We start from the raw sequence: 62,113 nt of genomic DNA, 5'->3' as shown, positions 1-62,113 counted from the left end.
AAAATTTTTAGATTAATAGCATTTTAGGTTCTTATCGGTTTAAATTTTAATAAAATTAGACTTTTGTACCCCTAAATTTTTAGGTTAAATATATAAAAGTCTTTATTATTTTAAAATTAAGTAGTTTACCCCTCCTAATATTTGGTTCTGGCTCTATCCCTGATGGTAAAGGGTTTTACAAATCACTAGGGATGATAAGGGTTTTACAAATCACTTACTTATATTGGGAAGAAAGAAACCAAAATGACTTTTTGTGTCACTATTTTCATTTTAGCTTAGGGTTTAACACTTGAAAGAATCCCATCTTGTATTCACCTTTGCACATCCATCTAACATGTGCATTGCCTGTATACCTACCTACGACATGCATCTTTATGACGTAATAATTTGGTGAAATTTATATAAAAATAAAATACGTATATATATATTTTTAAAAATATAAAGAAATCAGAAAAATATATAAGAAAAGTTTAGGTTAAAAAAAATAAGTTGGAGTTTGAATTAGAGAATATTGTGCCAAAAGTTTAGGTTGGACTTTGAATAAGAATAACAACATTTATAAAAGCTATGTAATAACAATAGATTTAATTGTCAATTATGAAATTGAAATTGATTTTACATTGGAGTTTGAATTAAATGATATTGTGTTAAAATAAAAAAAAATTAAATATCTTTCACAACTTTTTGAAGTTTAATATTTTTATATATTATTTTTAAATATGTATATACATTTTTATTTTTATATAATTTTTCATAACTTGAATCGGATTGACATATTATGTAAATATTAGGAGATTAATTTATTTTTATATAATATGTTATATACATTTTTTATATAATTTTTCATAACTTGAATCGGATTGACGTAATATGTAAAAAAAAAGAGTGACGTTAGAGAGTGGAGTTTTGTATAAAAACATTATCTCCAAAAATGGAATGAATTAATGAATTGAAGTTGGTGAAGGAGCTTACCCGAATCAACAAATTTCATATTCAACCATATTAGCTGAGTTAAGTAATCAAACTATGCTTGGGTTGTTGCCAGGTTGCCTGACTTATACTTAGCCAAGTAATCATAGCCAATGGTAGATTCATTCTCTCTGGATACTTATTGGTTATGTCCACCTTAAAATTTTATTTGTGTTTACTCCATACAAAAAAATTATGTTACTAATATACGTGTGATCATTCTAAAAAATATTTGTGGATCCCTCACTAACCATATCCGATTATCAGTGCCACATAAATAATTTAGTCTGAATATATGATCAAAGGAAAGACTTAAAAATAGTATGAGGATATATTGTGTAATTAACCCAAAAGGAAAACATGCGAGTGTAGTTCAACTAAGGTTTCGGACAGCTGTACACCAAAACTGGAACTCTATTTGTAGAAACTTCACTTTGACACCCGACTTATAGTCGTCGCCAAATATTCCAAGGGAAATATTCCTGTACGGGACAGCCCACAATTCCGTTTAAACTTGTCATAGTTCATACTCGCCCGCAAAGCAAAAGCACTAACAAAGATACACAAACATTTAGCTCACCAAATCAAACCAACTGGGCCAAAGCATGCAAGCCAAGAAACACATGCTTTATAACACACTAAATCCCATGACATCCTTGTTTCATTTTTCCTGTCATCCAAAATACATGATGATCAAATCTAACTTCCTCCGCCCACGGCGCTAATCTCGTCGGAAACTTTGTTTACCGGCCGATGTTTTTCTTACAAGACCTTCAGATTTTGGAGGTTATCCTTGCACTTCTTGTCTTCGTTGCTATACATTCCATGAGGCAGAAACGGCGTTATGGTGTCCCTGTGTGGCCATTTCTAGGCATGCTGCCGTCGTTGGTGGCCGGTCTCCAGTCCAACCTTTACGAGTGGATTACCGATGTGCTTTGCCGGCAGAACGGGACTTTCATGTTTAGAGGTCCGTGGTTCAGCAGCCTTAATTGCGCGGTGACCGCGGATCCTAGGAACCTGGAGCATCTTCTCAAGACCAAGTTCTCTGTTTATCCCAAAGGACCTGAAGACACTAGTTTTTTTTACATTTGGTTTTATTATTATATTTATTATTTTTATTATTATTTTTATTATTATTAGTTTTGTTATTAATATTATTATTATTAATATTATTATTTTATTACAGATACAACTCAAGGCCCAATTCTGGCCCGATTACAACCAGGCCCGACCAAATGGCCCAGCTAAACCCTAAACCCAATTTAGGGTTTCTATCATCACCAGCAGCAGTCAGCTTCTCATGACCGTTGGATCTGATTTTGATCCAACGGTCCACAGAAAGGTTCCAGATGAAACCCTAGGGTATCATTACCCTAGGGCCACGCGGCGCCGCCTCAGTTTCCAATCACCGCTGCCGACACTCTTTCCCACCAGCTGTTGCCACCACGTCTACCGAAGGCTCCAGAAGGCCGGCCGTAGCCGCACACGTCTTTCTCAACGGTGAGTCACCACTGGGAGTCCGGTGACTCACTGAACTTTACCCTTCGGACCGGTCCGAAACGAACACCGGTGATGGCTATAAAGCCATCACCCAACCTGCAAAGAAAAAAGGAGAGACCGAGAGAGACCGAGAGAGAACAACGAAGAGAGAACAACAGAGCCAGAGAGACAAAAACCGAAAGCAAAGATACCAAAAAAGAGACCAACTCACAATAACCAGCAACCAAAAATAAAAGAGAAGGGAGGAGAAAAGCTTACCGAGGAAGCTACGACCACCGGACCTCTTCAAACGTCACCAAAACCTTCGAAAACCGAAGGTATTTTTCTTAGATTCGCTCCGATCGGGAGCCGTTTAGAAGAAAAAACCATCGGAACCGTCATTAGGAAGGTTCGATCTATATTTTAGTATAAAAAATTTTTTCCGGCCACCGAAGGCGGCGGCCGGCAGTGGAAAAACGCCGACGGCCGGCTGCCGGCCGGCTAGCTTCTCTCTGTTTTAGAGAGAAGCGAGAGAAAATTCTCTCTCTCAGAGAAGAGAGAGAGAGGAAAAAAAACGAGAAATGAAGCTGGCCCTTCGGGCCAGCCGGGTTTGGCTTTAAATAGCCCTTCCCGAACGACGTCGTTTCGGGGAGGGCTATTTGTGTAATTTTTAAATTGTTAAATCCTGTCCGCCATCCCTTGAATTTATAAACTTTACATTTTAGTCACTAAATCGAATTTATAATCCTTTTAATTCGGTTCTTTAATTTTAATTTTATTTATTTTAGTCCTTTGTATTAAAATAATATATTTAGGGTAAATAACAGATTTAATCCCTTAATTTTAATAATTAATATTTTAATCCCGAGTTTATATTTTTAATTTATTTTAATATGATATTCTAATTTTAGATAAGTTTTATTTTAGTCACTAAATTAATAAAATAAGAAAATAGCATGTTTAATCCCTATAATTTTGATTAATTATGAATTAGGTTTTTAATTTTAATTTTACTATAATTTAGTCATTAATTTTAAATGTTTTCATTTATTTTACCGTTTTTAAATATATCTCTAATTGTATTTTTATTGTTTTAATTGTTTATATATATTTAAATATTTTTATTATTATTATGTAGTCATAAATATATATAATAAATAATAATTTATATTTTTTTTAATAAATTATTTTAATATTTTTCAATATCGAAGAAAAGGGCAGTCTTAATACAACTGGATGTCCTATTCTGGTATTTTAAAAATAAATGCTATAAAAATTATTATTTAATTTTATTTAAATTAATATTTATTAATATCAAAGAAAAGAACTGTCTTAAGGCACCTAGAAGTCTTTTTCTGATATTTTTAAATAAATAAATATTTTATATAATTTTGAAATAATAGGATTATAAATTAAATATATTTTAAATTTTTAAATTTTTAATAATAGAGACAATTTATAATTAAAAAGTACCAATTCTGGGCGTTGTAGGGGTGCTAATCCTTCCCTAAACGTAACCGACCACGAATCCCTTTTTATTATTAAAAAGAACGAATTTTTGGTTATAAACGCAGATCAGTTCATTTTTTTTAATTGATGTTTTCTTAAAACTCTTTTTTTTTTTAAAAAAATAATAATTTTTAGGTATTCGACCTACCTGACCCAAAAGGCCGATGACGACTCCCAAATTATTTTCAAAATTATTTATTCACATCAATTTTCCCGCCAAATAAATTTTTCGTGCCCGGACGAAAGCCGGTTACGACAGCTTGGCGACTCCGCTGGGGACTGGTCAAACTTTAAAATCAATTATAAATTGTCTCTATTAATTAAAAATTAAAAGTTCATATATTTAATTTTTAATTCTTTTTTTTTCAAAATTTTTTATATTTACTTATTATTTTCATAATATTTATATGTTTCATTTTACTTGTAAGTATTTTATTTCGTTATTTATTTTTCTGTCAAAGGTTTGAACATTTCTCCTCACACACAACACTTGCATTGCATAACATAAAGCTCTATAATTGAGTTTGTCCCTTTTAAGTGGGAGTGAAAGCAACGTCTTCGTGAGAATTTATTCTCCGTGTCAGACCTAGCAAGTAACTTTCGGGGTTCATATGCTCTATGTCTTCGTGAGAATTTATTCTTCGTGTCAGGCATAGAGAAATGTATCCCCTCGAATTGAACTCGATCCATTTTAGTTTGTAATGGACTAGGATTGAGGGTTAGCAGCCCAAGGGGGCAATAACAAGGACAATTCGGGTACCTTTATTCTTAGATCTGAAATCCTGCATATAATAAACCCTAGAAACTCTTCCAATCCGAAGTCATGCCGAAATCTTGTCCAAAATAGGTGTACACACAGGAGAAATGAATTCTAACTTTCCTGTTAATTTATTTATTTTATTGATTAAATTACATGTATATTTAAATTATTTAAATTATGAAAAAGCATGTTTAAATAAAAATATTTAGGTAAATGTTATTATTAAATTTCTTTATTATGTAAACTAATTCATTTCTTTTTGTGTGTTCTTTATTTCTTTTGTTTGCATAGCATCATACAGGATAAAAGGCATTGATCCTCGTGTTAATTGTCTCATTGGAAAGCCTTCATACATGGATAAAAAGTGTTCAAATCAAATAATTCTAAACTCAGAAGTAAGACAGTGGGCTGAGGACTTACAAAGACAAGAAGGAGACAGTCTGCAGGATGATTATGTATCTGACTTGGCCAGTTATGCTCCAGTTTCGCTAAAAAGAAATGATATGCAAGACTTGCGAAGTATTTGGGAAAGTTGGGATTCAAACAAAAAATTGCAGTTTTATCAGACTTACAGAGACATCCCATATTTGCTCTATATCGAAGTTGATGATGAATTACTCAGAGCCCTAATTCAATTCTTGAATCCAAGGTACCATTGCTTCACTCTCAATAAAGAGGACTTGGTCCCTACTATTGAAGAGTACACAACTTTGTTACATATCGAAGGGGCTTTGGAGAATCGAATCTATTCAAAGTCAATTAAAATTCAACCCTTTCGAGTTAAATTAGCAAAGATTGCCGGTGTACGAGAAGAATGGGTGGCATCTCGTACAAAACAAAAAGGCAAAAGCGAAGGCATTGCTTGGACCAACATTAAAGAACTTATTCAGAGCCATCCAGATATTAAAGTACGATTCGATTTATTTGCTCTGGGTATGTATGGTATGGTCATCTTCCCAAAAGTATTGGGATATGTTGAAGCTGCAGTGGTAGATTTGTTTGAACAGCTACCGAAAAAGATTAATCCTGCTTCTGCAATTCTAGCAGAGACCTTCAGATCATTAAATGCTTGTAGAAAGCTAGGAGGTGGACGATTCTCAGGGTGTACCCAGTTGTTATATGTTTGGGTCCGTAGTCATTTCTGGAGGACAGAAAAGATTTCATGCCGACGCTTTAATACGAATTACTCACCATTAAAAGAATTTCTGGAGCAGGAATGGCCGAAAGAAAGTAAGAAAGATATGTGGATTAATGCCTTTCGAAATCTGCAAAGCAATGACATTGTTTGGCGAGCCCCGTGGCAAATCCAAAGGGAATTCTTTTACAAATGTGGAGATTACAATTGGATAATGCTACTCGGATTATGGGGAGGAATTGGATACGCACCACTTCTGGTCATAAGGCAGTATGAAGGTCGTCAATTTGTACCTGTCACCGCTGGATTACATTCATCTGAGTTCGCATTCCACAGCAAAAATTATAAAAGAAATATCATGGAGGCCGTTACAGCTTGGAAAACAACTTTTTGTATCCGAGCTAAAGCAGCAAAAGAAATGCTAACTCCTGATTATGAAGAATGGAGATATGTCAGGAAAAATGAAAATATTCCTCTACCAGATCAAAATGAGGATATCTCTATGGAAGATCGCATTAAGGTGGTTCCATCAGAGATTGAAATCCTGAGAGCTGAGTTTGAAGCAGAAAAAGAAGGCTGGTCAAGAGAGTTAGAGAAAATGAGACGAGATAAAGCTATGTTGGGTGTTGATATTGACTTTCATTCATCACAATGTGCAATGTTGAGAGAAAACAAAGAAAAAATTGATGGTGAATTTAGAACATTAAAGAAAAATTACCAAGAGTTATATAAATCCCGGAAAGCATCAGGACCAAGCCAATCAATGGTACAGATGACCAGAGAGTTGAACATCGAGAAAAGTCGAGTTGAAGATCTGAAAGGAAAAAATAGCCGTCTACTCAAAAGCCTTGAGAAAGGAAAGCAAAAAATGGAAGATTTTGAGGTCGACAGAAGAGAGCGAATTATAAAACACAAGGCTGAACACCGCGAGATCATGAATGAAATGCAAAGAGAAAGGGATCGAGCCAAAGATTTAGAAGAAATGAAGAATGACATCTTTGATAAATTTGAAGGTGAGAAAAATATCATGTTCAAGGGATTTGAATCTGAAATGAACCAGCTGATTGCTGAACTTGAAGTCAGGGGCCAAAAGATTGAAGAGTTCAATATTGAAAAAGAAAAATGGGAGTTGGAAAGAAAGAATTTCAACACCAAAATTGAGGTAGAGCAAGAAGTGGCTAGCATGTGGATGCAAAGATGCAGAAACAAGAATGTTCAAATCCAGAAGATTAATCAAAGAACGCAAGAAGCACGAACAAAACTTGAAGAAGATCTGGATCAGTCTAGAAACAAAAACTCAGAGTTTAACGCTTACATTTTGCAACTTGAAGAATCATTATTTCAAGAAAATGTTCGTCTAGGACCTAATGATCTCAAAGAAAGTAATGAGAAAAGTGCTTCACTGCGAAGACGCATTAGAGATCTTGAAAAAATTCTGCACAATTGTCAAGTCAGAATCACTGAGTTAGAGCAAACTCTTGAAGGAACGAATGAACAATGGCAAAATTCAACTGATTTCTATGTTGAAAGAAGTGAAGAAAGAAGTAATATGGTGTTCGAGGCCATGGTACAAATGAGCGAAGTTGCTAGATATGTTGGGGAACTAGCTGTTGAAGCCAAAATAATTGAGCATCACGTTGATCCAGTTTCTAAGTGCGGAAAGAAGGTTTCATGGTTAATGAAAGAAATTATAGAGCTTAATAGGAAAGCTACGCCTTATCTGTAGTTATGAACTATTATAAAGAAACTTTTGTATGCCGATGAAAGTTGTTCTATGACAATTAACTTTTTGGGATCAATACCTTTTTGCATACATGCATTTTGCATACATTCATTATTCATTTCATGATTTTCTTTATGAATATTTTTTTTATTAAGATAAAATTCATTAATTAAAATTTGAAAAAAATAATATTAAAAGATTCTTCAATCGAAGTTATTCTGGCCAAAAGAGAAATACAACATCACTACGGTACTAGACAAGCTACTAAGAGAATTATGGAGGATAAAATACAACGTATTGAGGAATAGCATAATAAAGAACAAGCAGAAATGAGAATGAAGCTGGAAAAAATTGAAGACAGTATTTGAAATTCACAAGACAGCATGATGCAGAAAATAGAAGACATGTTTAAAAGGCAGGCTATCATTGGAAAAATGCATGAAAATCCTGTATCTTTCGACCAAGAACCTATGTATCCTCTAGGTTTTCCACCAGAACCAACTTATCATTCTGGTACTACACCTATACAAATTAATGCTCGTACATCAGCATTTCAAGAAGCCAAACCACAGGAAAATTGACAAGAAGATCCTGCATCTTCACGCAAAAATCCACTTATATCAGATGTGAAAATAGGGGATTTTAATGCTGAGCATCTAATCCCAGATTTGAATGAGCTGAATGAGAAACAAAAAGTAAATGAAGAATTGACCAGACAGATCAAGAGCTTAGAAGAACGAATGAAATCCGTGGAAATTACTGAATCATTCTATGGGTTTGACGCCAGTGAGTTGAGTTTGGTTCCAGACTTAATCCTCCCCATCAAGTTAAAAGCTCCCGAATTTGATAAATATGACGGTACTACATGCCCTTCATCCCACATTACTATGTTTTGTCGAAGAATGGCAGGATATGTGAAGGACGAGAAAATGTTAATTCACTGCTTTCAGGATAGTTTGACAGGACCAGCCTTAAAATGGTATACTCAATTGACCAAAGCCAACATTAGATCTTGGAAAGATCTGGCTAAAGCATTCCTAGAGCAATACCGCCATGTAACAGACATGGTCCCTGATAGATGGACTCTCCAAAATTTGGAGAAAAAGAATAACGAAACATTCAGACAGTATGCTCAGAGATGGCGTGACATAGCAGCCCAAGTTCAACCACCTTTGTCAGAAAAAGAGGCCACAGTAATATTTGTCCATACATTGAAAGCTCCTTATTTAAATCATCTAATGGGGAATGCAACCAGAAATTTTGCAGATTTGGTCATTTCTGGAGAACTCATTGAAAATGTCTTGAAAAGTGGTAAAATTGAATCAAATGAGGGGTCTAGTTCCAAAAGACCTATGTACCGGAAAAAAGAGAATGAAGTCAACAATGCAAATTCTTACAACAAGGATTCATCGAAAAGTGTTACAATAACCCAGCCAAGGGTTAAGAAAGAAGAAACAAACACTAATCGAGCAGAGTCCAGAGGATCTCGAAAGGAAAATGAAAGGTTGTCTTTTACACCTTTACCAGTACCATATGCTGAGATCTATGATTCGCTGTTAAAAGCAGATGTCATACGGCCCTATCCTTTGGTTCCCATGCAACCACCATTCCCTCCTTGGTATGATACAAAGGCACACTGTGTTTACCATGAAGGAATTACGGGTCATTCTATTGAAAATTGTTTGGCATTCAAAAGGGTGGTTCAAAATTTGATCAACACTGGAAAGTTGGAATTCAATACACCATCTGTATCAAATCATCCATTGCCAAATCATGGAGATAAAAACGTGAATGCAATTCAGGAAGAGAACAGAAAGAAAGCAAAAACTGACATTTCTGAAATTAAATCTCATTTTGTTTGGGTATTCCAACAACTCTCTTTAGCCGGTATAATTCCACAACAATTCAGGCCAAAGCAGAACAGGCAAGAATTATTGTGAATATCATCAAGAGAAGGGGCATAAAATTCAACTATGTCTTGAGTTTAGGGATTTGGTGCAAAAATTGATGAACAACAGAGAAATAGAATTCTTCGAAGAAGAACCAGGGAAAAAAGAAGATGATGTTTGCTCATCAGAGGATTCTAAACCTAGTCAAAGAATAAATGATCCTGTGATCATTAATGTGAAATCATCTACGGTGATTCCTGCACCAATAAATCCGAAAGTAGTTATCACCACTCCTCTACCATTTCCATACAAAGATACCCGCAGGGTACCTTGGAATTATACTACCAATGTTTCAATGGTAGGAGGATCTGTTTCTCTAGAAAAAATAGAAGAGAAAATACAGAGTTTGGATACAACATCGACGTCTGAAGCAGTGAGCGAAGTCGGGTTCTTTACAAGAAGTGGGAGATGTTACTCTCCCGAAACATCCAATGCTTCAGAACAAGTGAAAGCAAAAGGAAAAGCCATGGAAATGCCTCATAAGGTATTTGATGATGAATCCCCTCCAACATTCAATGAGCATGTGACAGAAAAACAAGCCCAAGAATTTTTGAAATTCCTGAAACATAGTGAGTATAGTGTGGTTGAACAACTACACAAACAACAAGCGAGAATTTCTATTCTTGATCTATTAATGAATTCAGAAGCACATAGAAATGCTTTGATGAAAATGCTCAATCAAACATTTATCCCTGAGGATATATCCCTCAATAAACTTGACAGAATTATGGGACATATAGCCGCTGACAATTACATAACGTTCACGGATGATGAAATACCGGAAGGTGGAATGGGGTCAGTAAAAGCTTTGAACATCACGACACATTGTCATGGTCATGTGTTGCCAGGAGTATTGATTGACAATGGATCCGCTCTCAACTTGATGCCTCTAGTCACACTTCAAAGAATGCCTGTGGATCAATCACACATGAAGAGCTATCAGAATGTAGTGCGAGGCTTTGATGGTACTCAAAAAGAGGTGCTCGGGAAAATGGAAATACCGTTGTTAATTGGACCAGTCGTGTACAATATTGACTTTGTGGTGATGGACATCCACCCTACATATAATTGTTTATTAGGGAGGCCATGGATTCATTCAGCAGGAGCCGTTCCTTCTTCATTATATCAGAAATTGAAATTTGTTGTTGATGGACAACTAATATGCGTCGGAGCTGAAGAAGAAATCATTGCGTCTGTAATAAGTGATGTTCCATATATCGAAACCAATGATGATGCTCTTGAATGCTCTTTCCGAGCTCTTGAATTTGTAAATGCAACCTTTATTGCAGAAGGAAGCAAAATTCCATATCCCAGATTATCTGATTGCACCAAGATGACGGTACGACAAACTTTAGGCATCGGAGCTAAAGCTGGGAAAGGTTTAGGAAAGAATCTTCAAGGGATTTCAGTTCCTGTAAGTATAAAGACGAAGAAAGATCGTTTTGGGCTTGGGTTTAAGCCCAATTTTCAGCAAAAGAACAAAGAGATGAAAAGAAGATGTGAAGACAGAAAGGCAAGGTTGAAAGGGAAAGAAATCCTTTGGGAACACATGTTTTTCCCACAGTTGAAGACCACATTCAGATCAGGGGGAACAATTAATGTAGAACATCAGCTTGTTGAAGTCTTTAAAGAAGAAAAGTTGACGAAAGATCAAAACATAGTTGAAGAAGCTATGAATGGATTATTTATCAACATGATCATGAATGACAACAAGACTGGCAAATACTTGGATAGGATTCGCCCATGTTTTTCCTGGAGAAACACTCAACAATTGGACCACTGAAGATCTTACTATAGTTTTTAATATTAACGCAGAGTAATATTCAGAACTAATCTTTATGTTTAGCTCAAAAATATGAAAACTTTTTGTTATCTTGTAAAGGAAATTATGTTAAATATAAGAAATTTTCTTTAAAATTTTCAGATGGCAATCATTCTTTATATTTTCTTACATTTTTACATTTATTTATTTCATAAATTTACTATATTCTTTCGGAAATATGTCCGACTTAAATTTGCAGGTGTCACCATGTTAATAGCATGTTTATTCCTAAATTTAATCAAGAGATTAAGTTAGAGCAACCCATATGTCTGGAAGAAATCAATGGTTGTGAGGATGAACTAGAATGTGATGTTCCTACTGAACTATTAAGATTGGTAGAAAAAAGAAGACAAACAAATTCTACCCCACAAAGAAGAGATTGAGACTGTGAATTTGGGAACAGATGAAGAAATGAAAGAGGTGAAAATTGGTACTACTCTGACAATCCAGATAAAACAAGAATTGATAAATCTCCTTCAAGAGTTCAAAGATATCTTCGCTTGGTCTTATCAAGATATGCCTGGTTTGAGTACAGATATAGTGATGCATAAGCTTCCAATCAATCCAGAATATAAACCGGTCCAACAAAAGCTCAGGCGAATGAGACCAGAAATGTTGTTGCAGATCAAAGAGGAAGTGATAAAACAGATCAATGCAGGTTTCCTACAGGCAGCCAAATACCCAGAATGGGTAGCCAACATTGTTCCCGTACCAAAGAAAAATGGGAAAGTTCGAATGTGTGTGGATTACAGAGATCTCAATAAAGCTAGTCCGAAAGATAGCTTTCCATTACCCCACATAGACACATTGGTAGATAATACTGCAGGACACGCATGGTTTTCATTTATGGATGGCTTTTCAGGATATAATCAGATAAAAATGAATCCTGAAGACATGGAAAAAACAACATTTGTAACCATGTTGGGCACATTCTGTTATAAAGTGATGCCATTTGGATTGAAAAATGCAGGGGCAACGTATCAAAGAGCCATGGTAACTTTGTTTCATGACATGATGCACAAAGAGATTGAAGTATATGTAGATGACATGATTGCCAAATCCCGAACTGAAGAAGAACATATTCAAAATCTGAGAAAGCTTTTCCAGAGATTGAGGAAATATCAATTAAAGCTCAACCCCGCAAAATGCACTTTCGGGGTAACTTCTGGAAAACTTTTGGGATTTGTGGTCAGCAAAAAAGGAATCGAGATTGATCCAGATAAAGTAAAAGCAATTCAAGATCTTCCACCACCCAATACAAAAAAAGAAGTTTGAGGCTTTTTGGGAAGATTAAATTATATATCTCGGTTCATTTCTCAATTAACTGACAAATGTGATCCAGTGTTTAAATTACTTCGAAAGAATAATCCAGAAGTCTGGAATGAAGAATGTCAAGAAACTTTGGATATTATTAAGAAATATTTATCCAATGCCCCCATTTTAGTATCACTAATGCCTGATAAACCGTTAATTCTCTACTTGACGGTCTTTGAAAATTCGATGGGATGTGTACTAGGACAGCATGATGAATCTGGAAGGAAAGAAAAAGCTATTTATTATCTGAGCAAGAAATTTACTGATTGTGAAATTCGATATCCACCAATACAAAAATTATGTTGTGCCTTGGTGTGGGCTACTCGAAGACTCAGACAATATATGTTATACCATACTACTTGGTTGATATCCAAACTTGATCCTTTAAGATTCTTAATGGAATCACCAGCTTTGACAGGCAGAATGGCTAGATGGCAAATGTTATTATCTGAATTTGATATTGTATATGTCAACCAAAAAGCGATAAAAGGAAGTGTCATAGCTGATTTTCTGGCCAGTCGTGAATCAAATGATTATCAACCTTTGAGTTTCAATTTTCCCGATGAAGATTTATTGTGCATATCCATGAATGAAGAAGTCAGGACAAATGATGCATCTGCATCTTGGAAGCTTTACTTTGACGGAGCATCCAATGCTTTGGGACGAGGAATCGGGGCAGTGTTAATTTCTCCAGAAAATGTTTATTATCCCTTTACAAGTAGACTGGAGTTCTTTTGCACCAATAACATGGCGGAATACGAAGCTTGTGCTATGGGATTGAAAGCAGCTATAGAAAGAAAAATCAAATGTCTCAAAATATATGGAGATTCATCGTTAGTGGTGTATCAATTACGAGGAGAATGAGAAACAAAATATCCCAAATTATTGGAATACCGAAATTTTACCCTCGAATTAGTGAAAGAATTTGAGAGAGTCACCTTCAATTATCTCCCTCGAGAAGAAAATCAAATGGCAGATGCTTTGGCTACATTAGCTGCTATGTTTCAAGCAACTAAGAAAGTTGATATGATGCCAATCAAAATGCAAGTATATGAAATTCCTGCACATTGTTATAGTGTGGAAGAAGAGGTAGAGGGTAAACCATGGTATCATGATATCCTGCAATATATCAAAAATCAAAGTTATCCACCAAATGCATCGTAAATTGATAAAAGAACCTTGAGAAGAATGGTTGCTGGATATTTTCTTGATGGAGAGATTATGTATAGAAGAAGCAATGATCAAATGCTATTGAGATGTTTAAATACCAGCGAAGCTCGAAGCATCATTGAAGAAGTACACAGTGGAATATGTGGAACACATGCAAATGGTCTTTCCATGGCCAGAAAAATAATGAGATATGGATACTATTGGGCTACCATGCACACAGATTGCATTGATTATGCAAGGAAATGTCATAAATGCCAGATATATGCAGACAAAATTCATGTACCCCCATCTCCTTTACATGTAATGACAGCACCCTGGCCATTTTCTATGTGGGGAATAGATGTCATTGGTGCAATCACACCAAAAGCATTGAATGGACATTGTTTCATCCTTGTGGCAATTGATTATTTTACCAAATGGGTCGAAGCTGCTTCATATGCCAATATTAAGAGGTCCACAGTCTGCAAATTCATAAAGAAAGAGATAGTTTGCCGGTATGGCCTACCAGAAAGGATCATTACAGATAATGCTCTGAACCTGAACAACAAAATGATGACCGAACTTTGTGCACAGTTTAAGATTAAACATGCAAACTCAGTGGCGTATCGTCCAAAGATGAATGGGGCAGTTGAAGCAGCAAATGAGAACATCAAGAGAATCATTACAAAGACCACTGAAACTTACAAAGATTGGCACGAGAAGTTACCTTTTGCTCTATACGCATACCGAACTACTGTTCGAACATCTACTGGGGCAACGCCTTTTTCTTTAGTCTATGGGATGAAAGCAGTATTACCAATTGAAGTTGAGATTCCATCGCTTCGAATTTTGAGAGAAACAAAATTGGATGAATCTGAAAGGATCCAAGCTAGAGTTGATCAATTGAACCTTGTTGAGGAGAAAAGATTGAAAGCTATATGCCATGGACAGATGTATCAGAAACGGATGATGAAGTCTCATGACAAAAAAGTACATCCAAGAGAATTCCAAGAGGGTGATCTAGTACTAAAAAAGATTTTGCCTATACATAAAGATTTCCGTGGGAAATGGATGCCTAATTGGGAAGGACCATACGTTGTGAAAAAGGCCTTTTCCGGAGGAGCGTTGATCTTGGCAGAAATGGATGGAAAATTCTGAGAAATCCAATAAACTCAAATTCTATCAAGAAATATTATGCTTGAAGAGAAAAAAAAGAAAAAAAAAGAGAGAAAAAGAAAAAAGAAAAAAGAAGAAAAAGGGGGGTCAAGGTGAAAACCCGCAAAGGGCATCTTGTAACCAAAGGAAGGATTTGAGTTGAAAACCTGAAAAGGCGGCTCAAATGCAGGTTGATATTAGGCATCTGGCAATTGAACCCTCTTAAGATTTTGACAATTTGGGAGAAACTTCACATCTACAAGCATTTTGACAACGTTTGAGATCTTCCAGACAAAAGCTTACATCATTTCTCTAAATTGTGTCAATTTGATTAATTTAGAAATACTTATGCTAATAATTTGTTGAGACATTTGAATTTTTATCATTCTTATGCTTGCCATAACTTTGAATACAATTCTATCTAGTTCAAGTTCAATTTATTTGAGATTCAATTTATTTTCGAAAATTCAATTTATTCTTCTATGAATTAACATAATTTTGAAATAAGTTAAAGATTTCTGAATATCACTTTATGTTAATACTTTTAAATACATGGAATACAAAGTAAGCAAATCATCACCATCTTAAAGCCATGAACAATAATGTTGTTATGCTGGATGCTACCGACAACAAGGTCGAATCCGCCAAATCTACTCATCAATTGCTCCAATCGATCATCATTCAGTTCTTGCACATCTGCTTTCAAAAGTATGCCAAGACAGTAAAAAGGCAACTTCTGCATCATTGATCCCAGAGAAAAGAGACAGGACATTGATACCACCATGGAACATGTCTCTATACAGATTATTGTGTATGGTTTTTAGAGAAACCTAGAAGCATTTCCACATCATCAGGTTCAAGTAGAGCAACTTGATTCCTTCCAACCCATACTATATTCCATTTTCAGCACTCATCAAGAACATACTTCTGGACACTCGAAAGTGGCTCTTTGTCATAAGCTTCAAGAGCCTTACAAATCCTTTCTGTCAATTTGGCACTTCCTGTACATGTTTATAAACAATTCAACTTTGTTCTTGGATGCCAGGAAGGCCATCATTTCTTCGTCAATGGAAAAGCATCAGCACATGGAGGAAACAGAATAAGAGAAAATCTATTCTTAATTGGCAGAATTATGAATATAGCCCTTTTCAGTGTAGTAGCATGAAAATGCTTCGAATCTACAAATTCTGGCTTTACATCGAATAAGTACTGTGATATCCCAGTCCAAACATTAACTGGAACAAATGCCATGTGCTCATAGCATCTTCTAGAAGTGGTCTTTGAGTTATCTGATCTGGTTTGGTAAAACCAATCATTGAATTTGGAAGAGGAATGTGCTCATAGCATCTTCTGGAAGTGTTCTTTGAGTTATCTGATCTGGTTTGGTAAAACCAATCATTGAATTAGAAAGATAAATGTGCTAATAGCATCTTCTGGAAGTGTTCTTTGAGTTATTTGATCTGGTTTGATATGAAACCACAGAACCAATCATCAAATTTGAAAGATGAATTTGCTCATAGTAGAAATAAGGAGACTCAATAGCATCTTCTGGAAGTGTTCTTTGAGTTATCTGATCTGGTTTGGTATGAAACCACAGAACCAATCATTGGATTTGAAAGATGAATTTGCTCATAGTAGAAATAAGGAGACTCAATAGCATCTTCTGGAAGTGTTCTTTGAGTTATCTGATCTGGTTTGGTAGGAACTACAGAACCAATCATTGGAATTAAAAGATGAACTGCATGATCGTCTTCATTAAGAAGCTTCTTTTTAAGCTTCTTCTGTTTATTCTTTTCCCAAAAATAATAGCCCGAATTTCGCCTTTTCTTGTAATGGGGATCATCGCATAATGGCTTCCCATCTTTTACCGGAAGAAATGTGTCAGTAACCCTAGCCATTTGAGCACTACATATAAAATTTGTCAATTCTGCAATTGATGAATCTGGACCACATTTCTCCAGGGCTATTGAAGCTTCAACCTCTGAGAATTCCATTTTTGTCAAGTATAACAGTTTATTCTCCTCATCAGAATCAGAATTCAAGATTTCTCGGTATTAAAAGAACTATCGATATCTGTGAAATCATATGAATCCATCACTTCATAATCAGATGAGTTGTTATCAGAGTCAACATGTAGCATGAATGCAAGCTTTTCAAGAGCCTATACTAGTGAGTTTTATTCTCAAGAGGTTTTGTGACATTATATCTACATTTGTCAAAAATGATAGATTATCTGAGTTGTAGAAGAAAGATCTATTAGGTTTCTACATGAAGAAACACTCAGTTCACCAATCTGAAATCAAATAACTTAACATTCATGCATCATATTTAGGTATTTGCAAAAATAGGTGCATTTTCATTCATTTTTATCTATGTTGAATTTTTAACAGGAATTTCAAAGATTTTAGCAAAGATTTTAAATCCATAACAATGGATCAACATTTCCAGAGAAAGTTCATAATGAGAAGAACTCATCTGAAGAAGGAAGAAGAAGTTCATAATGAGAAGAACTTGTTCAACCTTTTGCCTGAATTCATCACTTGATGGATCAGCTTTTCCAGAGAAAGTTCATAATGAGAAGAACTCATCTGAAGAAGGAAGAAGAAGTTCATAATGAGAAGAACTTGTTCAACCTTTTGCCTGAATTCATCAATTGATGGATCAGCTTTTCCAGAGAAAGTTCATAATGAGAAGAACACATCTGAAGAAGGAAGAAGAAGTTCATAATGAGAAGAACTTGTTCAACCTTTTGTTTAAATTCATCAATTGATGGATTAACATTGCCAGATAGAGTTCATAATCAGAAGAAAAGCTTTTGTTCATAATGAGAAGAACTTGTTCAAACTTTTGTTTAAATTCATCAATTGATGGATTAACATTGCCAGATAGAGTTCATAATCAGAAGAACTCGTCATCTGAAGAAGAAGAGTTCATAATGAGAAGAATTCGTCATCTGAAGAAGGAAGAATAAGTTCATAATGAGAAGAATTTGTTCAACCTTTTGTTTAAATTCATCATTTGATGGATTAACATTGCCAGGTAGAGTTCATAATGAGAAGAATTCATCTGAAGAAAAAGAAGTTCATAATGAGAAGAACTCATCTGAAGAAGAAGAAGTTCACAATGAGAAGAGCTTGTTCAACCTTTTGCATAATTCTATCACAGAAGTAGATAGATTAGCATCAACCTTTCCAGAAAAAGTTCATAATGAGAAGAACTCATCTGAAAAAGAAAGAAGAAGTTCATAATGAGAAGAGCTTATTTAACCTTTTGAATGACTCTATCATAAGGAAATAGGTCAACATCATCCCCAGCAGAAAGTTCATAATGAGAAGAACTCATCTGAAGAAAGAGAAGAATTTATTCAACATCTCCATCATAATCAAATGAAGTAAAATGAAAAAAAAAAACTTATTGTCTTTTCATCTTTGCCCTATTCTTGTTAACACAAGAATGAGCAAAGAGGGGCAGCTGAAGACACTAGTTTTTTTTACATTTGGTTTTATTATTATATTTATTATATTTATTATTATTTTTATTATTATTAGTTTTGTTATTAATATTATTATTATTAATATTATTATTTTATTACAGATACAACTCAAGGCCCAATTCTGGCCCGATTACAACCAGGCCCGACCAAATGGCCCAGTTAAACCATAAACCCAATTTAGGGTTTATATCATCACCAGCAGCCGTCAGCTTCTCATGACCGTTGGATCTGATTTTGATCCAACGGTCCACAGAAAGGTTCCAGATGAAACCCTAGGGTATCATTACCCTAGGGCCACGCGCCGCCGCCTCAGTTTCCAATCACCGCTGCCGACACTCTTTCCCACCAGCTGTTGCCACCACGTCTACCGAAGGCTCCAGAAGGTCGGCCGTAGCCGCACACGTCTTTCTCAACGGTGAGTCACCACTGGGAGTCCAGTGACTCACTGAACTTTACCCTTCGGACCGGTCCGAAACGAACACCGGTGATGGCTATAAAGCCATCACCCAACCTGCAAAGAAAAAAGGAGAGACCAAGAGAGACCAAGAGAGAACAACGAAGAGAGAACAACAGAGCCAGAGAGACAAAAACCGAAAGCAAAGATACCAAAAAAGAGACCAACTCACAATAACCAGCAACCAAAAATAAAAGAAAAGGGAGGAGAAAAGCTTACCGAGGAAGCTACGACCACCAGACCTCTTCAAACGTCACCAAAACCTTCGAAAACCGAAGGTATTTTTCTTAGATTCGCTCCGATCGGGAGCCGTTTAGAAGAAAAAAACCATCGGAACCGTCATTAGGAAGGTCCGATCTATATTTTAGTATAAAAAAAAATTTTCGGCCACCGAAGGCGGCGGCCGGCGGTGGAAAAACGCCGGCGGACGGCTGCCGGCCGGTTAGCTTCTCTCTGTTTTAGAGAGAAGCGAGAGAAAATTCTCTCTCTCAGAGAAGAGAGAGAGAGGAAAAAAAACGAGAAATGAAGCTGGCCCTTCGGGCCAGCCGGGTTTGGCTTTAAATAGCCCTTCCCGAACGACGTCGTTTCGGGGAGGGCTATTTGTGTAATTTTTAAATTGTTAAATCCCGTCCGCCATCCCTTGAATTTATAAACTTTACATTTTAGTCACTAAATCGAATTTATAATCCTTTTAATTCGGTTCTTTAATTTTAATTTTATTTATTTTAGTCCTTTGTATTAAAATAATATATTTAGGGTAAATAACAGATTTAATCCCTTAATTTTAATAATTAATATTTTAATCCCGAGTTTATATTTTTAATTTATTTTAATCTGATATTCTAATTTTAGATAAGTTTTATTTTAGTCACTAAATTAATAAAATAAGAAAATAGCATGTTTAATCCCTATAATTTTGATTAATTATGAATTAGGTTTTTAATTTTAATTTTACTATAATTTAGTCATTAATTTTAAATGTTTTCATTTATTTTCCTGTTTTTAAATATATCTTTCTAATTGTATTTTTATTGTTTTAATTGTTTATATATTTAAATATTTTTATTATTATTATGTAGTCATAAATATATATAATAAATAATAATTTATATTTTTTTTAATAAATTATTTTAATATTTTTCAATATCGAAGAAAAGGACAGTCTTAATACAACTGGATGTCCTATTCTGGTATTTTAAAAATAAATGCTATAAAAATTATTATTTAATTTTATTTAAATTAATATTTATTAATATCAAAGAAAATAACTGTCTTAAGGCACCTAGAAGTCCTTTTCTGATATTTTTAAATAAATAAATATTTTATATAATTTTGAAATAATAGGATTATAAATTAAATATATTTTAAATTTTTAAATTTTTAATAATAGAGACAATTTATAATTAAAAAGTACCAATTCTGGGCGTTGTAGGGGTGCTAATCCTTCCCTAAACGTAACCGACCACGAATCCCTTTTTATTATTAAAAAGAACGAATTTTTGGTTATAAACGCATATCAGTTCATTTTTTTAATTGATGTTTTCTTAAAACTCTTTTTTTTTAAAAAAATAATAATTTTTAGGTATTCGACCTACCTGACCCAAAAGGCCGATGACGACTTCCAAATTATTTTCAAAATTATTTATTCACATCAATTTTCCCGCCAAATAAATTTTTCGTGCCCGGACGAAAGCCGGTTACGACAGGACCTTTTTTTTGTGACAACATGTGTGATCTTCTCGGCGATGGGATATTCAGTGCCGACAATGAAACCTGGCAACGGCAGAGAAAGACGGCGAGCATCGAGTTCCACTCGGCTTTGTTCCGACAATTGACGACCGAGTCATTGCTGGAGCTCGTTCACGCTAGGCTCTTTCCTGTCTTAGAAAATGCGATGAACAAAGCAATCTCCATTGATCTTCAAGATGTCCTATTGAGATTAACATTCGATAATGTTTGCATGATAGCCTTTGGGGTCGACCCTGGGTGCTTGAGCCCCGGACTGGCCGATATACCATTCGCTAAAGCCTTCGAGGACGCTACGGAGGCGACGCTGCTCCGTTTCGTTACGCCGAAATGGGTATGGAAAACCATGAGATACCTTGATCTGGGAACGGAAAAGAAGCTGAAAAGATCGATAAACGCCGTCGACGAATTCGCTGAAAAGGTTATCGAAACAAGGAAAAAAGAACTGTTCTTACAAACCGAAACACAGAAGCAAAGATCAGATTTGTTAACCGTGTTTATGAGGTCAAACGATGAGCAAGGGAAGCCATTTTCAGACAAGTTCCTAAGAGACATTTGTGTGAACTTTATACTTGCCGGAAGAGACACTTCTTCGGTGGCATTGAGCTGGTTTTTCTGGTTGCTGGGAAAGAACCCAAGGGTGGAACGAAAGATTCTTCAATAGATAAGCAGAATCATTAATGAAAGGGAAGAGATGAAAAATGGCAATGAATCGAAAACCTTGTTGATATTCAAACCAGAGGAGATAAAGAAGATGGATTATTTACAAGCTGCATTATCAGAGGCTCTTAGGTTGTATCCTTCAGTACCTGTAGATCACAAGGAGGTAATTTAAATTTTTATTTCAATCTTTGTTCAATTATCACCTTTGATTATTTGTTATTTCTTCAAGCTTAACTAGGTCATATGATCGATTGTTCTGTGAAATTTGCTTGCTTTTTGCTCACAATTCTTCAACTTTTAGGTTTGCAATTTTTATTTTTTTAAGGTAACGTATATACAAATGGTAATCCAACTATTAGGCACTATTTTGTACAGTCCATCAATTATAATTATAATGTGTTTCTTTGTTAAATCTTCGACTATTAAAAATTATAAAATAGTCATCTGACCATTTATATGTTACAAAACTCTTCATTTTCCATTAAAAAAATTGACAGTGATCTAAGTTAGACGTTAACTTGTTAATTGAGATATGATAAAATATGATCCCTAAATATCAAACGACTATATAGTTGAAACCGTTTTGGGAGCAGATTTTATCATATCTCAATCACTAGATTAACGTTCAACTCAATTGATTGCCAATTTTTAACAAAAAAGACAAGTTTGTAACATGTGAATACTTAAGTAACCATTTTGTAACTTTTAATATTTAAGGGATCAACAAAGCAACACTTTATAATTAAAAAACCATTTTATAACTTTTAATAGTCGATAGACTCAACAAAGTAACATCCTCCAATCAAAAGATTATTTTTTTAACTTTTAATATTCTACAGTGGAAACCATTTGTTTACTTTTATCATTTTTATTATATCGTCAAACCAGACGATGATAATAACTTGTTTGTTTTGACTTGGGAATTATTTTTGGTGAGTTCCTTGTTGACCTAACCTAGGAGCAATAATGAAAATAGAAATTTGTTCACCAAACCCTTCATTTTGATGTACATTTCAGGCTGTTGAAGACGACGTATTTCCAGATGGAACAGTGCTGAAGAAAGGAACGAACGTGGTCTATGCAATCTACGCAATGGGAAGAATGGAAACCATATGGGGAAAAGACTGCAGGGTATAAAACCAGAGAGATGGCTAAGAGACGGCAGGTATATGAGCGAGTCGGCTTACAAGTTCACTGCCTTCAACGGCGGACCTCGCCTCTGTTTAGGCAAAGATTTTGCTTATTATCAGATGAAATTCACAGCCGCCTCGACCATATACCGTTACCATATGAAGGTGGTGGAAGATCATCCCATTGCACCAAAGCTTGCCCTGACCATGTATATGAAGCATGGCCTGAAGGTGAACCTTATCAAGCGCCATGAAACAGAGCTTTTAAGTTAAGTCACCTTAAGTGAAAATATGTGCTTCAATACCTTGAATAAGCCTTCTATTAATGCATATGTTCCCTCATTTTTTTTCTTTTATACTGTGGTATTGAACCCTATAAAAAAAGATTGTATCCTGTAGAGTTGCCTTTAGTTTAGGGTGGTACAATAATAGATTTGTTTATTATTGTTGTTGAATCGTTTATTTATTCGAAAAACTAATGATCAATGTAAGTATCTCTATGCTATGTCTTGAGACTTGAGATGCATGTTGCCTATATGAACACTGTTGAAATAAACTAATTCAATGATGCAGCAAACCAGCTTCATAATCAAAACAAAGCATAGTGAAGTGATATGTGCGACTTGTCACAACAGACATCAACACAATCTTAATCCAGGTATAGATCACAATTCGGTCCGACATGATTTTAACGTAGAAAATAAAGAAATAGTTCACGGGAAGTAACTCAGTCGACAACCTGTTTATTATGGTATATCATCCAATGTAGGAACTCACACAATCAAAGTCATTTAGGCCTTTCCATCCCACTCCTAATAGAACTCTTTTAGGAATTCCTCCATGAACTTATGCCTTTTCTAGGCCCTTCTTTGCCCTGCCTGAAATTTCCATGGTTCCCAAACTCGATAGCGCCATAGACACTAATGATATTTGTGATATACAGATATATGAAATACATAAAGTAAAATCATGCAGCCCAATTATGGTTACAGCTATATGGAATTGTATTGCACATCGGAGTACCTTCGTTTTTGTAGACACATAATTTCGTCTCCACACTTTTATAATATTTACATATATATATTAGTATTAATTTTATTTATTTCTTGCATATTACAGGACCAAAATTAGGTTACAAGACCAATCTGCTGGCCCAACAGTGGACCAAGTCCAGCACACGTGACCCATTGGAGTTAGGGTTCCCAGAACCCTAGCAGCTTCCCCATCCAGCGCCGCATCACCAAGACTCCAGGGCTATCACGTCGCTCCAAGACCCCCATCACCGCACGTCTCGCCTCCAACGACCGGGACTCTCGGCCACGCAAAGAAACAAGCAACAACAACCAACATCAGTGTTTTACTCTAATTTAAACTCTAAAAATAGCCATTTTTGGGCTATAAATATTATGTAAAGCACACAAGTTTAGGGGGATTACGGCGAATACACACAGAAAGTCACCATAGCAAGCACAAAGAAAGTCAGAACACTTGTACAACATTTCGAAACAAGAAATAAAAGCGAGGTATATTGTTGTTTACCTTTTCGTTCGCTTGATCCTTTGCATGTCAAACTTATCGTCCATCCTGTTGTTTTGAGTTGATAGTAAAAAATCTTTTGGCCGATGAAAAGATGTCTTCGTTCGAGATCGTTTGTATAGGTCTACGAAAACCCGAGGCCTTTTTTTTGAAAAACCAACTTGATTTTCAAAACGAGGAGAAGAAAAGCATTCGGAAAAGTAAAAAAATCTTTTGATTTTGCCGCCGATGAACGGCGGCCGTCGCCGTTCAACGGCGGCGGCGAGGCGGCGTAGGGCGGTCAGTTTCTGGATTCTTGAAGAATCCGGCCGTGTTCTTATTTTCTGAAGAACACTTGAGAGTGTTTTTCAGAGAGGGGAGGAGAGCTTTTGATTTGTGAGGAGAGAAATGAAACTAAAAAAATGTTTGAGTCATATATTAAACTCGTTCCAGCTTATGCCCGACCCGATGAACCTCGGACCCGCGTGTTTTTGCAAGAAGCGAGAGATTTGCGTTTTGGTTCTCCAGTTTCAAAAACATTTAATTTGGTCATCTGAATCGATTATTGAACCTGAAATCCTTGTAAATTGACCCTTGAGTTTATTTCGTTTTCAATTTAATCCCTACTATTATTATATATTATATTTTCATTATTATTATATTTTACTCCCTTATTTATATATATATCTTATGTATATTTTTTATTTTATTTTATTTATATATATATATATATATATATATATACATAACCATAATTATTTTTATTATTTTAAGTATTATTGATGGTGTATATAAACGTATATATTTTTTTATTATTATATGTATATTCTTTATTTTTTTCATTTACTTTATTTATTTTTATTCTATTGCGTTTCCTTTTTATTTAATACATGTTTTATTTGTATTCCTTTGTTTTTTATATAGTTTTCATTTCTTTGTTTGTATGTTTTTTTTCTATTCATGCATATATGTATATATACATTTATTTAGTATTTTTTCTTTTCCTTTATCTATCTTATTTATCATTAGTTTATTTGTATTGTCTCCTCTTATTTGTATCATTGGTTTTGTGGTTGTTATATCTTATTTATTTTCACCCCTCCAAACGTAACGTTTTTTTCTTAATGGTCTTCATTCAATTAATCAAGGGTAAGTAATTTTGGATCGTTATTTTACCTTTTAATTTAGATTTATAACTTTCTTAATTAAAGACAACTGGAAATTATGTAGTACCGAAAGGGCAGTTCAAGGGTGTTAACCCTTCCTTGACTGTAACCGACTCCCGAATCCGACACATCTTTGGTAAGACGCAGATCAGGTAAGAAATGAGGTATCCGATCTACCTATTTATTTTTAAATAAATGATCGGTGGCGACTCTAACCCAATCAATTTAAGTCGAAGCCCAATTTCGGGTCCACCCGAAAGACGGCTGCGACAGCTTGGCGACTCCGCTGGGGACTCAGGTAAGTGAGTCAGGCTAAGGTAATTTCCAGTTGTCTTTTTAATGAAAAGGGTAAGTTTGAACTTTAAGGTAACATTTCGATCCTTATTACTTACTTTTGGTTATATTTTTTTTCGAGTAAATAGTTGGACTGACCGTTTTCTAATGATTTCAGCCTTCCAAACTTTTTCATCCAAAGGCTCTATACCCGAGCTCCGAACCCTTTAAGTGGGGGTGAAAGCGACGCATTCGTGTGAATTTATTCACCGCATATGCCTAGTAAGTAGCCTTCGGGATTCATATACCTTATGTCTTCGTGTGAATTTATTCTCCGCATAGACATAAGGGAATGTGTCCCCTCGAGTTTAACTTAGTCCACACAAGCCTGTGATGGGTTTAGGACTAAGGGTCTGGTAAGCCCAAGGGGGCACCAGCAAGGAGAACTCGGGTACCGTTTTTTAGAACCTAAACCAGGAGACTTCGAAGAAATAGAGCCTACCCCAAAACCACATTCCAAAACCTAGGATATTGTTTACCTAACCATGTTTTTGTCCCTATGTTTTTTTCCCTTGCCATTTTTTTCTTTTTTCATTTATTTATTTATTTCTACTTTTACTAACTTTTTACCTTTGTGTTTGTTTTTTAGCATTTGCATCATAACAAGAGGCCATTGCAGAACACTTGTACAACATTTCGAAACAAGAAATAAAAGCGAGGTATATTGTTGTTTACCTTTTCGTTCGCTTGATCCTTTGCATGTCAAACTTATCGTCCATCGTGTTGTTTTGAGTTGATAGTAAAAAATATTTTGGCCGATGAAAAGATGTCTTCGTTCGAGATCGTTTGTATAGGTCTACGAAAACCCGAGGCCTTTTTTTTGAAAAACCAACTTGATTTTCAAAACGAGGAGAAGAAAAGCATTCGGAAAAGTAAAAAAATCTTTTGATTTTGCCGCCGATGAACGGCGGCCATCGCCGTTCAACGGCGGCGGCGAGGCGGCGTAGGGCAGTCGGTTTCTGGATTCTTGAAGAATCCGGCCGTGTTCTTATTTTCTGAAGAACACTTGAGAGTGTTTTTCAGAGAGGGGAGGAGAGCTTTTGATTTGTGAGGAGAGAAATGAAACTAAAAAAATGTTTGAGTCATATATTAAACCCGTTCCAGCTTATGCCCGACCCGATGAACCTCGGACCCGTGTGTTTTTGCAAGAAGCGAGAGATTTGCGTTTTGGTTCTCCAGTTTCAAAAACATTTAATTTGGTCCTCTGAATCGATTATTGAACCTGAAATCCTTGTAAATTGACCCTTGAGTTTATTTCGTTTTCAATTTAATCCCTACTATTATTATATATTATATTTTCATTATTATTATATTTTACTCCCTTATTTATATATATATATCTTATGTATATTTTTATTTTATTTTATTATATTTATATATATACATATATATATATATACATAACCATAATTATTTTTATTATTTTAAGTATTATTGATGGCGTATATAAACGTATATTTTTTTATTATTATTATATGTATATTCTTTATTTTTTTTCATTTACTTTATTTATTTTTATTCTATTGCGTTTCCTTTTTATTTAATACATGTTTTATTTGTATTCCTTTGTTTTTTATATAGTTTTCATTTCTTTGTTTGTATGTTTTTTTGCTATTCATGCATATATGTATATATACATTTATTTAGTATTTTTTCTTTTCCTTTATCTATCTTATTTATCATTAGTTTATTTGTATTGTCTCCTCTTATTTGTATCATTGGTTTTGTGGTTGTTATATCTTATTTATTTTCACCCCTCCAAACGTAACGTTTTTTTCTTAATGGTCTTCATTCAATTAATCAAGGGTAAGTAATTTTGGATCGTTATTTTACCTTTTAATTTAGATTTATAACTTTCTTAATTAAAGACAACTGGAAATTATGTAGTACCGAAAGGGCAGTTCAAGGGTGCTAACCCTTCCTTGACTGTAACCGACTCCCGAATCCGACACATCTTTGGTAAGACGCAGATCAGGTAAGAAATGAGGTATCCGATCTACCTATTTATTTTTAAATAAATGATCGGTGGCGACTCTAACCCAATCAATTTAAGTCGAAGCCCAATTCCGGGTCCACCCGAAAGACGGCTGCGACAGTTTTCATCATATCTTTTAACTTAAGAAGCTTCTCATGGAAATGATTCACAGTCGTCCGCTTCTCTTTCTTCATGTATTGTTCCTTGGATAAGTCAGATCGTGGTCGGATGGCAGGATCGTGGAGTACTCTGTTTCTGTTCCCACCGAAAGTAAAGCAGCGAGCAATTCCTAAATCAAAGAACTTTAGTTCAGATCAAGACATCTAGGTGTTTTATGCATGTTGAGCAAAATGCGAAAAAAGATATGGATATCTTTATGTAATTCAAAGCAAGCACATGAGTAGGTAAAGCATGCAGTCATGTATAAACTACCCAAAAGGCAAAAGAAATGCAAGTTGATTTCTCAAGTCAGCCAAGAATATGGGATGAAATTATCTCAAGTTTGAGTTTATAACATCGATAAGGGATCATGGATGGAGGAATTTCATTTGGAAGCTAACGTAGAAACTGAGAATTAAGGTGAAACATATACCTATGGCACTGATTGCATCGAGACGATCAGCATCCTGCACAACCCCAAATTCAGGGGGAAATTCCTGGTTTCCCACTCCTGCTAGTTGTCTTTAAAACCTGAAAAAACAAGAAGTCTGTCATACTCGTATTTAAATACAAATCAAGGAATACATAGAAAAGGGTAAGTAGAACACTCATGACGAGTCACATAAGGAAACCTACTTGACATTCAATGATCGAATAACACCGAAGAATAAGATGCTTTAATGACTAAGATAATAGGATTATATGCATGAAAGTAGAAATGGTACAATATTAGCCTACAGAATAATACTCAAACCCACCCATTCCCTTTATTATGCTTAATATCTTCATCATTTTGCTCTCAGCTATGCCCTCTTCCTCGAGAAAATTCTCAACCAGCTTCTCCTCAGATGGATCCCTTTATGCCAATGTAGGAACTCACACATTCAGATCCCTTATGCCAAAAGCAAGATACTTAAACAAAAACTAGAAATACAGACCTCAAGTATTTGTAATCACCTGCAGCAGAGCCAGAAAACCAACATTTATAAGTGAGAGTCAAATTTGGAATCGAAAAGGGTTTTAGGAAATAGACATAGAAGAGGACCTATATCGTGAAGAAGTGCAGGTAGCTCCACCTGACATGCAAAACCAAAGGCAAAAGAGAAGGTCAAACAATAACAATAGTGAAAAAAAAAAGATTGTAAAATCCCCAATCAAATGTTCAGTTCCAGTATCAGTATCAGTAAAGGATCAATTTTTATTTAAAAAACCCTAAATTTGAAGACTGAACTGATTCTTTAAGTACACACGTACGAAGAGGGGGGAATTATATAATGAATTACAATTTCCATGGAGTCGGGGTTGGAGGAGAGGTGTTCCTCTCGGGCGAGGGAGAGGGCAAGGTCTCTGACCCTCCACACATGCGAGGCATCGTTCCCTTTCATTGATGTCTCCACCAGCTGCTTCGCCCTTTTCACGGTGTCTCTGCTGGCCATTGTGTTGCGTGGCTATTCCGGCTAGCCTCCGCCAGTCCGCCTGCCCAAAGAAATCGACTCAACTCGAGTAACAATGGACTCGTCTTACTCCACAACCAAAATAAAAAGAGAAACTTGGACATTGGGTACATTCTTCTTTGTATGTGGGACTTGCCCCCTTCATTGAACACTGCGTATTGAGTAGTCAAAAAGTGGTGGCTGCCGCATGCGATTGCGCTGTGAAAATGAATGAAGAAAGATCATTTCTCAATTTGTCAGGACAAACTTACAACTGATTCATGCACGGATGCACCCGAATTTCTTGGGACAAGTAGCACCCTCAAGGCGACTCACAAGCATATTGTGTGGCGTGGGGGTAAACCGCAAACAGGTTCAAATTTGTAACTTAAATTTTAGGGTAACATAAACTATCAATGTGAGTCTGTTTTAGTATCTAAACTTTTATTTTTTTAAATCATATATAATATTTAGTTTTTGTTTCATTTTGGTACCCATCGTTAAAAATCTAACGGACATGTGATGTGACATAGTTTTGGTGGACGGATGACCAATCCGAACAATGGGAGAATGATGAGTCAACCAACTTAGTCCAATTTTAGGCCCATCGAACGGTAGACCATTGAGATCGGAGGATGAAGAAATCGAAGAGTTTATTGTTGATTTGGGGAGATTGAGACATTTTCTATTTAAATGGAGGTTAGAGTTGCATTCAGGGGGTCAAAAAAGTGTGGATTGAAAAGTTTGAGCTTCATCAACCGATAGATACAACAATCAACAACTGTAGACGCGACGACCAGCGAGCACGTCCGTTAAGTTTTTAAGGATGAGGTACTAAGATAAAATGAAAGCTAAACGTTAGGTATAGTTTGGAAAAAAAATAAAAGTTTAAATATTAAAACAAACTTAAATTTATATTTTAGGTACTAAATGTGTAATTTACCCTAATTTATGACAATCCAATTTGAGAATAAATAAATAATAAATAAATTTATCATATGATATGTCAGCTATATACGTAAAAAATTTATGACCGATCAATTATATCTTAAAGAGTTATATTTCATATATCAATTTAATTATTTAGCTTGTCAAACATAATATAATTAGAGGTGTTCAAACGACTAATTCAATTACTGACCGTATGGAATTAACCAAAATTTTCTAACTGATGTGATAATTTTAGATTTTTTCATGATGATGTAACATTATTTTGTGATAACATCTCAAAACATAACGTTAAGTATAATTTAAAAAATATAATTGGATGACCAAAATAAAGCCACGGTAATACTTGGGTGACTGAATACTGAGTTTACCCTAAATTTTAAGCCCAAAACCTAGCCCTAAATGGAAGCCATTTAAAACCCCTAGATAGGTTAGAATGTTACATTGGCTGCTGCTTCCTAGTTCAATTTCCACTCCGAAACAAGGCCTACTGCTTGTTCAGCTGCTACCATGGTATTATTTCTTTCTGTTTTCTTTGTGTGGTTTTCATTAATCTTTTGAGCATGTTTTGGATCTGACCTTTTCATCCCTGACAAAATCTGTTAATCGATTAAGTTTTAATCTTATGTTCATTATTGTATAAAAGCATTTGGGTGGTTGGATGTCGAGTTTGGGTTTTACATTTCTTCTGGTTTCTCATTTGTCAGAAATTTATGTTGAATTTAACTCGTCTATCTGCCTTTAGTGTAATATATTCCAACTATTGAAATGGATTACTTGAAGTTTTTATTTGCATATGATGTTTAAATTCAATAGATTTCCAGTAAAGATGCAGAATTTATTCCATTTTGATGGATCAATTTTAACTTTACTTTGCGATGAACCCAAAAAGCGGGCATGAGTCAATGACTTTAGCCTGGGATTGATGTTAGAGCCATTGGTCAATGAAGTCGAATCTAGGTTTTCATTGCGGAAATGGTTGCTAAATTTCGACACTTCCTCTTTTGAGCTTAGTTGTGAATTGGTATTTCAGGTGAACGTACCAAAGACGAAGAAGACTTATTGCAAGAGCAAGGAGTGCATGAAGCACACTTTGCACAAGGTTACACAGTATAAGAAGGGTAAGGATAGTTTGGCTGCTCAAGGAAAGCGTCGTTATGATCGCAAACAATCAGGTTATGGTGGTCAGACCAAACCAGTGTTCCACAAGAAGGTAAATTTTTGTTTCACTTACCCTTGAATGGATGTTAGATACATATCGAAAAATCAATAATCTTATGCTGCAGGTTCTGCCACTAGGTTGTAAGCAATAATTTAGTTATCCATTTTTGTCGAGGGCCAAGCCTTTGAATGTATGTCAGACAAACATTGAAAAGATCAATAATCTTATGCTGCATCTCAATTTTGATTATTTCCGTTACCTCTTGGCTTGTAAAAGCTTTTACATAAATAAATGACTGAGTATCCTCTGAACAGGCGAAGACCACCAAGAAGATTGTGCTAAGGCTTCAATGCCAGGGTTGCAAGCATGTCTCGCAGCATCCAATCAAGGTTGGTGCATTGGAAACCCTTAGCCATGTTGTTGAAGGAGCGAACTTTCGGTCGTTTTCTGATATTGTGGTTTTTGCAGAGGTGCAAGCACTTCGAGATTGGTGGAGACAAGAAGGGGAAAGGAACATCTCTTTTCTAAATATGATGTTATTCATGTCAAATGTTATGTGTTTTACTTGGAATTTTGTTAAGTTTTCTTTTAGTTATCTAATGTTGTTTTCCAGAGGATATTGTGTTATTTAAGGTTTCTTAATCTCATTGTTAGCAGTTGTTTCATTATTTTGGATGTTGAAATTGTACAGAAATTAAATGTATATTTTAATTTATTTCAAATAATAAAGATTTGGTATCCATTGGGATTGTTTCTTTACTGATCGTTTTATTATTATTTTTTGTTTATCTTTTTAGGGTTGATTTGCCATTGCATAGATTGATCATATTCCGTTGATTTTCTTTCTTTTGGACCCCTCGAGTTAGATTTTCTTTCTTTTGGAGCCCTCAAATTAAACTTTGATATGCTATATGTGTTTATCGATGATTTTCTCACATCGAGTTACTCTAACTTATGATTTATCGATGCTCTTTTAAAAGTTTAATAATCTTTATTTTTTTAGCGAGGTAATAAATATTTACAATTATAATTATAAATTTTTATTGAGATATTTACCCTTTTTTTATGAATGAGATTTTTTTATAAATGAGATATTTACTTATTTTAATAAAAACTAGTTTCTTCTATATAAAAAAAAGTAAAAATACACTCGAGGTTCGTGAACTTTTCAAATAATAAAAATAATATGACCCTTATCCTATTTTTTAGATCAGTGTGACCCTCTAACTTGAAAAAAGAAACCAATATAATCCTTTGACCAACGTTGATCAACGGTTCTATTTATTTATGTTGTTATAAATTGGGTAAATAACACCATTTATCACTCAATTATCTTCTCTCTTCTATTTTGGTAACTAAACATTAAAATTTTTTTATTTAATCACTCAACTTTTGAATTACTCTTATTTTAATCATCATAATTTATTTTATTAATATTTATGATGTGAAATTTATTATTATTATTTTATTAATATATAATTAAATTAATATTAATTAAAAATATATATTTAAATAAAAAATATCCCCAAAACCTAAATCACAACCCCACCCCACCTTTACTACACTTGGCATTTATTATTATTTGATTTATGTGTCGAAATTAAAATTTAATAAAATAATAAAGGTAGGGTAATAAATAATATTTTAATTATATATCAATAAAATAATAATAATATATACCACATCATACATAAATATAAATAAAATACATTTAATTAATAAAAAATAAATAAATAAATAAATTTAATTAATACTATTTTAATCGTATATTAATAAAATAATAATAATATATACCACATCAAACATAAAAATTAATAAAATAAATTTAATTAATAAAATTAATAAAAATTAATTAAATTAATACTATTTTAATCATATATTAATAAAAACAATAATAATATATGCTACATTATACATAAATATTGATAAAAAAAATTATGATGATTAAAATAGGAGTAATTTAAAAATTGAGTGATTAAATTAAAAAAATTAGTGTTTAGTGACTAAAATAGAAGAGAGAATATAGTTAAGAGATAAATGTGATATTTTTCTAATTTATAATAGCATGAATTAACGGAACTGTTGGTCAACATTAGTAAAAAATATTCACGTTCAGTTAGAGGGTCACATTGATAAAAAAAATAGATTGAGGATCACTTTGGGTGCCTTTTAACCTTAAAAAATGAAGGGTAAACTATACGGGAGACTATCAAATTATGGCCATTAATCGATCTTGTCACCGAACTATTTTTTGTCTCAATTCGACCACCAAACTTTTTAATTGATTCGATCAGATCACTCGTTGTTAAAAAAAGGGATTTGCTGACGTGTCTATTAATAAAACTGGCATAATTATACATTTGGTCCTTAATATTGGAATAATTATACATTTAGTCCTTAATATTTATATATTATATCAATTTAGTTACTATTTTAATTTAATTAAATAAATTTAACTATCCAATTAGAACATGACACATGTTAATACATGATTGAAAGATTTTATTTATGAATTTTAAATTATTTAATTAAATTATTTTTTAACCAATCGGGTGGTACACGTGTCACCACCAGATTGAAATGGAATATTGAAGAACAAAGATGCAGTTGGGGAGGATTGAACCTGTGCCTTTGAGGGAAGATTAATCAACGCTCAAATCGTTGGGCCAAAATTTCCCAATGGTTTTAACTTGCAACAATTTATATTTAACTTCTAAAGGTTTATTAATGATAAAAACAATTAAACAAATTATTTTTTAAAATAAATTTCGGTTCGATTAATGGTTAAAGAAAAAAATTTGGTTAATAATTTTCAAATAAATTTTGTATCGATTAACGGTTAAGGAAAAAATAATTTATTTTATTCGAGTAATAATTTTCAAATAAATTTCGATTCGATTAACGGTCAAATAATTTCGGTTCGATTAATGGTTAAAGAAAAAAAATCATTTGATTTTGTTCGTTTAATAATTTTCAAATAAATTTTGGTTCGATTAACGGTCAAATAATTTCGGTTCAATTGGTTAAAGAAAAAAAATCAATTGTTTTGGTTCGGTTAATAATTTTCAAATACATTTCGGTTCGATTAACGGTCAAATAATTTTGGTTCGATTAATGGTTAAAGAAAAAATTCGATTAATGTTTTTTAAATAAATTTCGGTTCGATTAACGGTCAAATAATTTCAGTTCGATTAATGTTAAAAAAAATCAGTTAATTTGGTTCGGTTAATAATTTTTAAATAAATTTCGATTCGATTAACTGTAAAATAATTTCGGTTCGATTAATGTTAAAGAAAAAAATCGGTTGATTTGATTCGATTAATAATTTTTAAATAAATTTCGGTTCGATTAATGTTTAATTATTTTTATCATTAACAAACTTTAAGAAGTCAAATACAAATTGTTGCAAGTTAAAACCATTAGAGATCTTTGGCCCAACGGTTTAGGGGTTGGTTAATCTTCCTCTAAAAGGCACAAGTTCAATTTACCCCAATTGCATATTTGTTCTTTAATTTTCCATTTCAATCTGGTGGTGACACATGTCACCACCAGATTGGTAAAAAAATTATTTAATTAAATAATTTAAATTCATAAATAAAACATTTCAATCATGTATTGACACGTGTCATGTTCTAATTGAATAGTTAAATTTATTTAATTGAATTAAAATAATGACTAAATTGATAAAATATGTAAATATTAAAGACCAAATGTATAATTATTCTAATATTAAGGACCAAATGTATAATTATGCCAGTTTTATTAACGGACACGTCAACAATCTATTTTTTTAACGAAGAGTGATCTGATTGAATCAATTAAAAAGTTTGGGATCGAATTAAGATAAAATATATTTCAATGACAAGATCGATTAATGACCATAATTTGGTGGTCTCCCGTGTAGTTTACCCAAAAATGAATAAGAGAAACAGGCTTAAAGAATGATCCTATCAGAGTCTGACTCACAAAAGCTGAGAGAAGAAGTTGCCTCTAATCCTAACCTCCTCTGTCCAATATCTCCATCCCCAACCTTACCCAGGTCTCGCCTTTCTGGCAACCATGAGGTCCCTTATTTATACCGCCAAACGCCTCATATCTTCCTCCCTATCTCCTTCCATCCACCGGAACTACAGCCTGATACCAATAGTGATCGAGCACTCCTCTCGCGACGAGAGAGATTACGACATATTCTCTCGTCTCCTCAAGGAAAGGACCGTCTGCATAAATGGTCCCATCAACAATGACACCGCCCACGTTGTCGTGGCCCAGCTCCTCTTCCTTGAATCTGAAAACCCCCTCCAAACCCATCCACATGTACCTCAACTATCCTGGCGGCCTTGTCACCGCAGGTGCTTTGCTTTAAATTTCCCAAATTCCCAATTCTCTGATTTCTCTCCATAATCGTATCATTTTTTGGGTATAATTATGGGTTTAGTACCTGAAACTTGAGATTGATTTTTAATTTCCGAAATGCAGGCCTTGCGATTTATGATACGATGCAGTACATAAAGTCTCCGATCAACACGATATGTTTGAGGCAAGCTGCATCCATGGCTTCTCTCCTTTTAGCAGCGGGTGCTAAGGGTGAAAGCCGATCCCTCCCCAATGCTACCATCATGATCCATCAGCCTTCTTGTGGGTACAGCGGCCAGGCTAGAGATCTGACCATCCACACCAAGCAGATCGTTCGTGTTTGGGATGCATTGAACGCTTTGTATTCCAAGAACACGGGGCAATCTGTCGATGTGATTCAGAAGAATATGGACAGGGATTGTTTTATGACACCGGAAGAAGCTAAAGAGTTTGGGTTAATTGATGAAGTGTAACCACCATTTTTCATAACCCCTAAATCCCATAACCCCATTCAAACCCAACAGAACCCTAACCTAACTATACCTAAGGATATCATGCCTTCAGCCTCCACTGCCACGCCGGTCCAAGCTTGTTCAACAAAACCTCATAATATTCGGAGCATTAAAAACGCTCCATCATCAACACAGTAGCACCACAGTAGATCTAGGATTGTTTTTTATTTATTTTTTTAAAACCTATGTAAATCGGTTATAAGAACCGAGCTATGTAACAAGAGAGGATCTTTTTCCCCTCTCGGATTTTCATCAAAAATACAAAAAAAAACTTCTTTGGAAAGGTAGTTTTTCTTTCTCCTTTTTGTTTTTCTTTGGTTTAAACAAAAGATAATAAAACTAAAACAAAGTTTTTTTAAGGGAAAGAAAATAAATTAAGAGTAAGATTTTACTTGGGGTTTATTGTGTTCCTCGTTGAATAGGGTTGTAGACGAAACGATTAGAGCTGGGTTAGTGTAGTTTGGGTAGCAGCGTCGCCGTGTGTGGTGGGTCTCTTTAAGTTTCGAACTTCTCGGCCAAAGGATGGACGAGGGGGGCTAGGCTGGGTTCGACGGGGTTTATGGGCGATGGGTTTCAACGAGGCAATGGTGGGTAGTTGAGGGAATGGCCACCCACGTAAGGTGGCCGAGACGGTGGGCGTTTTATTTTTTTGGTGAGTAGCCACCGTGAGTTGAGGGAGAAGAGGAAAGGAAAATAAAAGTTGGGGATTAGAAACCACGGCAGAAGTGAGATCTGAAAGGGGGAGTTGATTTCATAAGTTTTTTGGGTACACCACGCTAAGGTCCTGGACCTTTAGCGTTTTTACATTATGGCCACTAGTTTTAGGATTAATCACCTTACTGGTCCTTTATGTTTAATATGATCAGGGTGTTAGTCATTTGTTAGGGTTAATCGTGCCTTAGGTCCCTTTAAGTTTAGCGTTTCTTATGATTTGGTCACCATTTCTTTTATTTTACATGATTTGCAAATTGGATATTTGGTTTTATATTATTGTAATTTAGTCCTCTACTGTATGTATTATTTTTTTGTTCGAAATTGGCTACTGTTATTTGTGATCTTCCATTTTAGTCATATATGTATGGTTTATTTACTATTTTAGTGCTTCTGTTTTGATTATTTTCTTGTTTCATGCTATAGTATTTGTTTATTAATGTTTAAGATCCTAAGGTTACTATACATTTATTTTTATCACCATGTAATGAGTAGATTCATATGTGTATTATTTATTTTACCATTAAAATATGTTTTAGGTTTTATATATTTATTTTGTTTGTATTATTATTATATATTACTTTGTATATAATATTATAGAATGGTATAAATATTTTATTTTATATTTTTATTATATTTTTATTTTATTTTAGAATAAATATCATGTTCTATGTTTGATATAATATTTAGAAAATATTTATATATTTATAAAGTAATATAAAGTTAAAAATAAATTTAAAATTGTTCATTTAATCTATGTGTATTTATATTTTTTTCTCTAAGTGCTTCAATGTATCATATTTTATTTTGTTTAAAAGTCTCATTAGCATAACTTAACCGATTACATAATTAGATTAAGGGTAGTATTTATGTATTTTAAAATATTAAGAAGAGGCAGTCTTAAGACAACTAGATGTTTTTTTCAATATTTTAAAATAAATAAATATCCCACTAGAAAACCTAAAAAATTGATTGCATTAAAAATTAATTAATTTTGAAGGGAAAAGTAAATATTCACTATTTTAAACTTATCGAGACAATTTGCTAATTTTATTAGGGATTAAGTCTCGGTATTTTTAAATTATTGAATATCACTTATTTTTTCTAATAATATAATTCGGATTAATGAATTTTATTTCTTTCTTTGGCTGAAATAAAAATTATTTTAATATTGAATTCTTAGGAAAAATTATTATATTCTTTTTATTTCAGTTGAAAAGAGAAATATTCGTACTAAAGTATTTTATGGAGTATTTTCTTTTCAATTGGAAATAAGAGAACATTTTATATTTTTTCTTTAGAATTTTTAATGGTTGAATTCAGAATAATGGAATCGTAATTTAAATATGTATTCGAACTCTTAGATTTCTACTATTTAGAGACAATATATAATCGATGGGTACTAATTTTGAGCGTTGTGGGGGTGTTTATCATTTCCCACACGTAATCAACTCCTAAACCATTTTTCTTACTAAAAAATAAATTTCTGGTTACACGTAGATCGCTGTATCTTTTATAATGATATTTTTCTTAAAAACTCTTATTAAAAGAAATTTTTTAGGTATTCGACCTACTTAATTCAAAAGGTCGATGGAGACTCCGAAACAATTCTTTTACAAAATCGAGTTTTCACAAAATGAGTCGAGACTCGTCGTATCGCCGGAAATCGGTTACGACATGAAGCTATTGATCGAAGGCCAATTGCTCTGGTCACCGATGCTGTAGCTAAACAAACCAAAGATGGCCAAGATGACAGAGACACTGAAGATACAGGTCCGAATTAGGATTGGAGCCGGTAAGCTCTTTCATCATTAATTGTTTTTGTCCTAGTTTCACGGTTTAATTTTATGATAGTCAAATTTTATAAAATCTTTCGATTGAGATTGTAAAAAAATATAAAATTACTTCATCATAACTCATCTCTCTTCGATCTCCTTATGAAAATAAAATCCTTTAACACTGAATAACGGCCGATCAACCACCAACAGTCTAAACCAAAAAGGATGAACAACCTATAATTGCTACAATCCATTTAATACCATCGACAAAACAAAATATTCAAATGAGTAAATATAAAAATAATTAAATTTTTATTCAATTTCTGTTTATGAACTGTTTTGTTTTTCAAAAGCCTTTCCCTTTTTCTTTCTTTCTATATCATGTAATCCTCAAAGAGCTAGCAAGTAGCAGTTTGAGGGTGGCTCACAAGTTGTGCTGAATTGACATGGAAATATGATGGGGGCATTTGACGCTACGCTATTGAAGCTAATCGAGCGCAGCTTTGTTTTTACGAGCCGACATGTTTGTAAATCCATCAAAAATAGGTCTAGTAATGCCCGCAGTTGACAGTCCCTGTAAATCCATCAATAGTAGTGATGTTAAACTACTGCTGCCAATACTGCAGCTGTTGTCCTGATGATCATGCAAACAAGATGCGCTCGACGACTTCCTCACTTCGAACCCGTCAATCACGTATTCATCTTCTTCGATTGTTGTTGCAGGATTGAACCTCGTCATCTCACCATCTGCCACTGTCCCTGAATTCATGCGGCTTCCGCTTTTTGATTTCAGTGTCAATCGTTTCGATAACGAAAACCCTCCACCATTGTTGCTGTTTTCCTCCTTCAACAGACGGGCAGTAAAGTCGGCCTCGGATTTTTGTGGTCTTCTAATCAGTTTATCGTTGGGTCTTTGGGATTCACTGTCTCTGTCTTCTCCTGCAGCCATGATATCCACCAAGATTTCACCGTTTTCGCTGTAAAATCCGTTTGCTACACTTCTACTCTTCCTTTTAAGCCTCAAATGTGGGTGGGAGAGCAGACCATCATCCACATAATCAGCTTCTCCTTTCCTGTATAATGCCATTTCAAGAACTTCGGACATCGTCCCTTTTTCTGTTGCTTTAAGGCCATAGTAACCTTGTAACGAGCTCATTGCCGGGGAGACCTTTCGAGGACTCCTCAATTTCAAAGACTGGAATGAGTCAAGCCAATCAGGTGGCAAATGTCTTGGGGTTTGCCTGCCACTGCTTTTCCTGCAAAGAGTTGTAGAACATGAGCTCAATTGAAACAACCGATCAAAATTAAGAAACACAAATACCAGATGAAAAAAAAACCCTCAAAATACTCACTGAAACAGTTAAATCAATCTCTTCAAAACTAATTTCTTAGATAATATATCTTTTTATTTAACCATCAATATCTAGTCTATTAACCAACTAATCTCAGATATTGCAAAAGCCTGAAGCCATGTCCCCGGAAAATAATTCACATATAGCAACTAATGAAGAGTCCAACAATGATGAAGGCTCTGCACCTAAACAACCCCACTGAAATATTTCATAGTATACCTTGGGGCATTGAATCTAAATGATTATTACTATTTGTACCAGTATCCCAGAAAATAATTTTAACATCTAGTTCCTTCAAAAAAAAAATTAACATCTAGCAATTAAACAGTCCAACGATGCATTGTTCTGATGAAAATTATTAATACGATGCAGAGGCTAGGTAACCTGTTTCCTACTTTACAGTTCAACCATTGGATTAATAATTTTCATCTTATCCCTTTCTGTCTTTTCTATGAAGCAAAGCTGCAGAAGTGCAGTTCAATTAAAGAGAGGCTTTTGGACATGGATGAACCGGGGGAAACTGGTGAAGTGATTATTTTTTTTGAAATTTCAAATTTTTAAATAATTTAAATATTATTTATATTTTTTATTAATTGTATACATTCCCCTAAAAATTGTATAAATTTATCATTAACATAAAATCTTAAATCCGTCATCACTTCTCGATAATCTCCTATAACTATACACATCCTAAAGGAAACTAAAAGGTGCCGCCAAGGGAACAACATAGGAAAAGCAATTTAGGCTAACCATGGTTCCTCATGGGAATCCCATATTTCAGTTTCGAATACGCAACACCATCCGACGTTCTGAAAAACAATTACTATGGATGTAATTAACAAGTCAGAGACTAATTTTACAAGCATTAAAAACGTAAAGTTCAGTAGCTGGAAGAAGAAACAAAACAATTAATACTGAAAATAAGACGAAGATATAATACCCTGATGCGGTGGAATCATTTGACAAGCTAGGTGACGGTGGATGCCGCCCGGGTAAAGCGATCTGTAGTGTCTTAAGAGCAAACATTTGAAGATCCGTAACCAGACCATTCATCTTTCTAATGTCAGATACCTGATATATCAACAGCAACAATTTGTTATTTACCTCCACAGATCATTGACGAAAATGATAAACATAATATAATATAATTAGATTCAAGCCCTAGGTTAAGATTCATCAATTTCCTCAGATTTTGAAATAGAAAACGAAAATATATAGCTACCTCGACGCCGTACTTGATGGCGACCCCGGCGAGAGTATCGAAACGGGAAACGGTATGTTCAATGTAACCAGCAGAAGGTAACGTGGGAGAAGAAACCTTATCTCCGTCCGATAGCCTATAATCATTGCAAAACCGTGTACAATACCCGTTCGTATCGTAACTGTAGTGTCCATTTGCGATGGCGCTATTCCACCTCTCCCTTTCCATCTGAATATCCCCCCGTTTCTTTGGAAAAAAAAAAGCAATTCGTTTACCCTAATCTTATCAGTCTACTGTCCAATTTTTGTCTTAAAGGTTGAATCGAAATTCTTAAAAGATGTGGTCATTGAAACAAAGAAACCAAACCGATTCGAAATTATTGATAAAATAAGATGAAATTGACAGTTTTAAAGTAAAATAAAAGATTTAAAAAGCGAGAAATGTAAAGGGCGGGAATCGTGAATAGGTTAACAGTTGAAGGGAAGGAGGCATTGTTCCAGTATTTGCGGGAAAACGAATGATAGAAACTCTTCTCTGTTTTCACCAAGAACAGAAAACAAAAACTACAAAACAATAAATAAATAAATAAAATTAAGAATTCATTGAGAGGTTGCCTTCAATTTCTGGTCAACTGATTTTTATTATTACTTTATTTCAACAAAAGATATATATAATAAATTAACATTAAAAAATAAATAAATGGAAATTTTGACCCGGAATAAAAATAAAAAGCAGAAACGTGTATTTGCCTGTTTGGTATTTTTGTTTAAGAAACGAGAAAGAAGCGGCGTATGCGTATCGGTTGGCTCACTCGGCTGTTGTATCTTTATTTTTTTATTGGCCTAATTATGCTTTTAATCCAGCTAACTTTCACTTATTTCAAAATTATTCTCTTTTCTTTTGATTTAGGAATTAGAAAATAACCTCAGTGACCAAAAATCCCATATAATATACGATTTTAACCAACTTTTTCCGGATTTGCCAAAATGACCAACAAAATCGCAATGCGATCGCTAATTCGCAACACGATCTCCATTATCGCAAATCAATTTCCAGATTCGCAATGCAATTATGACTATTGCAATGCGATTTTCCAATTTCGCGTTGCGATTTTCCCAATTCGCAATGCGAATAAGTAAATCGCAATGCGATACTGACTATCGCAACGCGATACTGACTTTCGCAACGCGATTCTGACTTTCGCAACGAGATTCTGACTATCGCAACGATATAATACAGAATCGTAATGCGGACTTTGATATTGGTCAATACTCGGATTTTGATGATGTTTCAGAAGAAGAAACAGACCCTGCGTGTAATGATTTTGATATTGGTCAATACCCGAATTTTGATGATGAAACAACCGTTGCCGAGGAAGATGTTGTTGATGATAATGAGGAGGAAATTACGACTGTGAATGAACATGTTGAACATCCATTCTGTAATTCATATAATCCTGAAGAAGAAAAAGAAGAAGAAAAAGTCCCCGAAGAAAAGAAAATGCCACGGGAGTATAACTGGCTTTACCTTTTGGGACTGTTAACTTAGGTGATTTTTAAATGCAAACGTTGTATTATGTGTATTTTATGTGTGCACTTTTAACATTTTCAGTTAGACATGTATTAGTAACTTGAGTTTGAACATTGCTATGATCTGTTCAGTTGTTATCATTTATTAGACATTCATTTGACTATCGCAATGGGGAAATCGCAACGCGAAAATGGCTATTGCAACGCGAAAATGGCTATCGCAACGAGAAAATCGCGATGCGAAATGAAAATCGCATTGCGATTTTCTCGTTGCGATTTTCATTTCGCATTGCGATTCTCTCGTTGCGATAGTCAGTTTCGTGTTGCGATAGTCTGTTTTTCCGTCAACATAATGAAGATTGAAAATCAACAAATCAACTATTACATTTCAATCAATTAAACAAGCACAAATAAGAATTATGTACACATCAATTAAACAAATCAACATTTACAAATCATTTTTTACAAATCAATTAAACAATCAAAAAATAATAATAATTCTTATTTCCTCATCAATTATTGAATCAATGAATCAACTTTTGCACCCGTACACCCATTTCACGCAGCTCACTTAAGGATTAACCTGCAGAAACCAAACATTTTCTCAAACAAGACTTCCTATACATCTAAAACCTACAAACAGCAAATTATTGAATTCTAGGTACTTAACCAAACATTTTCAAACCAAAAGGAGTATATATGTTAACAAAACTTGCATTTGACTTACCAATTAACAATGGATACTTTCATAACGCGGATGCAGGTAGGCAGCGTCTCGAATATATCGCTCTAGCCATATAATGCCGAAACCACAAGCCTACTGCAGCTCTATCTCTATCGGTGGGAGGTAGAAACTCTGTGCTTCCCCTCGTCAAACGCGCCAAGCACATGCATACGAGAGGACCACAATCCCCTCTGGCTCCCGGCGATTATTGTGGCACGGTCTCGTCTCTGACAACTGTGACATTGAACTTCTTTGGCTTCTTGTGTCCAGAATGAGTCCAATAATTAATCCCATCCAAGAATTTAGCCAAATGAGAGCTCCATCCCTTGATAATATCTCTCAAATCAGACAGTGATATGTAATTTATCATGCTGTCATATACTATTATCTTCAGGGATGGGAGCTGAAGTTGGACGAGAGGCCAATGACGACGTTCCAAAACAGGGATAAACACCTGCAATCATAAGTAATAATTCATTTATTTGCGCACTTATTTATGAACACCTTTAAAAAATTTAAAAAATAAACACTAACCTTATCGACCTCCCACCATGCAGGATAAAGTTTAGCTTGTCCATTGCCCAACGAAAATGATTCATCTCATTGATTCTTCAAGTGAACTACGTGAAAAGCCGCCGGCATTATTATATATCGCGAATTTTTTTTATTTTTCCTAAGCTTCCTTATTATTAGAAGACGTGACACCCACGCATCGATATGCTGTTTTACAAAAAAAGACATATATTAGTGAATTACATTAATTTTTAAAAAAATTAATCAAAATCATATATAAGACAAATATAAGACTTACCTCCCCATCGAAATAGCCACTGTCTTCTACCCCTAATAACACACCCCATCAAGACCGATTAAGCAACAAATACATCTCATCGTTGAGTTTGCTTATGTCAGTGTAACACCCTTGGCTCCGCTCATGTAGATAAAAATCAACTGCGGTCTTAGCCCAAAGGGTATTATCCAGAATTGTTTCCGGTAGTTGTCTCCTCTCCACTTCAGATACCGGAAGGGTACTAGCCGGTAACTCATACGAGAGCCAACTCTCATCCATCATGTCCGGCAACGGTGGGGGTTTCTCAATAATTCGATATATTACCCCATGTGAATCGGGCTCTGGAAAGGTGGGAGGGACCTCTTCAACGATGAAAGTGGCCTCTTGAACGGTGGGGGGGACTCTTGAGAGATGATAGGGGCCTCTTGAACGATTGGAGGGGACTCTTGAGGGATGACAGGTGAGTCGGACTTCTTCTTGCGGAGTCTTCGCACCATTGGGGTGAACGGAGACGTATAGCACGTGCACGCCGTCTGATGCGTGAACTCTGTCGTGCAAGGAAAACCCGACGTAAAGCATCCACCTTATCGGGCCGCTAAAAAAATTAATACATAAATCAGTCAATAAACAGACATGATATTAAACAAAGACAAATATGTTTCAAACTTGCATTGTATTCACCCAAGTCATTATTCTATCATAGTTCACAAAATGCATCAGATAACATTTCAGAAGTAAGCTTTATATAAACATTTAAAAGGACAACATATATAAACATTCCAGAAGAAGAATAGTTTACTTGCGAATTTTATTTCGCGTTGCGATTTTGTCGTTGCGATTTTCATTTCGCATTGCGATTTTTTCGTTGCGATTTTCATTTCACATTGCAATAGCCATTTCCGCGTTGCGATAGTCATTTTCGTGTTGCGAAAGTAAACTATTCTTCTTCTGCAAATTGAAACTTGAATGGATTGCATTACTTCAACCAAATGACAAAAACAAAACCAAAAACAAATACTAACAAAAATAGTTTAGCAGTATTGGCAGCAACCGAATGAATTTATTAAGCAATCTAAGTGAAATGGTTAATCTAAGTGAAATTACGAGTAAATTTATCATCAAGTTAAATATGAAAAATCTTAAACTTACCTCGTTGCGTAGAGTATGAACCTCATTCTGCAACGATTCTACCATCTCACGTAGAGTGGCTACCTCACCGCGTAAAGTAGACACCTCAACACGCCATGCACCATCGTCTTTGCATAAAGTACCAACCTCCTCATGCAAGGCATTGACCTCATCACGTAACTCCCCTAACTCATCCCGTGGAGGTGGAGGTGGAGAACAGGGAGATAAATGTCGTGACATCTTTTCCGGTCGCCTATCTTGCGGTGATGGTGGAGAAGAGGCTCGATGATGTGACAGAATAGGTGATGGCTGTCGTTGTGGAGGTGTATAGTCGGGTCGATCAGGTGATGGCTCTGGGTGAGGTGATAGCTCTAGATGAGGTGATGGCTCCCGAAGTGGAGGCTTCTCATCATCCGTGCCATCAAAACAATGCTTACTAGCTTGCCACCAATCAGTGGCAAGCTCAGCTTCCGTGGGTGTCAGCCTCTGTAATGGAGTGTTGGCCTCCTAACAATATAAAAGCTCAAACAAAGTTAAACATGTACTAGTAATAACTTGTTTATAAACATATGGTAGTATTTATGTTAACTTACATTATTTATTGTCGTATACCGTAGTAAATATTCCCATTGCAAGGTCCGTTTCCTCTTCCAGGAAATAGCCCTGGGAATATCATTTGAAGTTTTATTGCATATGTCTTCATGGCGGGAAATGCCTCAAATATCCAAATCTACAAACAATATAATAAAAAACATTAGTAATTGTTAAATAATTACTTATAATTTTGGAAACATTATATAAAAATTCTTACCTTAAAGGCTCAAATAAAGCCTATCAAAGTATATTTGGAACCATCGCCATGCAAACTTTTTCGATCATCCAAGGCAGACGATAACTTATTCCATGTAGCTTTCCATAAATACGAGACCCACGGAAACAGGTTCCACGCATTTATGTCTTCTACCAATTTGATTAGATCATTCGGAATAGGTTGTCTGGCCTCTCTGCCTAAAAAGCCGGCATGCAAAAGTATTAGAATGCATACTCGGACAACATCGACGTCATCCATCCGAGTAAAACCATCTTTCTTATTCAATAATATCGTCAGGTCTTCCACGTGTAGATTCGACCTCTCCAGCTCAGGAAAAACCCGGGATAACCATGATGGGCGGGTAATTTATCTAGTGTACCGACCTACATCATCGTGTCCGAAGCGTAGACCGATGATTAAGCAAAACTCCTCCCGCCCAAAATACGTATACACCGGTGGAAAATCAAACCATATCTCTTCATCACGACGTTGTATAGTATCTGGTAGATCGCTAGTCATGGTTTGAAGAAACAGGTGTGTCAACATCGCATCTGCACCGGGATGTTGTACTTTCAGCCATGGCCCGAAGCAAGTATCCTCAAACATTTTTCTTTGTGCAGGTGAAAGCTTCGACGCAATTGTTTTGGCCAGGTTGACTTTATTTCTTAAGGTCAATTGAGCCGAATAAAAGTTCTACAAAAACAATAAACATACTAAGTTAGATATACAAAAAACTACACTGTGAAGATATACCAAAAACAATAATAAACATAAAGAGTAGTAGTTTATTCTTCAAACTTAAATTTGCAACACTGTGAATTTCGTATTTGTCTTTGTTTTTTGGTTGAAGTAATGCAATTCATTCAAGTTTCAATTTGCAAAAGAAGAATAGTTTCTGAAAATGAAAATCGCAACACGAAAATGACTATCGCAACGCGAATTTGACTATCGCAACGAGAGAATCACAACGCGAAACTAAAATCGCGTTGCGATTTTGTCGTTGCAATTTTCATTTCGCGTTGCGATTCTCGGTTGATTTAATAAGCAATCTAAGTGAAATGGTTAATCTATTATTGAAATTACCAGTAAACTTATCATCAATTTCAATATGAAAAACCTAATAATAATGCAAAAATTTCAAAAAGAAAATAATTAAAAAAACTAACCCTCGGTGGTTGATTTGGTTGATTTTCCATTTCTGATTGTGAGGGTGGCTCTGAGAGATGGAGATAGACGGATTTCGCCGGAGATGGGGACGGATTTTGTCGGAGATGGGTGAGAGAGTGAGAGATGGAGATGAGATTGAGTTGTGATTTTAGGTTTTAGGTTATTAGTTGCGATTACGAGATATACTGTGGACGGTTCAGTGTTCTAATATATTAATATTCGTGTTTGGAATTTGAAAATAAAATACGCGTTGCGATACTAATGGCGCTTTGAAAATCGCATTGCGATTATGCATTATCTCGTTGCGAAAGTCAGTATCGCGTTGCGATTTTGTATTATCGCGTTGCGATAGTCAGTATCGCATTGCGATTTTCCAAATTTGCATTGCGATTTACTTATTCGCATTGCGAATTGGGAAAATCGCAACGCGAAATTGGAAAATCGCATTGTGATAGTCATAATCGCGTTGCGAATCTGGAAACTGATTTGCGATAATGGAGATCGCGTTGCGAATTAGCGATCGCATTGCGATTTTGTTGGTCATTTTGGCAAATTCGGAAAAAGTTGGTTAAAATCATATATTATATGGGATTTTTGGTCACTGAGGTTATTTTCTCTTTAGGAATTTAATTATTTACTATTTTCATTTATTAACTCAATTTCAATGAATAATATTATCGAAGACTTCTTTTACTATATGCTTTTAAGGCTTATAAAATAAATTGACTTCAATTTCGTTTATTTGGATTGGATTGGATAATAACTAAATAAATCTTTAAATAAAACAAAGGATAAAGTACACAAATAGTCCCCTATCTATAGGGTGATACTTTGTTGAGTCTACCGACTATTAAAAGTTACAAAATAGCCCCTCAAATTATAGGGCGTTATTTGTTGAGTCCATCTACTATTAAAAGTTACAAAATGATCACCTAACTATTCATATGTTCTAAAATCATCTTTTTTTTATCAAATATTTAACTGCAATCTAAGCTGAACGTATACATGTTGACTGTAATATGATAACATTTGATCTCATAATCTCAAAAGACTATCACATCTCAGTTAGCATGTCAACGTTCAGCTGAGATGATTATCAAATTTTTAATAAAAAAATGACGAGTTTGGAATATATAAATAGGCATGTGATCATTTTGTAACTTTTGATAGTCGATGGACTCAACATAGCAACACTCTGTAGTTGAAGGACTATTTTGTAGCTTTTAACGGTCAAGGGATTCAATATAATAACACCTTAAAGTTGGGAGACCATTTTTGTACTTTATCCATAAAGTACTATTTCAAATAATTTTTATTTAAAAATTAGTGATAAATTAATCTCTTTATCATGATGATTAGGGGTGTAAACGAGCCGAGTCGAGCTCGAGTATTGCTGAGCTCGACTCGACTCGAAAACTCGCGAGCTAAAAATTTTCAAGCTCGACTCGGACTCGAAATCCTGAACTGAAGCTCGTGAGCAGCTCGAAAATGCTCGAAATGAAAAAAATTCTTAAACTTAACTCGATTGAAGCGTTACACTCAAACTCGAACATGAACTTTAAATACATGAAATCTTACTGTATTTTTTAAAAAAAATCAATACATAAATATTAATATTATTAATAATTTATTTTAAAAAAATAAAATCTTAAATCTTAATATTATTAATAATTTAATTTTAAAAAAATAAAATCTTAATATATTATATTTTCGAGCTTCTCACGAACTTTTCGAGTCGAATATCGAGTAGCTCATTTCAGCTCGTTAAGAACTCGAGTCGAGCTCGAGCTCAAGTCGAGTCCATTCGATTCGAGTATTTATCAAGCCTTGATCGAGTCGATCTCGAGTAGCTCGCGATCTGTCTCGTCTCATTTACAGCCCTAATGATGATATTTTAAGTGGGATTTTCATAAATAAGTACGGAGTTAATTAATCACATGTTCCTAAACTATAATCTTAATTTTAAATTGGTCCTTAAATTTTTAAATATTTCAATTTTATACCCAAACTATGACTCTTATTCTAAATGAGTATGTAAACTTTTGAACATTCTAATTGCATCCCTAAACTATGACCTTATTTTTAAATTGGTCTCTAAACTTATGAATATTCCAATCCCAAATTTATCCAAATATGTAATTAATATCAATCATAATTTAACCTAATTTTTGTCAAACATATAATAATATAACTTGGCTTAATGGTTTTATTGACAACGGACACAATTAGTATATAAATATAGCTTGGGATGAAATTAAAATGTTCAAAAAGTTTGAGGACTAATTTAGAATGAAGGTTATAGTTTGGGGATTAAATCAAAATATTCAAAAGTTTGAGGACAAATTTAAAATTATAATTATAGTTTAGGGAGGAAATTAGAACATTTAAAAAATTTAGAGACTAATTTTAAATGAAGGTCATACTTTAAAGATGTGTGATACAATTAACTCAATAAATACGTTATAACAATAAGATGACAGTTTTTCGTTGTAATGTAGGAGCGTTTTTACCCAAAAATCACCCTAACAATGAAATATTACCTGTCAGACAACCTTTCTCCAAATATTATCGAATTAGTACCTTTTCTTACAAAGCGTGAATCATGAAGCGCACTTTCGTGGGGTTCTATCTGAGCTAGCGCCATAGTGGAAAGGCGCAAATCATGAAGCGCACCTTTACAGGGAAATCTGTCATGTATAGGAAGACGCGTATCATTAGGCACTCATTCTATTATTCACCTTGAATTATTGCGCACTACATTATTAACTGAGCCTTATTCACCCATTCTCCTTCCGTATAAATACCCCTGAATGCAAACATCAAACCACACTAAAATTACTTTCACGTTATTCCTTTATCATTTCATTCTATCAAGCTAAGTAGATTTTGTTATAGCTTTTAGAAGGTAAAATTATTTTTATTATATTTATTTATTTTATATTTAATACTTTGACTAAATTTTATTGTACTAATTATTTTCTATTATTTTTATGGTTGTAAAATGAAAGACATAATCATATCTCGAGACATTTTGTCGGTACGGTAACAATATTAAATTGTGTTATTTAAATTATTGTGATTTTTTATTTTATTTTATTTTTTAGCATTAGTTTATATTTTAATTCTTATGATATTTATTTAATTAGGTGTATTTCAGTTATTATTTTTTTGCAGATATAGGACTCTCAATCTTTCAAACTCTCAAACTCTCAAAATGAGATGTATTTTTGCAGATACGATAATAATATTATTTATCAAAATGAGGCGTATTTCAACTATTGTTTACTATGATGGAGAAATTCGGGAAGATGAAACCAGTGTTTTCTTCGCATCAAATCATTTTTTTTTCCGGAATATCCTTCAAGAGAAACATCACTCTTGAGGAGCTAGTCACTAAAATTTCAAGAAAGGTTCATGTTGGAAATACTAGAAGATTGTTCTCACTTTAGTACATATTCCCAACTGCATTATTTTCGTTAACTTATACAACATTCGAACTCTCCAACGATGACGATGTTGCTATGATGGTTGATTCTCAGAATCAAAATTTAGACACTGATACAAAAATGTATGCCATATTTGTTGAAGTGTTTGTGGTTCGTGGTATGTCATTATGCTCCCACTATAGGCTAGCTCAACAAGCTGATCAAGTTGACAACCCAACTCAAGTAATATGTAATGATTTTAACTCGTTAATGAGAAATCCATATCTTGGTACTATCCCATCAAGTTCAATGGGGACACATTCATTAACAACTTGTTACGATCTCCACCGATATGGCTTCACGAATAATCAGTATGGTAACATCACTTCCAGCTCAAGGGGAAGACATTCATTTTTCAATTTCTTTAACTTTAATACAGAAATGCCCCCGACACAACAATTTGTTCAATACCCATTTGACATGATGCCTTCAAGTTCCAGTGGGAGGCATTCAACTACGAGCTTCTTCGATTGCAATGTGGAGTTACCCGTGACACAACACTCAGTTCAAAACCCGTATGACATGATGCCTTCAAGTTCAAGGGGAAGACATTCAACTACCAGCTTGTTCGACCTAAATATTGGTATCATAGAGAAACCCTCATCTCCACCAAAAGAACCTCTTTGTGAGCTAAGTGCGGATGGTGCTGAGACTGGACTATTCGTTGAACTAGAATCACCACAGTTCAACATGGACTCCAATGACGATGTAGATGAAGTTTCCATAAATACGATACACACGGAACCTCCAACACACTTGTATGAAGCTGACTATGGTGCAATTTATGGGCTAAAATTTACGGATATGGCTAATGTTGGTGACTACAAATTTAACTCATTAGTCAATGATGGTGAGTTATATATCAGATTAGAGATTCCATCCAAATAAGAAGTGATGATTGCAATTAAGAATTACAACATTAGTAATTCTGTTTGCTCTAAAGTCGATCGATCCACGACCGAAAAATATGTCTACTACTATGTCCAACGTGATAACGGATGCAACTGGATGATTCGTGTATCAAAGAGGAAGAAGAGAAACAATATATGAGAACTAAAAGTATACAAAAGTCCTCATACATGCTGTGCTACAGGGATCAACTAGGATCATCCCAAGTTGGACTTTGACATTATCTGCCAAGCCATCATGCTCATGGTCAAACCAAGCTCCCATATAGTTATTGCGGTGCTGATTTCAAGTGGTGTGACTGTGGGTTTTTTCAAGCTATGAAGTATCCATGCTCCCATGTCATAACAGTTTGCTCTTATACCCGTCAAGACTATAATCGTTTTGTGGATCCCGTATACCAACTTTCAAAAGTATTTAAGGTATATGAATTTGAGTTCCCCACATAGGTAATGAGAAAGACCTAGATGAGATTCAGAATTAGCTTCTCATTGTACCAGATCCATCCTTATTAAGAGAGACAGGTTGTCCAAAATCCACATGAATTCATTGTGATATGGATATTTGAGATACGTCCAAAGAAAACAAAAGATATGGGCATTGTAGAAACCTAGGCTACAATAGGAAAAATGCTCATCTATTTTGTCATCACGTAACCATTGATGTCGTGATGATATAATTGTTGTTTATGAAGCATCAATTTGTGTTATTTCATTTTCATTTACTTTAATTAATGTGCTACTCAAGTGATGGGCTACTCAGGTGAAAACTAAATAAAAACATTACAAACTAAATAATAAAAAATAAATAAAACAATTAAATAGAAACATTAAATAAAAATGTTACAATTAAAAAAATTAAATAATAAAAACATTAAGAAACACAATAAATAAAAAGTACATAATTAAATAAAAACATTAAGAAACAAAATATATAAAAAATTATAATTAAATAAAAGTTTAATCAATCATTTAGTCTATTATTTACATATTCTCTCAATCTAGTCTTACTTTTAATAAATTAAAATAAATTTAATCTTCCAATTGAATGATAAAACGTGTCATTTTCACAATATTTTAATATATTAACTTTAAAAATTGTTTTTATATTAACTTATTAAATATATTTTTTATTAACTTAATTTAAAAATATTTTATTTTTATTTTTATTTAAAATATAGATATTATGTTAAAAATATTTTGAATTTAATATAAGAATAAAATATATTTAATAAATGACAAATGACATCCTCTGATTGGAAGATTAAATTTATTAAAAGTATGATTAAATTAATAGATTATATAAATAATGGAGATCAAATGAGTGATTATACCAAAATACCACATCACCTACTATGTTAGCTATTAACGAAAAATAACCTATAGTGACTATATCTTAATTAAATAAAAACTAAAGTGACCATATATTATTTCTTTGAAATAAGTGAGGAAAAATGGAAAAAACACAAACATAAATGATCAATCATGTAGTTAACCCAATATAATAACTAAATATACAACTTTAAAAAATAGAGTTGTTGAATTTCAAATATTCAAAGAGTGTCAGGACTCAGAGTAGGGTTAAACCTTTTTCATTCGTTATTTAGGTACAAGCAGAGTTTTATTTATTTATTTATTAGTTGGTCACTTTTCACGAAAATGAAGCATCTCTCTCTCTTTGTTAATTCTTAAATTTTTTTATTCATCCATTGACCAAAATTTTATACATTTTTCTATCTGGATTTTATGCAAGAAAAAGATATTTTAGTTGCGTATTTAAAAAAATGGATGTCCCTTGTTCCCATATGTAATGGGGTAAGGGGGAGGTAAGATAGTAGGCTGCCCCCAATACCAGGTTGAGAGCAGCTTCCGTAGAAGATCTCCGAATTATGAAATGCCCTCCGTGGAACACGATCCCACAACCTCAAGGTTAATAACCTTGTGCTATATTAACTGAGCTGGATAGTCATGGATCATTTACTCTCAAAAATTAAAGATTAATAATTATAGTAATTTAATATTCTTAAAAATGTTTGATAAAATTTATTTATTAACTTTTTAATAAAAATTAATCTATTAACTTAGTTATTTTATGGATATATTTTATATTGATTTGAATTTAGATTACGATTAGAAAAATTAAAGAATATAAAAAATAAAATAAAAACACAATTGGAAATTAATAATTATAAACAAACAAAATCGCTCAAATAATTAGGTGAACTTTTTTTCATCAATAAGAATCATCAGATACCCTACGAAGGATTTATTCACCTTATTTAAAAAATTAATTTATAAGATATTTACAATATTAGTCCTTAAGCTTCAACTATAAATACCCTTACCCATTTAGCTTCAAAATCATCACAAATCATTTCTTTCTCCCAATACTAAATAGTTTAGAGAGTTTTCTTGTGAGTAGTGAGTGTTTTGTAAACACTTGTAAATTTTCTCTCTTTTGTAAAATATCTGCAGCAGTCTGGAGACGTAGGCAAAATTGGCTGAAATCCGTTATCATTTTCGGGTATTATTTCCCAACAAATGTCATCAGAGCTTTTGGTGGTTAATTTTGTCGGGTTTTCTGCGAGGTTACTATTTACATGAATAGTAAATTTTGTTAATAGTAAAATTTTGTTGGAGATATGAATTTGTCGACGGATGTGTTCTAATACACGGCGGTTCACGGAAATTGTCAGAAATGATCCAAAGAAGCCAGATTCAAGTGGGAGCGATGGTTGCAGACGAAGGGAATGTCAAAATTGTGAAGTTCGATGGTGCGGACTTTAGCTTTTGGAAGATAAAGATTGTAAATTTTCTGTACCTGAAAAATCTTTATCAACCTCTCTCAGGAAAGCAACCAGAGGGAATGAAGAATGAAGACTGAGCTCTTCTCGATAGACAAGCCCTCGGAGTTATCCGACTGACGTTATCCCACAATGTTGCTTTCAACATAGCAAAGGAAAAGACCACAGCGGGTCTTATGGAGGCTCTCTCCAGTATGTATGAGAAGCTATCAGGCTCAAACAAAGTTCACTTGATGAGACGATTATTCAATTTGCAGATGACGGAAGGGGCATCAGTGGCTCAACACCTAAATGAACTAAACACAATCACAACCCAGTTGAGTTCTGTAGAAATTGAATTCGATGATGAAGTTCGAGCTTTAATTCTCTTATCATATCTACCAGACAGTTGGAATACTATTGTTACAACAGTCAGCTGCTCATCAGGAAACATCAAATTGAGATTCGACGATGTTCTGGATCTGGTATTGAGTGAAAAAATTTGACGGAGAGAATTGGGTGAAGTATCAAGCTCCTCCGCCTTACACACGGAGTCCAGAGAGAGAACTTCAGAAAGAAATCCAAATCGTGACTGATCAAAATCCAAAGGGGAAAATCAAGAACGGGAAAAAAAGATTTTACCTGTTATAATTGTGGCAAGAAGGGTCACTTTAAAAGGGACTGTCAAGCACTGAAGAAAGATACCGGCGCACAGGAATCTGCCAACATGATAGAGGATATAGGTGATGCCATGATTCTAAGCTTCAACAGTCCGATTGAATCATGGATCTTGGATTTGGGTGCATCTTTCCACTACACCCCATGTCAAGAAATCATGGAGAACTATGTCAGTAGTGATTTTGGGAGGGTTCATCTAGCTGATGATGAAACCTTGAAGATCATTGAAAAATGAGACATCCGATTAAAGTTTCCAAACCAGACCACCTGGATGCTAAAAGCAGAGACATATTCCTGGCCTCAAAAGAAATTTGATTTCTGTATGACAACTTAATGGAGAAGGATATAGTACAACATTTTCAGGCCGTGAATGGAATATTACCAAAGGAGCACTCATCATTGCTCGTGGTAAGAAGACTGGTACTCTCTATGTAACCTCAAATTTAGAGAATATCATTGCAGTAGCAGATGGTGATAGAAAATCAAACCTATGGCACCAAAGGCTTGGCCATATGAGCGAGAAAGGGATGAAGATACTTTTGTCAAAAGGGAAGCTGCCATATCTAAAGAATGTAGATGTCGGACTATCTGAGGATTGTATCTTTGGCAAACAAAAGAAAGTCAGTTTTACAAAGATTGGCAAGACACCCAAGGCTGAAAAATTAGAGTTGGTTCATACTGATGTATGGGGACCATCTCCAATTCCATCTCTTACAGGCTCATTATATTATGTCACCTTCATCGATGATTCTACAAGAAAGGTGTGGGTTTATTTTCTGAAGAAGAAATCAAAAGTCTTTGATACATTTAGAAAATGGAAGGCCATGGTGGAAAATGAGACCGGTTTGAAAGTCAAGCGGTTGAGATCTGACAATGAAGGAGAGTACAGAAACAATAGATTCAAAGATTTCTACTCAAACAATGGGATCAAGATGGAGATAATAGTTCCCATGACACCGCAACAGAATGACATAGCAGAGCGCATGAACAGAACTCTGAATGAACGTGCCAGAAGCATGAGGATATATGTCGGATTGCCCAAATTGCTATGGGCAGAAACTATCAACACTGCAGCTTACCTGATCAACCGTGGGGCCTCAGTTCCTTTGGATGATAGAATACCAGAGGAATTTTGGAGCAAGAAAGAAATAAACCTTTCACACTTAAGAATGTTTGGTTATATTTCTTATGTACACATAAATTTTGCTGAAAGAAGTAAACTTGATGCCAAGTCCAACAAATGTGTTTTTGTTGGTTATGGTGGTGATGAGTTCGGTTATCAGTTTTGGGACTATAAAATCGGAAGATCATCAGAAGCAGAGATGTCATTTTTAATGAAAATGTGATGTACAAAGTAGGTCAACCATAGAATCAAGTAGCTCCAACACAGAAGCTGAAACAAAGGAATCTGCTGAGTTCGAGGAGATTTATGGAAATGATGTTCAGATCAGTCCAGAAGCAGTTCAAAAAGAATCAGGCACACCAGAACTGATACGCTCCTCCAGAATTCCTAAACCAACCCAATGTTATTCACCTTCTTTGCACTACTTGTTGCTGACTGAAAATGGTGAACCAGAGTGCTATGATGAAGCAATGCAGGTGGAGGATTTAATCAAGTGGGAGTCTTCCATGAAAGATGAGATGGACTCGCTTATGTCAAATCATACGTGGGAATTAGCTGAATTACCACAAGGCAAGAAAGCGCTCCATAACAAGTGGGTTTACATGATCAAAGAAGAGCACGATCGGAGCAAACACTACAAAGCAAGATTGGTTGTCAAAGGTTTTCAGCAAAAATAAGGTATTGACTATAATCAAATTTTCTCTCCAGTCGTGAAACTGTCTACAATCAGACTAGTGTTGAAAACTATAGCTGTAGAGAATCTACATCTTAAGCAGTTAGATATTAAGACAGCTTTCCTTCATGGTGATTTGGAGGAGGAAATCTATATGAGGTAGCCAGAAGGCTTTCATAAAGGCAGACAAGAAAAACCTGGTATGCATGTTGAAGAAAATCTTGTATGGTTTAAAGCAAGCTCCTAGACAGTGGTACAAGAAGTTCGATAGCTTCATGGGGAGCAATGATTTTATCAGATGCCAAGTAGATCATTGTTGCTACATCAAGAAGTTCAACAACAGCTTCATTATTTTATTGTTGTATGTTGATGACATGCTCGTTGCAGGCTCAGACATGCAAGAGATTATAAACTTGAAGCAAAAATTATCAAAGCAGTTTGCAATGAAAGATCTGGGCAGTGCAAAGCAAATTCTTGGGATGAGGATCAAGAGAGACACAAATTCGGGGACTTTGATGTTATCACAGGCTGAGTACATCAACAAAGTACTCTCCAGGTTCAACATGCAAGATGCTAAACTAGTAAGTACACCTTTAGGTGTTTATTTTAGACTCTCTAAAGAACAGTCACCAAAGACGGAGGAAGAACGTGCACACATGGTGAAGGTGTCATATGCCTCAGCAATTGGAAGCCTGATGTATGCCATGGTTTGTACTAGACCAGATATTGCTCATGCAGTGGGAGTTGTTAGCAGGTACATGAATAATATGGGCAAGGTACATTGGGAAGCAGTCAAATGGATCCTCAGATATCTACGGGGTACTACAAACAAAGCACTTTGTTTCAAAGGTGGAGATACGATACTGACAGGCTATGAAGATGCTGACTTAGCCAGAAATGTTAACATCAGAAGAAGCACTACATGATATGTCTATACTCTAGGAGGTACCGCAGTGAGTTGGGTTTCTCAGCTATAGAAGATAGTTTCTTGTTCGTGTGTTGTGATTACTATAAATTATATGCAAATAATGTTCAAGTATACACAATCGCTCAAGTAATATAATGATGAGTGAGTATCGTCTCCACAGGGATTAGGTGAGATTACAAAAGTCTAACCAAAGCAATGCACTATTCTATCTAAGTATAGTTAGTCTTGATATATACAAATGTCACGGCAATATAAATGTGTATGCTGGTGGATATGTAGTGATGGTCTGATGGTGTAGCAAATGGAAATGCAATGGCAATGATGGATGTTTGATGTTGAGTATGGTGAAATGTCAAGGCAATGAAAATTGGTAAAAACAGTAAATAAAGATAAAATGAAAAGAAAATAATCCTCACATGACAAGCTTCCAAGAGAATGAATGGTAGGGATTGATCTACGGATGCTAAACTTATTTCTCAAGTATATTTAAGCTAACTGGTCTTTACTTACTCGACAGGGCTTTCCTAAAGTGTTCTAAAGAACCTAACAGAATAGGATGCCAAGGCATCTGCTCTCACTCAACGATGTTTAACAACCTACCCTATTGATAAAGACACCCTTTTTAGTCGTTGAAATCCTATCCTAGTCTCTTCCGAGATCTAAGGGATTAGATTATAATACTCCTAGGCCGGTTCAAAGCCTCTTGAAAATACTATAACCCATTGCTTATGAGGATCTTATCTTGTGTTTCTTTCGAATACTTACAAGTATTTTTAGCTTAGGATTCTTCCGAATACCTAACCTTCATCTAAGAAATGGACATTTCCATGCCTCTTACAAGATTAGATGGTGAAGCATTCATAAGCAAAGCAAATAAAGAACCAAAATAAACTTAAATATACCATTAAAAATAAAATTCAATCAACCATTAAATCAACCACCACCAAATAAGTTAGTTCATGGTGGGGTTCAAAATATCCAAACACAAAGTCATGAAAATATTTGTTCAACAACCCACAAATAAATATAAAATAACAACAAAAAGGGAAGTTGAGAAGAAGCCTTCGACGCGCCACCGGAGGTCTCCTCTCGGCCATCGTGAACCACCTAGCTCGCTAGCTCCTTTCGGCTCCTAGCTCGCCACTCCTTGGAGCTTTATCAATGGAGGAATATCCCAAGGAAGAAGAAAGGAAAAGAGAAAATAAAAAATATGATTTTTGCTACCGTATGTGTCCTCCTCCCTCTCTCCCATGAGGTGTCATATATAATAAAAAATATCTAGGGGTAATGATGAGGTTGTTGGGTGCAAAATACCCCTCATGCCCCTAGAATCACATGTTGGGTGTGAACCTTATCCTCCAAGTGGCAGTGGTCCTTTGGCAGCTCTAACAGGCGGTTACAGCAGTCCTTCATGTGCAGAGACAACTGTCCAGTGCCAGCTGTCCTTATGCAGAAATATTTTTTTTGTCTTTTTTCTGTGCCGGAAATGCCAAGGCATTTCAATCTGCTTTAGCAACGTGTGATGCCGCGACATTACTTCCCAAAGAATCATTTTTTCTTGCTATTCCCTGCACACCACAAACAAACTACACATTTCCCTCAAACAACACCATTAAGAAATAAAATAACACAACCACCACAAATGCACTATATGCAACTACATGATCCTAAAATACCTAAGATGAGCTTTTAAACAAACAATAACTTAAGTGAAAAAGGCTTTAAAAGTAGCCTTTTTAGGAAGTTAACACTCCCCCAAACTTAAACTATTGCTTGTCCTCAAGCAATGGATAACAGTTATATAAGTAAAATGTCATGGCAATGTTCTACAGTAAGACAGTAGGATAAAATTGAATTTCAACCCTCAGAAAAAAATAGGCTTCAACATGCTAGACTTATCAAGAATTCAAGTACTTTTCCCTATGTCAAGATCCCTTGTGGTAGTGTGTGTGCGTGATTGTATCCAATCTACACTTAGCAAACTTAGACTATTTCTAATCAAGCCCCCTAGTTTTTTCCAAGGCATTTACTTATTCATCAAGCACATTTTTACTCCATTTTCTTTGATTTTTTTAATGCTGTTATGAAGGGAGTCAGCTCATCACACATACTCTCCCACACTCTAGATGAAAGGGAGCATACCTTACACCCCCGAGCTAGTTAAGTAGAGTCATCCCGTGACTACTTTCATTCACTCATATGCACAAGGCTGCCATTTATTAAAGAAAGTTCCAGGCAATGCCATGGCAAAGAGGAGTGTCCCTTTACAGCTATGCCTAAGCATTTATTCACAGTTTCATTTTTAAAGGAGTTTGTTTTTGATTTTTCTTTTAAGCACAAAACTATATTTCAATGCCAAAACTAACTAGTTTTCTTTCATAAAAAATTTCTAAATTTTCTAAGTATAGATAACATACAAATCGTGTAAAAGTTTTTCACAAAGAATCAAGCCCTAGAGTGAGTTCTATCATTCTCAACAGTCATTTACATTCAGATTCTAGCCTAACATTATCATCATCGGGTATCCTCAAAACATTTCATCTAACTGTCCTACCATTTTCTGATGCCATGGCATAAACCTATGCTAATGTTATCATGCATATGACCTACCAAGAACCATACCTCCCCCAAACTTAAGGGAAGCTTTGTCCTCAATGCTGAAAGAGAACTATACTTAATATAAACTATATGCCCTGCAATGAAATGTAACTAAATAAAAATAGATGCAAGAGAGGTACCTCAATGTTTACGTGGTGGTGTTGCCTTGGAGGTACTAGCAGCTCCTCGTCGGGTGCGCTTGCGTATTGGTGCTAGGCTGGACTCGGAAGAACTGGAGTAATGACGCACAATGCGTCCAGCCGTGGTCTTGATGCGTCGACCACTACGTGGTGCAGGAGAAGGATTGGGTGCTGGGACAGGGCTGGGTGTTTCTTCGACAGGGACAGTGACCGGATACTCTGGAGTTTCGGAACGGTGCGGAGTAGAACTCGGATCATCAGCGGGAGGATCGGCTGCATCTTGTTCGGGCTCTGGAGATGCCTCGGCATTAAATGTTGGCAGAATTTCATCAAGGAAGCCAGGGAAATTTCGTTGACCGTGGGGAATAATTTCTTGAAACATTGATTCCACCTCAGCATCTCTATGCTTCATGTATCCAAAGAAGTTATGGATGTAACCGTGTAAAGCATGCAAGTGTGTCTGAGTCTGCATCACAGCTTCCTCGAGAGCAAGTAACCTTGCCTCGGCATTTGATTGTGTAGTACATGCAGATTGCTCATGAACAGATTCTTTAGATTTAGGATTTTCAAGTCCTAATAGCAGTGGGAGTCTGGCTCTAGTGATGCCCGATAAACCAGGTAAAATTTCATCAAAAGCATTTTCCTCAACTTTTTTCTTATGACATAAAGTGGTAATTAAGTTAGGAAACACCAAAACACTTGTCTTTTTACCCAAACAGTCGTTAACTTGTTGAACAATAATACGACCCACATCGATTGGACTAGATTCCATTATAGAATGTAAAAGCAATAAGCGTGAAAGTGATACCGTCGTGTTGTGAGAAGTCGGCATGAGTTTATGCTTAAGGAAGTGATTCCATAACTTGGCGTGCGGCTGAAGACATTCTCGGTTGACCGAGTATCAACTCGTTTGACGCCCATTCCACTCAGTGTTTTCAAAACAAAGGTCCTCCAAGACCCCATCGTATGTGTTGCTATCAGCCTCCTCTTCGAACTTGGCATGGTTATCCACAACATCTTGCAAATGAAAATAACGATTAATAGCAGAAGGTGTAAAACGGATCTGCTTACCGCGAACGAAGATGGAGTGTTGGTTGGGCTTGGAAATATTCGCGTAGAACTCCTTAACCACCGAGGCATTCACCGAACCAGGATGACGGGTAAATTTCTTCCACTTGAGCGGTGTTACGATGTCCATAACATCGGGTCCAAAACCACCATCAGTTTCCTCGGTAAAAATAAATCCTAACTCAAAAAAGAGTTTTCGGTTCTTAAAGTTTTAGAACCGAGCCTTGGCCTCGTCATCTTCGAACTGTTGCCAAGCAGTAGTGTCGATTGGAGCCGGTCTTGAACGCTCCATTTTCGTGTGTATATGAAGCAAGAAAAATGATAAAGGAAGAAACTTTTGAAAGCTTTAAAAACTTGGATGTATTTTGGCTATGGAGAGAATAACAAAAGAAGAAGATAAATGAAGGAAAGAGAAAAAGTAAAAGTTAAAATGAAAGAGAAAAAATTAATAAAGAAAGAGAAAAGAAAAAGTTAAAAATTTAAGAGGGAAAATGTGTGATAGGATGGTTAAGAGAGGAATGAGTGGGTGGGGGTT

The 62,113-nt window shown here is 34.9% G+C and overlaps 6 protein-coding genes across 6 annotated transcripts; 4 read left to right on the top strand and 2 right to left on the bottom strand.

The window, feature by feature from the left end:
• Positions 1–1,709: 1,709 nt before the first annotated feature.
• Positions 1,710–21,337, top strand: LOC120144817 (cytochrome P450 86B1-like). Its single transcript, XM_039158779.1, has 2 exons — positions 1,710–2,029; positions 20,618–21,337. The coding sequence occupies exons 1-2, from the start codon at positions 1,723–1,725 to the stop codon at positions 21,319–21,321; spliced, it is 1,011 nt and encodes a 336-aa protein (XP_039014710.1). The 5' UTR covers positions 1,710–1,722; the 3' UTR covers positions 21,322–21,337.
• LOC120144755 (cytochrome P450 86B1-like) lies at positions 21,332–22,723 on the top strand. Its single transcript, XM_039158741.1, has 3 exons — positions 21,332–21,483; positions 22,338–22,451; positions 22,571–22,723. Exons 1-3 carry the CDS (start codon positions 21,352–21,354, stop codon positions 22,721–22,723), a joined length of 399 nt encoding a protein of 132 aa, XP_039014672.1. The 5' UTR covers positions 21,332–21,351.
• A 4,884-nt stretch (positions 22,724–27,607) lies between these two features.
• Positions 27,608–29,249, bottom strand: LOC120144539. The gene is made up of 6 exons (XM_039158582.1): positions 28,882–29,249; positions 28,644–28,674; positions 28,537–28,555; positions 28,357–28,454; positions 28,032–28,129; positions 27,608–27,728 (listed from the first exon to the last, which is right to left on the bottom strand). The coding sequence occupies exons 1-5, from the start codon at positions 29,032–29,034 to the stop codon at positions 28,113–28,115; spliced, it is 318 nt and encodes a 105-aa protein (XP_039014513.1). The 5' UTR covers positions 29,035–29,249; the 3' UTR covers positions 27,608–27,728; positions 28,032–28,112.
• Positions 29,250–30,379: 1,130 nt separating this feature from the next.
• On the top strand, positions 30,380–31,781 carry LOC120144469 (60S ribosomal protein L44-like). Its single transcript, XM_039158507.1, has 4 exons — positions 30,380–30,492; positions 31,013–31,192; positions 31,456–31,530; positions 31,610–31,781. The coding sequence occupies exons 1-4, from the start codon at positions 30,490–30,492 to the stop codon at positions 31,667–31,669; spliced, it is 318 nt and encodes a 105-aa protein (XP_039014438.1). The 5' UTR covers positions 30,380–30,489; the 3' UTR covers positions 31,670–31,781.
• A 3,585-nt stretch (positions 31,782–35,366) lies between these two features.
• LOC120144754 (ATP-dependent Clp protease proteolytic subunit 2, mitochondrial-like) lies at positions 35,367–35,967 on the top strand. The gene is made up of 2 exons (XM_039158740.1): positions 35,367–35,490; positions 35,618–35,967. Exons 1-2 carry the CDS (start codon positions 35,367–35,369, stop codon positions 35,965–35,967), a joined length of 474 nt encoding a protein of 157 aa, XP_039014671.1.
• Positions 35,968–38,949: 2,982 nt separating this feature from the next.
• LOC120144474 lies at positions 38,950–41,346 on the bottom strand. The gene is made up of 3 exons (XM_039158513.1): positions 41,070–41,346; positions 40,788–40,918; positions 38,950–39,751 (listed from the first exon to the last, which is right to left on the bottom strand). The coding sequence occupies exons 1-3, from the start codon at positions 41,274–41,276 to the stop codon at positions 38,983–38,985; spliced, it is 1,107 nt and encodes a 368-aa protein (XP_039014444.1). The 5' UTR covers positions 41,277–41,346; the 3' UTR covers positions 38,950–38,982.
• Positions 41,347–62,113: the final 20,767 nt, after the last annotated feature.

Source organism: Hibiscus syriacus, unplaced genomic scaffold (assembly GCF_006381635.1).
Source record: "Hibiscus syriacus cultivar Baekdansim isolate YM2019G1 unplaced genomic scaffold, ASM638163v2 tig00110890_pilon, whole genome shotgun sequence".
Lineage (NCBI taxonomy): Eukaryota > Viridiplantae > Streptophyta > Magnoliopsida > Malvales > Malvaceae > Hibiscus > Hibiscus syriacus.
The sequence above is the reverse complement of the archived record's forward strand: the minus strand, read 5'-3'. Positions and strand labels throughout refer to the sequence as shown.

Excerpts from the sequence above, each read along its gene's own strand:
- LOC120144817 (XM_039158779.1), top strand. The coding sequence starts at position 1,723 with ATGTTTTTCTTACAAGACCTTCAGATTTTGGAGGTTATCCTTGCACTT. Across the intron at positions 2,030-20,617 it reads GTTCTCTGTTTATCCCAAAG|GACCTTTTTTTTGTGACAAC; the intron begins GACCTGAAGACA and ends CGGTTACGACAG.
- LOC120144755 (XM_039158741.1), top strand. The coding sequence starts at position 21,352 with ATGAAAAATGGCAATGAATCGAAAACCTTGTTGATATTCAAACCAGAG. Across the intron at positions 21,484-22,337 it reads TACCTGTAGATCACAAGGAG|GCTGTTGAAGACGACGTATT; the intron begins GTAATTTAAATT and ends TGTACATTTCAG. Across the intron at positions 22,452-22,570 it reads TATGGGGAAAAGACTGCAGG|ATGAAATTCACAGCCGCCTC; the intron begins GTATAAAACCAG and ends GCTTATTATCAG.
- LOC120144539 (XM_039158582.1), bottom strand. The coding sequence starts at position 29,034 with ATGGCCAGCAGAGACACCGTGAAAAGGGCGAAGCAGCTGGTGGAGACA. Across the intron at positions 28,675-28,881 it reads ACCCCGACTCCATGGAAATT|GTGGAGCTACCTGCACTTCT; the intron begins GTAATTCATTAT and ends TTTGCATGTCAG.
- LOC120144469 (XM_039158507.1), top strand. Across the intron at positions 31,193-31,455 it reads AACCAGTGTTCCACAAGAAG|GCGAAGACCACCAAGAAGAT; the intron begins GTAAATTTTTGT and ends TCCTCTGAACAG. Across the intron at positions 31,531-31,609 it reads TCTCGCAGCATCCAATCAAG|AGGTGCAAGCACTTCGAGAT; the intron begins GTTGGTGCATTG and ends TGGTTTTTGCAG.
- LOC120144754 (XM_039158740.1), top strand. The coding sequence starts at position 35,367 with ATGGTCCCATCAACAATGACACCGCCCACGTTGTCGTGGCCCAGCTCC. Across the intron at positions 35,491-35,617 it reads TGGCGGCCTTGTCACCGCAG|GCCTTGCGATTTATGATACG; the intron begins GTGCTTTGCTTT and ends TCCGAAATGCAG.
- LOC120144474 (XM_039158513.1), bottom strand. The coding sequence starts at position 41,276 with ATGGAAAGGGAGAGGTGGAATAGCGCCATCGCAAATGGACACTACAGT. Across the intron at positions 40,919-41,069 it reads CCATCAAGTACGGCGTCGAG|GTATCTGACATTAGAAAGAT; the intron begins GTAGCTATATAT and ends TTGATATATCAG. Across the intron at positions 39,752-40,787 it reads AATGATTCCACCGCATCAGG|GAAAAGCAGTGGCAGGCAAA; the intron begins GTATTATATCTT and ends AACTCTTTGCAG.